This window comes from Salmo salar, unplaced genomic scaffold (assembly GCF_965601325.2).
Source record: "Salmo salar unplaced genomic scaffold, fSalSal1 ptg000384l, whole genome shotgun sequence".
In the NCBI taxonomy this organism is placed as follows: domain Eukaryota; kingdom Metazoa; phylum Chordata; class Actinopteri; order Salmoniformes; family Salmonidae; genus Salmo; species Salmo salar.
The window spans coordinates 513306-585394 of record NW_027675369.1 but is presented as its reverse complement, the minus strand read 5'-3'; the positions used below and the strand labels follow the sequence as shown (position 1 = coordinate 585394).

At 43.0% G+C, this 72089-nt stretch overlaps 2 protein-coding genes and 1 long non-coding RNA gene across 4 annotated transcripts; all 3 read right to left on the bottom strand.

Moving 5' to 3' along the window:
- Positions 1 to 16625: 16625 nt before the first annotated feature.
- On the bottom strand, positions 16626 to 23900 carry LOC145875949 (uncharacterized; the record flags this gene model as incomplete). Its single annotated transcript, XM_082971722.1, has 3 exons — positions 23867 to 23900; positions 16914 to 18375; positions 16626 to 16759 (listed from the first exon to the last, which is right to left on the bottom strand). Coding segments are annotated over exons 1-3 (1630 nt in total), but the record flags the coding sequence as incomplete, so codon positions are not given.
- Positions 23901 to 37612: 13712 nt separating this feature from the next.
- LOC145875942 (NLR family CARD domain-containing protein 3-like) lies at positions 37613 to 46826 on the bottom strand. 2 transcript variants are annotated; one of them, XM_082971714.1, is made up of 8 exons: positions 46624 to 46826; positions 46266 to 46494; positions 44090 to 45887; positions 43684 to 43857; positions 41202 to 41375; positions 40751 to 40924; positions 40426 to 40472; positions 37613 to 39980 (listed from the first exon to the last, which is right to left on the bottom strand). In XM_082971714.1, exons 2-8 carry the CDS (start codon positions 46474 to 46476, stop codon positions 39448 to 39450), a joined length of 3111 nt encoding a protein of 1036 aa, XP_082827840.1. In that variant the 5' UTR covers positions 46477 to 46494; positions 46624 to 46826; the 3' UTR covers positions 37613 to 39447. The 2 variants fall into 2 exon arrangements, with proteins under 2 accessions (XP_082827840.1, XP_082827841.1); XM_082971715.1 differs by lacking the exon at positions 46624 to 46826 and having other exon boundaries at positions 46266 to 46573.
- A 22333-nt stretch (positions 46827 to 69159) lies between these two features.
- On the bottom strand, positions 69160 to 70038 carry LOC123733294 (uncharacterized). The gene is made up of 3 exons (XR_006763730.2): positions 69837 to 70038; positions 69647 to 69689; positions 69160 to 69552 (listed from the first exon to the last, which is right to left on the bottom strand). It is a non-coding gene; the product is annotated as an uncharacterized LOC123733294 (long non-coding RNA).
- Positions 70039 to 72089: the final 2051 nt, after the last annotated feature.

Genomic DNA, 72089 nt, shown 5'->3' with positions numbered 1-72089 from the left:
GCACCTGGTCTAGTACATGACATTGAGGAGGAGAGAGCAGCTGTAACACAGTACCTGGTCTAGTTCATGGCATTGAGGAGGAGAGAGCAGCTGTAACACAGTACCTGGTCTAGTTCATGGCATTGAGGAGGAGAGAGCAGCTGTAACACAGTACCTGGTCTAGTTCATGACATTGAGGAGGAGAGAGCAGCTGTAACAGTACCTGGTCTAGTTAGTGACATTGAGGAGGAGAGAGCAGCTGTAACACAGTACCTGGTCTAGTTCATGACATTGAGGAGGAGAGAGCAGCTGTAACACAGTACCTGGTCTAGTTCATGACATTGAGGAGTAGAAAGCAGCTGTAGCACAGTACCTGGTCTAGTTCATGGCATTGAGGAGGAGAGAGCAGCTGTAACACAGTACCTGGTCTAGTTCATGACATTGAGGAGGAGAGAGCAGCTGTAACACAGTACCTGGTCTAGTTCATGACATTGAGGAGGAGAGAGCAGCTGTAACACAGTACCTGGTCTAGTTCATGGCATTGAGGAGGAGAGAGCAGCTGTAACACAGCACCTGGTCTAGTACATGACATTGAGGAGGAGAGAGCAGCTGTAACACAGTACCTGGTCTAGTTCATGGCATTGAGGAGGAGAGAGCAGCTGTAACACAGTACCTGGTCTAGTTCATGGCATTGAGGAGGAGAGAGCAGCTGTAACACAGTACCTGGTCTAGTTCATGACATTGAGGAGGAGAGAGCAGCTGTAACAGTACCTGGTCTAGTTCATGGCATTGAGGAGGAGAGAGCAGCTGTAACACAGTACCTGGTCTAGTTCATGACATTGAGGAGGAGAGAGCAGCTGTAACAGTACCTGGTCTAGTTCATGGCATTGAGGAGGAGAGAGCAGCTGTAACAGTACCTGGTCTAGTTCATGACATTGAGGAGGAGAGAGCAGCTGTAACACAGTACCTGGTCTAGTTCATGGCATTGAGGAGGAGAGAGCAGCTGTAACACAGTACCTGGTCTAGTTCATGACATTGAGGAGAGAGCAGCTGTAACACAGTACCTGGTCTAGTTCATGACATTGAGGAGGAGAGAGCAGCTGTAACACAGTACCTGGTCTAGTTCATGGCATTGAGGAGGAGAAAGCAGCTGTAACAGTACCTGGTCTAGTTCATGACATTGAGGAGGAGAGAGCAGCTGTAACACAGTACCTGGTCTAGTTCATGGCATTGAGGAGGAGAGAGCAGCTGTAACACAGTACCTGGTCTAGTTCATGACATGGAGGAGGAGAGAGCAGCTGTAACACAGTACCTGGTCTAGTTCATGACATTGAGGAGGAGAGAGCAGCTGTAACAGTACCTGGTCTAGTTCGTGACATTGAGGAGGAGAGAGCAGCTGTAACACAGTACCTGGTCTAGTTCATGACATTGAGGAGGAGAGAGCAGCTGTAACAGTACCTGGTCTAGTTCATGACATTGAGGAGGAGAGAGCAGCTGTAACACAGTACCTGGTCTAGTTCGTGACATTGAGGAGGAGAGAGCAGCTGTAACACAGTACCTGGTCTAGTTCATGACATTGAGGAGGAGAGAGCAGCTGTAACACAGTACCTGGTCTAGTTCATGACATTGAGGAGGAGAGAGCAGCTGTAACACAGTACCTGGTCTCGTTCATGACATTGAGGAGGAGAGAGCAGCTGTAACACAGTACCTGGTCTAGTTCATGGCATTGAGGAGAGAGAGCAGCTGTAACACAGTACCTGGTCTAGTTCATGACATTGAGGAGGAGAGAGCAGCTGTAACACAGTACCTGGTCTAGTTCATGACATTGAGGAGGAGAGAGCAGCTGTAACACAGTACCTGGTCTAGTTCATGACATTGAGGAGGAGAGAGCAGCTGTAACACAGTACCTGGTCTAGTTCATGGCATTGAGGAGGAGAGAGCAGCTGTAACAGTACCTGGTCTAGTTCATGACATTGAGGAGGAGAGAGCAGCTGTAACACAGTACCTGGTCTAGTTCATGGCATTGAGGAGGAGAGAGCAGCTGTAACAGTACCTGGTCTAGTTCATGACATTGAGGAGGAGAGAGCAGCTGTAACAGTACCTGGTCTAGTTCATGACATTGAGGAGGAGAGAGCAGCTGTAACACAGTACCTGGTCTAATTCATGACATTGAGGAGGAGAGAGCAGCTGTAACAGTACCTGGTCTAGTTCATGACATTGAGGAGGAGAGAGCAGCTGTAACAGTACCTGGTCTAGTTCATGACATTGAGGAGGAGAGAGCAGCTGTAACACAGTACCTGGTCTAGTTCATGACATTGAGGAGGAGAGAGCAGCTGTAACACAGTACCTGGTCTAGTTCATGACATTGAGGAGGAGAGAGCAGCTGTAACACAGTACCTGGTCTAGTTCATGACATTGAGGAGGAGAGAGCAGCTGTAACACAGTACCTGGTCTAGTTCATGACATTGAGGAGGAGAGAGCAGCTGTAACAGTACCTGGTCTAGTTCATGACATTGAGGAGGAGAGAGCAGCTGTAACAGTACCTGGTCTAGTTCATGACATTGAGGAGGAGAGAGCAGCTGTAACACAGTACCTGGTCTAGTTCATGACATTGAGGAGGAGAGAGCAGCTGTAACACAGTACCTGGTCTAGTTCATGACATTGAGGAGGAGAGAGCAGCTGTAACACAGTACCTGGTCTAGTTCATGACATTGAGGAGGAGAGAGCAGCTGTAACACAGTACCTGGTCTAGTTCATGACATTGAGGAGGAGAGAGCAGCTGTAACAAAGTACCTGGTCTAGTTCATGGCATTGAGGAGGAGAGAGCAGCTGTAACACAGTACCTGGTGTAGTTCATGACATTGAGGAGGAGAGAGCAGCTGTAACAGTACCTGGTCTAGTTCATGGCATTGAGGAGGAGAGAGCAGCTGTAACACAGTACCTGGTCTAGTTCATGACATTGAGGAGGAGAGAGCAGCTGTAACAGTACCTGGTCTAGTTCATGGCATTGAGGAGGAGAGAGCAGCTGTAACAGTACCTGGTCTAGTTCATGACATTGAGGAGGAGAGAGCAGCTGTAACACAGTACCTGGTCTAGTTCATGGCATTGAGGAGGAGAGAGCAGCTGTAACACAGTACCTGGTCTAGTTCATGACATTGAGGAGAGAGCAGCTGTAACACAGTACCTGGTCTAGTTCATGACATTGAGGAGGAGAGAGCAGCTGTAACACAGTACCTGGTCTAGTTCATGGCATTGAGGAGGAGAGAGCAGCTGTAACAGTACCTGGTCTAGTTCATGACATTGAGGAGGAGAGAGCAGCTGTAACACAGTACCTGGTCTAGTTCATGTTATTGAGGAGGAGAGAGCAGCTGTAACACAGTACCTGGTCTAGTTCATGACATGGAGGAGGAGAGAGCAGCTGTAACACAGTACCTGGTCTAGTTCATGACATTGAGGAGGAGAGAGCAGCTGTAACAGTACCTGGTCTAGTTCGTGACATTGAGGAGGAGAGAGCAGCTGTAACACAGTACCTGGTCTAGTTCATGACATTGAGGAGGAGAGAGTAGCTGTAACAGTACCTGGTCTAGTTCATGACATTGAGGAGGAGAGAGAAGCTGTAACACAGTACCTGGTCTAGTTCGTGACATTGAGGAGGAGAGAGCAGCTGTAACACAGTACCTGGTCTAGTTCATGACATTGAGGAGGAGAGAGCAGCTGTAACACAGTACCTGGTCTAGTTCATGGCATTGAGGAGGAGAGAGCAGCTGTAACAGTACCTGGTCTAGTTCATGACATTGAGGAGGAGAGAGCAGCTGTAACACAGTACCTGGTCTAGTTCATGGCATTGAGGAGGAGAGATCAGCTGTAACAGTACCTGGTCTAGTTCATGACATTGAGGAGGAGAGAGCAGCTGTAACAGTACCTGGTCTAGTTCATGACATTGAGGAGGAGAGAGCAGCTGTAACACAGTACCTGGTCTAGTTCATGACATTGAGGAGGAGAGAGCAGCTGTAACACAGTACCTGGTCTAGTTCATGACATTGAGGAGGAGAGAGCAGCTGTAACACAGTACCTGGTCTAGTTCATGGCATTGAGGAGGAGAGAGCAGCTGTAACACAGTACCTGGTCTAGTTCATGACATTGAGGAGGAGAGAGCAGCTGTAACACAGTACCTGGTCTAGTTCATGGCATTGAGGAGGAGAGAGCAGCTGTAACACAGTACCTGGTCTAGTTCATGACATTGAGGAGGAGAGAGCAGCTGTAACACAGTACCTGGTCTAGTTCATGGCATTGAGGAGGAGAGAGCAGCTGTAACAGTACCTGGTCTAGTTCATGACATTGAGGAGGAGAGAGCAGCTGTAACACAGTACCTGGTCTAGTTCATGACATTGAGGAGGAGAGAGCAGCTGTAACACAGTACCTGGTCTAGTTCATGACATTGAGGAGGAGAGAGCAGCTGTAACACAGTACCTGGTCTAGTTCATGGCATTGAGGAGGAGAGAGCAGCTGTAACAGTACCTGGTCTAGTTCATGACATTGAGGAGGAGAGAGCAGCTGTAACACAGTACCTGGTCTAGTTCATGGCATTGAGGAGGAGAGAGCAGCTGTAACAGTACCTGGTCTAGTTCATGACATTGAGGAGGAGAGAGCAGCTGTAACAGTACCTGGTCTAGTTCATGACATTGAGGAGGAGAGAGCAGCTGTAACACAGTACCTGGTCTAGTTCATGACATTGAGGAGGAGAGAGCAGCTGTAACAGTACCTGGTCTAGTTCATGACATTGAGGAGGAGAGAGCAGCTGTAACAGTACCTGGTCTAGTTCATGACATTGAGGAGGAGAGAGCAGCTGTAACACAGTACCTGGTCTAGTTCATGACATTGAGGAGGAGAGAGCAGCTGTAACACAGTACCTGGTCTAGTTCATGACATTGAGGAGGAGAGAGCAGCTGTAACAGTACCTGGTCTAGTTCATGACATTGAGGAGGAGAGAGCAGCTGTAACAGTACCTGGTCTAGTTCATGACATTGAGGAGGAGAGAGCAGCTGTAACACAGTACCTGGTCTAGTTCATGACATTGAGGAGGAGAGAGCAGCTGTAACACAGTACCTGGTCTAGTTCATGACATTGAGGAGGAGAGAGCAGCTGTAACACAGTACCTGGTCTAGTTCATGGCATTGAGGAGGAGAGAGCAGCTGTAACACAGTACCTGGTCTAGTTCATGGCATTGAGGAGGAGAGAGCAGCTGTAACACAGTACCTGGTCTAGTTCATGACATTGAGGAGGAGAGAGCAGCTGTAACAGTACCTGGTCTAGTTCATGGCATTGAGGAGGAGAGAGCAGCTGTAACACAGTACCTGGTCTAGTTCATGACATTGAGGAGGAGAGAGCAGCTGTAACAGTACCTGGTCTAGTTCATGGCATTGAGGAGGAGAGAGCAGCTGTAACAGTACCTGGTCTAGTTCATGACATTGAGGAGGAGAGAGCAGCTGTAACACAGCACCTGGTCTAGTACATGACATTGAGGAGGAGAGAGCAGCTGTAACACAGTACCTGGTCTAGTTCATGGCATTGAGGAGGAGAGAGCAGCTGTAACACAGTACCTGGTCTAGTTCATGACATTGAGGAGGAGAGAGAAGCTGTAACACAGTACCTGGTCTAGTTCGTGACATTGAGGAGGAGAGAGCAGCTGTAACACAGTACCTGGTCTAGTTCGTGACATTGAGGAGGAGAGAGCAGCTGTAACACAGTACCTGGTCTAGTTCATGGCATTGAGGAGGAGAGAGCAGCTGTAACAGTACCTGGTCTAGTTCATGACATTGAGGAGGAGAGAGCAGCTGTAACACAGTACCTGGTCTAGTTCATGGCATTGAGGAGGAGAGATCAGCTGTAACAGTACCTGGTCTAGTTCATGACATTGAGGAGGAGAGAGCAGCTGTAACAGTACCTGGTCTAGTTCATGACATTGAGGAGGAGAGAGCAGCTGTAACACAGTACCTGGTCTAGTTCATGACATTGAGGAGGAGAGAGCAGCTGTAACACAGTACCTGGTCTAGTTCATGACATTGAGGAGGAGAGAGCAGCTGTAACACAGTACCTGGTCTAGTTCATGGCATTGAGGAGGAGAGAGCAGCTGTAACACAGTACCTGGTCTAGTTCATGGCATTGAGGAGGAGAGAGCAGCTGTAACACAGTACCTGGTCTAGTTCATGGCATTGAGGAGGAGAGAGCAGCTGTAACACAGTACCTGGTCTAGTTCATGACATTGAGGAGGAGAGAGCAGCTGTAACACAGTACCTGGTCTAGTTCATGGCATTGAGGAGGAGAGAGCAGCTGTAACAGTACCTGGTCTAGTTCATGACATTGAGGAGGAGAGAGCAGCTGTAACACAGTACCTGGTCTAGTTCATGGCATTGAGGAGGAGAGAGCAGCTGTAACAGTACCTGGTCTAGTTCATGGCATTGAGGAGGAGAGAGCAGCTGTAACAGTACCTGGTCTAGTTCATGACATTGAGGAGGAGAGAGCAGCTGTAACACAGTACCTGGTCTAGTTCATGACATTGAGGAGGAGAGAGCAGCTGTAACAGTACCTGGTCTAGTTCATGACATTGAGGAGGAGAGAGCAGCTGTAACAGTACCTGGTCTAGTTCATGACATTGAGGAGGAGAGAGCAGCTGTAACACAGTACCTGGTCTAGTTCATGACATTGAGGAGGAGAGAGCAGCTGTAACACAGTACCTGGTCTAGTTCATGACATTGAGGAGGAGAGAGCAGCTGTAACACAGTACCTGGTCTAGTTCATGGCATTGAGGAGGAGAGAGCAGCTGTAACAGTACCTGGTCTAGTTCATGACATTGAGGAGGAGAGAGCAGCTGTAACACAGTACCTGGTCTAGTTCATGGCATTGAGGAGGAGAGAGCAGCTGTAACAGTACCTGGTCTAGTTCATGACATTGAGGAGGAGAGAGCAGCTGTAACAGTACCTGGTCTAGTTCATGACATTGAGGAGGAGAGAGCAGCTGTAACACAGTACCTGGTCTAGTTCATGACATTGAGGAGGAGAGAGCAGCTGTAACAGTACCTGGTCTAGTTCATGACATTGAGGAGGAGAGAGCAGCTGTAACAGTACCTGTTCTAGTTCATGACATTGAGGAGGAGAGAGCAGCTGTAACACAGTACCTGGTCTAGTTCATGACATTGAGGAGGAGAGAGCAGCTGTAACACAGTACCTGGTCTAGTTCATGACATTGAGGAGGAGAGAGCAGCTGTAACAGTACCTGGTCTAGTTCATGACATTGAGGAGGAGAGAGCAGCTGTAACAGTACCTGGTCTAGTTCATGACATTGAGGAGGAGAGAGCAGCTGTAACACAGTACCTGGTCTAGTTCATGACATTGAGGAGGAGAGAGCAGCTGTAACACAGTACCTGGTCTAGTTCATGACATTGAGGAGGAGAGAGCAGCTGTAACACAGTACCTGGTCTAGTTCATGGCATTGAGGAGGAGAGAGCAGCTGTAACACAGTACCTGGTCTAGTTCATGGCATTGAGGAGGAGAGAGCAGCTGTAACACAGTACCTGGTCTAGTTCATGACATTGAGGAGGAGAGAGCAGCTGTAACAGTACCTGGTCTAGTTCATGGCATTGAGGAGGAGAGAGCAGCTGTAACACAGTACCTGGTCTAGTTCATGACATTGAGGAGGAGAGAGCAGCTGTAACAGTACCTGGTCTAGTTCATGGCATTGAGGAGGAGAGAGCAGCTGTAACAGTACCTGGTCTAGTTCATGACATTGAGGAGGAGAGAGCAGCTGTAACACAGTACCTGGTCTAGTTCATGGCATTGAGGAGGAGAGAGCAGCTGTAACACAGTACCTGGTCTAGTTCATGACATTGAGGAGAGAGCAGCTGTAACACAGTACCTGGTCTAGTTCATGACATTGAGGAGGAGAGAGCAGCTGTAACACAGTACCTGGTCTAGTTCATGGCATTGAGGAGGAGAGAGCAGCTGTAACAGTACCTGGTCTAGTTCATGACATTGAGGAGGAGAGAGCAGCTGTAACACAGTACCTGGTCTAGTTCATGTTATTGAGGAGGAGAGAGCAGCTGTAACACAGTACCTGGTCTAGTTCATGACATGGAGGAGGAGAGAGCAGCTGTAACACAGTACCTGGTCTAGTTCATGACATTGAGGAGGAGAGAGCAGCTGTAACAGTACCTGGTCTAGTTCGTGACATTGAGGAGGAGAGAGCAGCTGTAACACAGTACCTGGTCTAGTTCATGACATTGAGGAGGAGAGAGTAGCTGTAACAGTACCTGGTCTAGTTCATGACATTGAGGAGGAGAGAGAAGCTGTAACACAGTACCTGGTCTAGTTCGTGACATTGAGGAGGAGAGAGCAGCTGTAACACAGTACCTGGTCTAGTTCATGGCATTGAGGAGGAGAGAGCAGCTGTAACAGTACCTGGTCTAGTTCATGACATTGAGGAGGAGAGAGCAGCTGTAACACAGTACCTGGTCTAGTTCATGGCATTGAGGAGGAGAGATCAGCTGTAACAGTACCTGGTCTAGTTCATGACATTGAGGAGGAGAGATCAGCTGTAACAGTACCTGGTCTAGTTCATGACATTGAGGAGGAGAGAGCAGCTGTAACACAGTACCTGGTCTAGTTAATGACATTGAGGAGGAGAGAGCAGCTGTAACACAGTACCTGGTCTAGTTCATGGCATTGAGGAGGAGAGAGCAGCTGTAACACAGTACCTGGTCTAGTTCATGGCATTGAGGAGGAGAGAGCAGCTGTAACACAGTACCTGGTCTAGTTCATGGCATTGAGGAGGAGAGAGCAGCTGTAACACAGTACCTGGTCTAGTTCATGACATTGAGGAGGAGAGAGCAGCTGTAACACAGTACCTGGTCTAGTTCATGGCATTGAGGAGGAGAGAGCAGCTGTAACAGTACCTGGTCTAGTTCATGACATTGAGGAGGAGAGAGCAGCTGTAACACAGTACCTGGTCTAGTTCATGGCATTGAGGAGGAGAGAGCAGCTGTAACAGTACCTGGTCTAGTTCATGGCATTGAGGAGGAGAGAGCAGCTGTAACAGTACCTGGTCTAGTTCATGACATTGAGGAGGAGAGAGCAGCTGTAACACAGTACCTGGTCTAGTTCATGACATTGAGGAGGAGAGAGCAGCTGTAACAGTACCTGGTCTAGTTCATGACATTGAGGAGGAGAGAGCAGCTGTAACAGTTCCTGGTCTAGTTCATGACATTGAGGAGGAGAGAGCAGCTGTAACACAGTACCTGGTCTAGTTCATGACATTGAGGAGGAGAGAGCAGCTGTAACACAGTACCTGGTCTAGTTCATGACATTGAGGAGGAGAGAGCAGCTGTAACACAGTACCTGGTCTAGTTCATGGCATTGAGGAGGAGAGAGCAGCTGTAACAGTACCTGGTCTAGTTCATGACATTGAGGAGGAGAGAGCAGCTGTAACACAGTACCTGGTCTAGTTCATGGCATTGAGGAGGAGAGAGCAGCTGTAACAGTACCTGGTCTAGTTCATGACATTGAGGAGGAGAGAGCAGCTGTAACAGTACCTGGTCTAGTTCATGACATTGAGGAGGAGAGAGCAGCTGTAACACAGTACCTGGTCTAGTTCATGACATTGAGGAGGAGAGAGCAGCTGTAACAGTACCTGGTCTAGTTCATGACATTGAGGAGGAGAGAGCAGCTGTAACAGTACCTGGTCTAGTTCATGACATTGAGGAGGAGAGAGCAGCTGTAACACAGTACCTGGTCTAGTTCATGATATTGAGGAGGAGAGAGCAGCTGTAACAGTACCTGGTCTAGTTCATGACATTGAGGAGGAGAGAGCAGCTGTAACACAGTACCTGGTCTAGTTCATGACATTGAGGAGGAGAGAGCAGCTGTAACACAGTACCTGGTCTAGTTCATGACATTGAGGAGGAGAGAGCAGCTGTAACACAGTACCTGGTCTAGTTCATGGCATTGAGGAGGAGAGAGCAGCTGTAACACAGTACCTGGTCTAGTTCATGGCATTGAGGAGGAGAGAGCAGCTGTAACACAGTACCTGGTCTAGTTCATGGCATTGAGGAGGAGAGAGCAGCTGTAACACAGTACCTGGTCTAGTTCATGACATTGAGGAGGAGAGAGCAGCTGTAACACAGTACCTGGTCTAGTTCATGGCATTGAGGAGGAGAGAGCAGCTGTAACACAGTACCTGGTCTAGTTCATGACATTGAGGAGGAGAGAGCAGCTGTAACAGTACCTGGTCTAGTTCATGGCATTGAGGAGGAGAGAGCAGCTGTAACAGTACCTGGTCTAGTTCATGACATTGAGGAGGAGAGAGCAGCTGTAACACAGTACCTGGTCTAGTTCATGGCATTGAGGAGGAGAGAGCAGCTGTAACACAGTACCTGGTCTAGTTCATGACATTAAGGAGAGAGCAGCTGTAACACAGTACCTGGTCTAGTTCATGACATTGAGGAGGAGAGAGCAGCTGTAACACAGTACCTGGTCTAGTTCATGGCATTGAGGAGGAGAGAGCAGCTGTAACAGTACCTGGTCTAGTTCATGACATTGAGGAGGAGAGAGCAGCTGTAACACAGTACCTGGTCTAGTTCATGTTATTGAGGAGGAGAGAGCAGCTGTAACACAGTACCTGGTCTAGTTCATGACATGGAGGAGGAGAGAGCAGCTGTAACACAGTACCTGGTCTAGTTCATGACATTGAGGAGGAGAGAGCAGCTGTAACAGTACCTGGTCTAGTTCGTGACATTGAGGAGGAGAGAGCAGCTGTAACACAGTACCTGGTCTAGTTCATGACATTGAGGAGGAGAGAGTAGCTGTAACAGTACCTGGTCTAGTTCATGACATTGAGGAGGAGAGAGAAGCTGTAACACAGTACCTGGTCTAGTTCGTGACATTGAGGAGGAGAGAGCAGCTGTAACACAGTACCTGGTCTAGTTCATGGCATTGAGGAGGAGAGAGCAGCTGTAACAGTACCTGGTCTAGTTCATGACATTGAGGAGGAGAGAGCAGCTGTAACACAGTACCTGGTCTAGTTCATGGCATTGAGGAGGAGAGATCAGCTGTAACAGTACCTGGTCTAGTTCATGACATTGAGGAGGAGAGATCAGCTGTAACAGTACCTGGTCTAGTTCATGACATTGAGGAGGAGAGAGCAGCTGTAACACAGTACCTGGTCTAGTTAATGACATTGAGGAGGAGAGAGCAGCTGTAACACAGTACCTGGTCTAGTTCATGGCATTGAGGAGGAGAGAGCAGCTGTAACACAGTACCTGGTCTAGTTCATGGCATTGAGGAGGAGAGAGCAGCTGTAACACAGTACCTGGTCTAGTTCATGGCATTGAGGAGGAGAGAGCAGCTGTAACACAGTACCTGGTCTAGTTCATGACATTGAGGAGGAGAGAGCAGCTGTAACACAGTACCTGGTCTAGTTCATGGCATTGAGGAGGAGAGAGCAGCTGTAACAGTACCTGGTCTAGTTCATGACATTGAGGAGGAGAGAGCAGCTGTAACACAGTACCTGGTCTAGTTCATGGCATTGAGGAGGAGAGAGCAGCTGTAACAGTACCTGGTCTAGTTCATGGCATTGAGGAGGAGAGAGCAGCTGTAACAGTACCTGGTCTAGTTCATGACATTGAGGAGGAGAGAGCAGCTGTAACACAGTACCTGGTCTAGTTCATGACATTGAGGAGGAGAGAGCAGCTGTAACAGTACCTGGTCTAGTTCATGACATTGAGGAGGAGAGAGCAGCTGTAACAGTTCCTGGTCTAGTTCATGACATTGAGGAGGAGAGAGCAGCTGTAACACAGTACCTGGTCTAGTTCATGACATTGAGGAGGAGAGAGCAGCTGTAACACAGTACCTGGTCTAGTTCATGACATTGAGGAGGAGAGAGCAGCTGTAACACAGTACCTGGTCTAGTTCATGGCATTGAGGAGGAGAGAGCAGCTGTAACAGTACCTGGTCTAGTTCATGACATTGAGGAGGAGAGAGCAGCTGTAACACAGTACCTGGTCTAGTTCATGGCATTGAGGAGGAGAGAGCAGCTGTAACAGTACCTGGTCTAGTTCATGACATTGAGGAGGAGAGAGCAGCTGTAACAGTACCTGGTCTAGTTCATGACATTGAGGAGGAGAGAGCAGCTGTAACACAGTACCTGGTCTAGTTCATGACATTGAGGAGGAGAGAGCAGCTGTAACAGTACCTGGTCTAGTTCATGACATTGAGGAGGAGAGAGCAGCTGTAACAGTACCTGGTCTAGTTCATGACATTGAGGAGGAGAGAGCAGCTGTAACACAGTACCTGGTCTAGTTCATGATATTGAGGAGGAGAGAGCAGCTGTAACAGTACCTGGTCTAGTTCATGACATTGAGGAGGAGAGAGCAGCTGTAACACAGTACCTGGTCTAGTTCATGACATTGAGGAGGAGAGAGCAGCTGTAACACAGTACCTGGTCTAGTTCATGACATTGAGGAGGAGAGAGCAGCTGTAACACAGTACCTGGTCTAGTTCATGGCATTGAGGAGGAGAGAGCAGCTGTAACACAGTACCTGGTCTAGTTCATGGCATTGAGGAGGAGAGAGCAGCTGTAACACAGTACCTGGTCTAGTTCATGGCATTGAGGAGGAGAGAGCAGCTGTAACACAGTACCTGGTCTAGTTCATGACATTGAGGAGGAGAGAGCAGCTGTAACACAGTACCTGGTCTAGTTCATGGCATTGAGGAGGAGAGAGCAGCTGTAACACAGTACCTGGTCTAGTTCATGACATTGAGGAGGAGAGAGCAGCTGTAACACAGTACCTGGTCTAGTTCATGGCATTGAGGAGGAGAGAGCAGCTGTAACACAGTACCTGGTCTAGTTCATGACATTGGGAAAGGGACAAGGGGGATACTAAGAGGGACCAAGAGTCTGTTGATTGGTCAGTCATTGGGTTTATTTGTTTCGCAATATGTTCAAATCAAATCAAGCTTTATTTATACAGCACATGTCAGACATGGATGCAACACAATGGCTTCACAGGAAAAAACTATGAAAATAATCAGAAATATTTAGTACACAAATATGAGGATAAAAAACAATAATAACAACTGAAAGACTAATGAGCATTGTAAGGAAATGCCATTGATTAAAATATCAACAATATGATGCAATATCCAACCCAAAATATAACTTGTTTTTTAGGAGGGGCTCTGAAAGACACTATGGGGGTGTCCACTGGAAGTTGACTAGTAACAACAACTGGGACCTAAAAGACACCCACCATGAGACCCACTAAATCTGCCCAAGAAGAGACAAACAAAAGAAAACCCACACCAAACTTAAAGACAGGAAGTAAACCAAAAAGGTGGAGCAACTAAAGGTGTTGACTCTCCACATGTATCAAGACAACTGGAGCACTGGGCCAGACACTCTTAAATAGAACCTGGACCAGCTCAGGTGAAACACCTTCCCACTAACGAGATGGACAAGCCAGCACAGGTGTAACACATACTGACTAACCAGGCGACACCAATATGTACCCAAGACACATCTCAGTTGAATGCATTCAGTTGTACAATCAATCAATCAATCAATCAAATGTATTTATGAAGCCCTTCTTACATCAGCTGATATCTCAAAGTGCTGTACAGAAACCCAGCCTAAAACCCCAAACAGCAAGCAATGCAGGTGTAGAAGCACGGTGGCTAGGAAAAACTCCCTAGGAAAAACTCCCTAGAAAGACCAGAAACTAGGAAGAAACCTAGAGAGGAACCAGGCTATGAGGGGTGGCCAGTCCTCTTCTGGCTGTGCCGGGTGGAGATTAGAACAGAACATGGCCAAGATGTTCAAATGTTCATAAATGACCAGCATTGTCAAATTATAATAATCACAGTGGTTGTCGAGGGTGCAACAGGTCAGCACCTCAGGAGTAAATGTCAGTTGGCTTTTCATAGCCGATCATTCAGAGTATCTCTACAACTTCCATTTCACATAATCATCTACAAAGCTTCACCTTCTACAATATAAACATGGTGTCTACTGGCTGTCAACAAGAAAAAACACGTATTTCTAAATAATAATATACAATCAACAAATAAAAACAAGAAAACAAAATATTTATTATTTATTACACGTATAATTTTTTTAATCCTTTTTCTTTCTATAGAATCCTACAATTCTAGCTTCTAGAACACTCGTCTTCCTAAAACTCACTAGCTTCTAGAACTCTCGTCTTCCTAAAACTCACTAGCTTCTAGAACTCTCGTCTTCCTAAAACTCACTAGCTTCTAGAACTCTCGTCTTCCTAAAACCCACTAGCTTCTAGAACTCTCGTCTTCCTAAAACTCACTAGCTTCTAGAACTCTCGTCTTCCTAAAACTCACTAGCTTCTAGAACTCTCGTCTTCCTAAAACCCACTAGCTTCTAGAACTCTTGTCTTCCTAAAACTCACTAGCTTCTAGAACTCTCGTCTTCCTAAAACCCACTAGCTTCTAGAACACTCGTCTTCCTAAAACTCACTAGCTTCTAGAACTCTCGTCTTCCTAAAACTCACTAGCTTCTAGAACTCTCGTCCCCTTGGAACGAGCCCAAACAAAACTCATCTCCAATACGGAAAAACGTGCAGTCAAAATAAATTGGGATCCATGGCAACGCAATGGCTAAACACAAAACATTTTTGACTGCCCAGCCTTGAGACAATCAGCTACCAAGTTGCCCTTAAAACGGACATGTCTGATTTCAAGAGGAAACTCCTGCAATATCCATAGTAACTTTCCACCTCACTGCGGAGCTTCTCTCTCTTTTCAGGGTTCACTAGATAGGCATGTTGTTGGATCGGGGCCCAGTCCCCAATGTCATGCTCTAGTACATTTGGGTTGGCACATCTGAGAATGAACACAGATATTCTAAAATGACATTATAAAATGATCCCTGATATTACGTCAATATAATTGTACCCAAAAATTGTCAGTTGGTTGCATAAATCATTGATTACTAAATGCTACATTAATTGTAAATATGAAATATCAAACCAAATGTACACCCCTTTGTTAATATGTATTGGCAATAATTAACTTAATGGTGAGGCATAAAATAATAAAACATGTATCTTTTGTCAGGCTGAATGTTTGAAATATGAGGTGATTTGAGTCCTGCTTCTTCAGTAGTGGAATAAAGACAATTAGCACTTGGATGTTGTCAATAAATGCTGGAGTGATGTAGGATTGTTAATACAATTGATTATAGACCAATTTATTATACTGCGTCCATGTGTATAGGCTGCAAGTACGTTGAATTTAAGTTGTTTTCAAGTCAATGAAAAAACGACATCTTCTCAACTTTCACTTTCAACTAAAACTGAATGTGTATTGGATGTTGGGCATAGTCTTATTTTCAATATCTTTTCAATTACATTTTGCTAGGTGGGATATTTTCCATGCATGGAAAGGGGTTGGAGGCAAAGGACAAATAAATAAGTGCTACCAAACATAACAAGCATTTCACAAACACTACAGTGTATAAATAAGACGCATTAAATAAAACCACAATGAGGACAAGTTTTCATTAATCATTGGGTACATCGTACGAAAAGCATCAGAATTATCTTAAATAGGGAAATATTTCAAGTTCAGAATCACAACATAAAATACATAGGCATTTCATCATTAAGTCCTTTAGGAAATAATGTCTGGTGGGCTGTCCAAATCAAAAACCAAAATGCAGAAACAGTTTGTGATGTATTGAAAACCTAAACATAACATGTGCTATATACACAAACATCTGCCACAATAATCATATTACTTGTATTTTTATTAAACAAGCTTCTTATAAACTGCACAAGCACCAAAAACACTTGTTTTGACAAGTAGCAATAAATCACTGATATAGTCAGGGGGGAAATCAGGTTGTAGGTGCTGTTGAAACTAACACAACTAAAAAACACATGGAAATGGGAGATATATTTTACCTCACTGATTAGAGGACAACCTGCAGAAGACAGTCAGCTACATTTTGGAGTGACGCATTTAAATGTAGGGGTCGCTAAACAAAGGAACACAACACTTATTCATCGATATCATGCTAAAATCATTTGTGTGACAGGAGGGAGATGAAGTTGCACGTCCTGTTAAAACTAACAGCTCAAAAACCACACGGAATCTGGGAATAATGTGTACATCCCTGGTTAGAGGACAACTGGTAGAAAACAGCCAGATACATTTTGAAGTGTTGCATTTTGATTCAAGTGGGTCACCAACGTGGTAAGTGTAACAACCCTTTCAGAGCCTGGATTTTCCCCAAGGCTAATATCCATATCATGTTGAAATCAATTGATGAAGGGGCAAACGTTTAGGTGTCTACATTGTCCTACTACAATGTGTTAACATTCTACATTGTGAAGTTTATTTATTGATATCATGAAACAACTCCATGTATTTTCTGATATTTGATCAGAGATCTTTTATCAGATTATCTCTGGGCAGGTTTCTCTCCTCTATGTGTTCTCTTGTGTACAGTCAGATTCCCAGAATGAACAAAACTCTTCCCACATTGATCACAGCTATAAGAATTCTCTCCTGTGTGTATTCTCTGGTGTACAGTCAGATTCCCAGAATGAACAAAACTCTTCCCACATTGATCACAGCTATAAGGTTTCTCTCCTGTGTGTATTCTCTGGTGTAGAGTCAGATTGCTAGATGCAGCAAAACTCTTCCCACACTGATCACATGTATAAGGCTTCTCCCCTGTGTGTATTCTCTGGTGTAATGTCAGTTTGCTAGATCTTATAAAACTCTTCCCACATTGATCACAGCAATAGGGTTTCTCTCCTGTGTACAGTCAGACTCCCAGAATGAACAAAACTCTTCCCACATTGATCACAGCTAAAAGGTTTCTCTCCTGTGTGTAGTCTCTGGTGTAATGTCAGTTTGCTAGATCTTATAAAACTCTTCCCACATTGATCACAGCTATAAGGTTTCTCTCCTGTGTGTATTCTCTGGTGTAGAGTCAGATTGCTAGATGCAGCAAAACTCTTCCCACATTGATCACAGCTATAAGGCTTCTCTCCTGTGTGTATTCTCTGGTGTACAGTCAGCTGCCCAAATTGACCAAAACTCTTCCCACATTGATCACAGCTATAGGGTTTCTCTCCTGTGTGTATTCTCTGGTGTAGAGTCAGATTGCTAGATGCAGCAAAACTCTTCCCACATTGATCACAGATAAAAGGTTTCTCTCCTGTGTGTGTTCTCTGGTGTAATGTCAGCTGGCGAGATTGAACAAATGTCTTCCCACATTGATCACAGCTATAAGGTTTCTCTCCTGTGTGTGTTCGCTGGTGTACAGTCAGCTGCCCAAATCGACCAAAACTCTTCCCACATTGATCACAGCTATAAGATTTCTCTCCTGTGTGTATTCTCTGGTGAAGAGTCAGATTGCTAGATGCAGCAAAACTCTTCCCACATTGATCACAGCTAAAAGGCTTCTCTCCTGTGTGTATTCTCTGGTGTAATGTCAGTTTGCTAGATCTTGTAAAACTCTTCCCACATTGATCACAGCAATAGGGTTTCTCTCCTGTGTGTATTCTCTGGTGTAGAGTCAGATTGCTAGATGCAGCAAAACGCTTTCCACATTGATCACAGCTAAAGGGTTTCTCTCCTGTGTGTATTCTCTGGTGTAGAGTCAGATTGCTAGATGAAGCAAAACGTTTCCCACATTGATCACAGCTAAAAGGTTTCTCTCCTGTGTGTGTTCTCTGGTGTAATGTCAGCTGGTGAGATTGAACAAATGTCTTCCCACATTGACCACAGCTATAAGGTTTCTCTCCTGTGTGTGTTCTCTGGTGTACAGTCAGATTGCTAGATGCAGCAAAACTCTTCCCACATTGATCACAGCTATACGATTTCTCTCCTGTGTGTATTCTCTGGTGTAATGTCAGTTCGCAAGATCTTGTAAAACTCTTCCCACATTGATCACAGCAATAGGGATTCTCTCCTGTGTGTATTCTCTGGTGTAATGTCAGCTGGTGAGATTGAACAAATGTCTTCCCACACTGATCACAGGTATAAGGCTTCTCTGTGTGTATTCTCCTGTGTACAGTCAGCTTCCCAGAATGAACAAAACTCTTCCCACAATGATCACACCTATAAGGTTTCTCTCCTGTATGTATTCTCTCATGTTTTTTAAGGTCTGTTGACTGGGTGCATCTCTTCCCACATTGAGCACAGCTATAAGGTTTCTCCCCCGTGTGTATTCTCTCGTGTGATTTTAAATGTCCTGGAGAAACAAACCTCTTCCCACAGTCAGAGCAGCAGTGAGTTCTCTTCCCTGTGGGTCTTTGCAGGTGTTGCTTGAGGTGTTCTGATCTGGAGAGACTCTTCTCTGCCTCTTCAGCATCATGAGGTTGTTGAGGCTCCCCAGAGGATCCACGATAGTCCCGTATCTCTCCTGTGTGAACAACAAAGTCAGAAAGATGATTAAAGGCCCACAACAGCGGTAATCCACTGTAAAAGGTGATGCCAACAGCGGAGCCATGATGTTGGACAACAATTGACGTCTGCAATGAATGTTAAAATTATTTGATATTTGCCTTAAAATGAGCAAGAATAGTCATATTTTGTCTTGTTTTCACATTCGTAGTAACATCGATGATTGTAGGCTAGAAATAAGTTATTCATGTTGTTGAACCTCTAAGCAGTGTGCCAGACTAGTTTTGGTCTCCAATATAGGCCCCTTTCTGTGTTTGCTAAAATTGCGGCACGAGGGCAATTTGATTGCAGAAACTCCTCCCTGCTAATGAGGAAACCGATAGTTACGGATGTACTATATCTGCCTGGAGCAAAAATGGTGAGCAAAGATTTTAGTTTTTCACAATGTATTCTGAATGTGAATGGGGGAAATTCAGGGGAGTAACATCCATTCCCAGGTTGCTTATGAGTTCATTTCACACTACTTTGGATTATAATTGTAAGGCTCATTTGAATGTCCTGTTTAATAAAATGTTTGCTAAAGCATTAATAATTATGTGTAATTATTGAAGAACCGCGTTAATGACAGTATCCATTTGGGTGTTGGACAATGTGGTTAGATTAACCTCTCTAGGCTAGGCGGGACGAATTCGTCCCACCTACGTAACAGCCACTGCTATCCTGTGGCGGGATTTTCAAAACCTTAAAAATCCTATTACTTCAATTTCTCAAACATATGACTATTTTACAGCCATTTAAAGACAAGACTCTCGTTAATCTAACCACACTGTCCGATTTCAAAAAGGCTTTACAACGAAAGCAAAACATTAGATTATGTCAGCAGAGTACCAAGCCAGAAATAATCAGACACCCATTTTTCAAGCCAGCATATAATGTCACCAAAACCCAGAAGACAGCTAAATGCAGCACTCACCTTTGATGATCTTCATCAGATGACAACCCTAGGACATTATGTTATACAATACATGCATGTTTTGTTCAATCAAGTTCATATTTATATCAAAAACCAGCTTTTTACATTAGCATGTGACGTTCAGAACTAGCATACCCCCCGCAAACTTACGGGGAATTCGCTAACATTTTACTAAATTACTCACGATAAACGTTCACAAAAAGCATAACAATTATTTTAAGAATTATAGATACAGACCTCCTCTATGCACTCGATATGTCCGATTTTAAAATAGCTTTTTGGTGAAAGCACATTTTGCAATATTCTAAGTACATAGCCCAGGCATCACGGGCTCGCTATTTAGACACCCGGCAAGTTTAGCACTCACCATAATCATATTTACTATTATAAAAGTTTCATTACCTTTTGTTGTCTTCGTCAGAATACACACCCAGGACTGCTACTTCAATAACAAATGTTGGTTTGGTCCAAAATAATCCATCGTTATATCCGAATAGCGGCGTTTTGTTCGTGCGTTCCAGACACTATCCGAAATAGTAAAGAAGTGTCACGCGCATGGCGCAATTCGTGACAATAAAATTCTAAGTATTCCATTACCGTACTTCGAAGCATGTCAACCGCTGTTTAAAATCAATTTTTACGACATTTTTCTCGTAGAAAAGCGATAATATTCCGACAGGGAATCTCCTTTTCGGCAAACAGAGGAAAAAATCCCAAAGGCGGGGGCGGTCGGGGTCACGCGCATAAGCCAGTGTCCCTTGATCGGCCACTTGAGAAAGGCGATAATGTGTTTCAGCCTGGGGCTGGAATGACGACATTCTGTTTTTTCCCGGGCTCTGAGCGCCTATGGACGACGTGGGAAGTGTCACGTTAGAGCAGAGATCCTTAGTAAATGATAGAGATGGAAAAGAAGTTCAAGAAATGGTCAGACAGGCCACTTCCTGTAAAGGAATCTCTCAGGTTTTGACCTGCCATTTGAGTTCTGTTATACTCACAGACACCATTCAAACAGTTTTAGAAAATTTAGGGTGTTTTCTATCCATATGTAATAAGTATATCCATATTCTAGTTACTGGGTAGGAGTGGTAACCAGATTAACCTCTATGGGCTAGGTGGGACGCTAGCGTGCCACCCGTGGTGCACTCCATCAACAGCAGGTGCATTTCAAGAGCGGCAAATTTGAATCCAAATAAATGTCAAAATTCAAATTTTTCAAACATACAACTATTTTACACCCTTTGAAAGATAAACATCTCCTTAATCTAACCACGTTTTACGATTTCAAAAAGGTTTTACGGCGAAAGCATAAATTTAGAGTAAGTTAGGACAGTACATTTACAAGAGTTGTGTGTAATGTTTTGTCAATTCAAAGACAGGGTCACCAAAACCATAAAACCAGCTAAAATGATGCACTAACCTTTTACAATCTCCATCAGATGACACTCCTAGGACATTATGTTAGACAATGCATGCATTTTTAGTTCTATCAAGTTCATATTTATATCCAAAAACAGCGTTTTACTATGGCATTGATGTTGAGGAAATCGTTTCCCTCCAATAACCGGCAGTCAAGTCAGCGTCACAAATTAAATAATTAAAATTAGAAAACATTGGTAAAATATTATATTGTCATTTAAAGAATTATAGATTTACATCTCTTGAACGCAATCAACTTGCCAGATTTAAAAATAACCTTACTGGGAAATCACACTTTGCAATAATCTGAGCACTGCGCCCAGAAAAATACGCGTTGCGATACAGACTAGACGTCATGTTGGGGAGATCTAAAATCGAAAATACTATGTAAATAATCCATTACCTTTGATTCTCTTCATCAGATGTCACTTCCAGGTATCACAGGTCCATAACGAATGTAGTTTTGTTCAAAAAAGCTCATCATTTATGTCCAAAAATCTCCGTCTTGTTAGCACATGATCTAAGCCAGCCGGACTTCTCGTCATGAACGAGGGGAAAAAATATATTTCCGTTCGTTCAAACATGTCAAACTTTGTATAGCATAAATCATTAGGGCCTTTTTTAACCAGAACATGAATAATATTCAAGGTGGACGAATGCATACTCTTTTATAACGTATTGGAACGAGGGTACCCAACATGAACTCGCGCGCCAGGTGTCTAATGGGACATCATAGTTCCATGGCTCTTGTTCGGTCAGATCTCCCTCCAGAAGACTCAAAACACTTTGTAAAGGCTGGTGACATCTAGTGGAAGCAATAGGAAGTGCCAAAATATTCCTCAGCCCCTGTGTTTTTCAATGGGATAGGTTTAAAGGTAATACAACACATCAGGTATCCACTTCCTGTCAGAAAATGTCTCAGGGTTTTGCCTGCCAAATGAGTTCTGTTATACTCACAGACACCATTCAAACAGTTTTAGAAACTTTAGAGTGTTTTCTATCCATATATAATAAGTATATGCATATTCTAGTTACTGGGTAGGATTAGTAACCAGATTAAATCGGGTACATTTTTTTATCCAGACGTGCAAATGCTGCCCCCTAGCCCTAACAGGTTAAATCGGGTATGTTTTTTATCCAGCCGTGTCAATACTGCCCCCTAGCCCTAACAGGTTAAAATCGGACATATCGAGTGCATAGAGAAGTTCTGTATCTATAATTCTTAAAATAATTGTTATGCTTTTTGTGAACGTTTATCGTGAGTAATTTAGTAAATTGTTAGTAAATTCCCCGGAAGTTTGCGGGGGGTATGCTAGTTCTGAAATGTCACATGCTAATGTAAAAAGCTGGTTTTTGATATAAATATGAACTTCATTGAACAAGTTGTATTGTATTGTATAACATAATGTCCTAGGTGTGTCATCTGATGAAGATCTTCAAAGGTTAGTGCTGCATTTAGCTGTGGTTTGGGTTGATGTGACATTATATGCTAGCTTGAAAAATGGGTTTCTGATTATTTCTGTCTGGGTACTCTGCTGACATAATCTAATGTTTTGCTTTCGTTGTAAAGCCTTTTTGAAATCGCACAGTGTGGTTAGATTAACGAGAGTCTTGTCTTTAAAATGGTGTAAAATAGTCATATGTTTGAGAAATTGAAGTAATAGCATTTCTAAGGTATTTGAATAACGCGCCACAGGATTCCACTGGCTGTTACGTAGGTGGGACGATTTCTACCCTAGAGAGGTTAACCTCCCCACGTCTACCTTTGACTCATTCCTCTCTGCCTCCTTCTTTCCACTCCTCTCCTCTTTTGACCTCACCCTCTTACCTTCCCTCCCTACTCACAAGGCAGGCAATACGCTTGACCTCATCTTTACTAGATGCTGTTCTTCCACTAATCTCATTGCAACTCCCCTCCAAGTCTCCGACCACTACCTTGTATCCTTTTCCCTCTCGCTCTCATCCAGCAATTATCACTCTGCCCCTACTCGGATGGTATTGCGCCGTCCCAACCTTCGCTCTCTCTCTCCCGCTACTCTCTCCTCTTCCATCCTATCATCTCTTCCCTCTGCTCAAACCTTTTCCAACCTATCTCCTGATTCTGCCTCCTCAACCCTCCTCTCCTCCTTTTCTGCATCCTTTGATTCTCTATGTCCCCTATCCTCCAGGCCGGCTCGGTCCTCCCCTCCTGCTCCGTGGCTCGACGACTCACTGCGAGCTCACAGAACAGGGCTCTGGGCAGCCGATTGGAAATGGAGGAAAATTCGCCTCCCTGCGGACCTGGCATCCTTTCACTCCCTCCTCTCTACATTTTCCTCTTCTGTCTCTGCTGCTAAATCCACTTTATACCACTCTAAATTCCAAGCATCTGCCTCTAACCCTAGGAAGCTCTTTGCCACCTTCTCCTCCCTCCTGAATCCTCCTCCCCCTCCCCCCTCTCTGCGGATGACTTCGCCAACCATTTTGAAAAGAAGGTCGACGACATCCGATCCTCGTTTGCTAAGTCAAACGACACCGCTGATCCTGCTTACACTCCCCTACCCTGTGATTTGACCTCTTTCTCCCCTCTCTCTCCAGATGAAATCTCGCGTCTTGTGACGGCCGGCCGCCCAACAACCTGCCCGCTTGACCCTATCCCCTCCTCTCTTCTCCAGACCATTTCCGGAGACCTTCTCCCTTACCTCACCTCGCTCATCAACTCATCCTTGACCGCTGGCTACGTCCCTTCTGTCTTCAAGAGAGTGAGAGTTGCACCCCTTCTGAAAAAACCTACACTCGATCCCTCCGATGTCAACAACTACAGACCAGTATCCCTTCTTTCTTTTCTCTCCAAAACTCTTGAATGTGCCATCCTTGGCCAGCTCTCCTGCTATCTCTCTCAGAATGCCCTTCTTGATCCAAATCAGTCAGGTTTCAAGACTGGTCATTCAACTGAGACTGCTCTTCTCTGTCTCACGGAGGCTCTCCGCACTGCTAAAGCTAACTCTCTCTCCTCTGCTCTCATCCTTCTAGACCGATCTGCTGCCTTTGATACTGTGAACCACCAGATCCTCCTCTCCACGCTCTCCGAGTTGGGCATTTTCGGCACGGCCCATGCTTGGATTGCGTCCTACATGACAGGTCGCTCCTACAAGGTGGCGTGGCGAGAATCTGTCTCCGCACCACGTGCTCTCACAACTGGTGTCCCCCAGGGCTCTGTTCTAGGCCCTCTCCTATTCTCGCTATACACCAAGTCACTTGGCTCTGTCATATCCTCACATGGTCTCTCCTATCATTGCTATGCAGACGACACACAATTAATCTTCTCCTTTCCCCCTTCTGATAACCAGGTGGCGAATCGCATCTCTGCATGTCTGGCAGACATATCAGTGTGGATGACGGATCACCACCTCAAGCTGAACCTCGGCAAGACGGAGCTGCTCTTCCTCGCGGCGAAGGACTGCCCGTTCCATGATCTCGCAATCACGGTTGACAACTCCCTTGTGTCCTCCTCCCAGAGTGCTAAGAACCTTGGCGTGACCCTGGACAACACCCTGTCGTTCTCCACTAACATCAAGGCGGTGACCCGATCTTGTAGGTTCATGCTCTACAACATTCGCAGAGTACGACCCTGCCTCACACTGGAAGCGGCGCAGGTCCTAATCCAGGCACTTGTCATCTCCCATCTGGATTACTGCAACTCGCTGTTGGCTGGGCTTCCTGCCTGTGCCATTAACCTCTTGGGGCTAGGTGGGACGCTAGCGTGCCACCTGTGGTGCACTCCATCAACAGCAGGTGCATTTCAAGAGCGGCAAATTTGAATCCAAATAAATGTCAAAATTCAAATTTTTCAAAAATACAACTATGTTACACCATTTGAAAGATAAACATCTCCTTAATCTAACCACGTTTTACGATTTCAAAAAGGTTTTACGGCGAAAGCATAAATTTAGAGTATGTTAGGACAGTACATTTACAAGAGTTGTGTGTAATGTTTTGTCAAGTCAAAGACAGGGTCACCAAAACCATAAAACCAGCTAAAATGATGCACTAACCTTTTACAATCTCCATCAGATGACACTCCTAGGACATTATGTTAGACAATGCATGCATTTTTAGTTCTATCAAGTTCATATTTATATACAAAAACAGCGTTTTACTATGGCATTGATGTTGAGGAAATCGTTTCCCTCCAATAACCGGCAGTCAAGTCAGCGTCAGAAATTAAATAATTAAAATTAGAAAACATTGGTAAAATATTATATTGTCATTTAAAGAATTATAGATTTACATCTTTTGAACGCAATCAACTTGCCAGATTTAAAAATAACCTTACTGGGAAATCACACTTTGCAATAATCTGAGCACTGTGCCCAGAAAAATACGCGTTGCGATACAGACTAGACGTCATGTTGGGGAGATCTAAAATCGAAAATACTATGTAAATAATCCATTACCTTTGATTCTCTTCATCAGATGTCACTTCCAGGTATCACAGGTCCATAACGAATGTAGTTTTGTTCAAAAAAGCTCATCATTTATGTCCAAAAATCTCCGTCTCGTTAGCACATGATGTAAGCCAGCCGGACTTCTCGTCATGAACGAGGGGAAAAAATATATTTCCGTTCGTTCAAACATGTCAAACGTTGTATAGCATAAATCATTAGGGCCTTTTTTAACCAGAACATGAATAATATTCAAGGTGGACGAATGCATAGCCTTTTATAACGTATTGGAACGAGGGTACCCAACATGAAGTAGCGCGCCAGGTGTCTAATGGGACATCACCGTTCCATGGCTCTTGTTCGGTCAGATCTCCCTCCAGAAGACTCAAAACACTTTGTAAAGGCTGGTGACATCTAGTGGAAGCAATAGGAAGTGCCAAAATATTCCTAAACCCCTGTGTTTTTCAATGGGAGAGGTTTAAAGTCAATACAACACATCAGGTATCCACTTCCTGTCAGAAAATGTCTCAGGGTTTTGCCTGCCAAATGAGTTCTGTTATACTCACAGACACCATTCAAACAGTTTTGGAAACTTTAGAGTGTTTTCTATCCATATATAATAAGTATATGCATATTCTAGTTACTGGGTAGGATTAGTAACCAGATTAAATCGGGTACATTTTTTTTATCCAGACGTGCAAATGCTGCCCCCTAGACCCAACAGGTTAAACCCCTACAACTTATCCAGAACGCCGCAGCCCATCTGGTGTTCAACCTTCCCAAGTTCTCTCACGTCACCCCGCTCCTCCGCTCTCTCCACTGGCTTCCAGTTGAAGCTCGCATCCGCTACAAGACCATGGTGCTTGCCTACGGAGCTGTCAGGGGAACGGCACCTCCGTACCTTCAGGCTCTGATCAGGCCCTACACCCAACCAAGGGCACTGCGTTCATCCACCTCTGGCCTGCTCGCCTCCCTACCTCTGAGGAAGCACAGTTCCCGCTCAGCCCAGTCAAAACTGTTCGCTGCTCTGGCACCCCAATGGTGGAACAAGCTCCCTCACGACGCCAGGACAGCGGAGTCAATTACCACCTTCCGGAGACACCTGAAACCCCACCTCTTTAACCTCTATGTGACCGGCGGGACGAATTCGTCCCACCTACGTAACATCCACTGCCAGCCTGTGGCGCGATTTTCAAAATCTTCAAAATCCTATTACTTCAATTTCTCAAACATATGACTATTTTACAGCCATTTAAAGATAAGACTCTCGTTAATCTAACCACACTGTCCGATTTCAAAAAGGCTTTACAACGAAAGCAAAACATTAGATTATGTCAGCAGAGTACCAAGCCAGAAATAATCAGACACCCATTTTTCAAGCCAGCATATAATGTCACCAAAACCCAGAAGACAGCTAAATGCAGCACTCACCTTTGATGATCTTCATCAGATGACAACCCTAGGACATTATGTTATACAATACATGCATGTTTTGTTCAATCAAGTTCATATTTATATCAAAAACCAGCTTTTTACATTAGCATGTGACGTTCAGAACTAGCATACCCCCCGCAAACTTCCGGGGAATTCGCTAACATTTTACTAAATTACTCACGATAAACGTTCACAAAAAGCATAACAATTATTTTAAGAATTATAGATACAGACCTCCTCTATGCACTCGATATGTCCGATTTTAAAATAGCTTTTTGGTGAAAGCACATTTTGCAATATTCTAAGTATATAGCCCAGGCATCACGGGCTCGCTATTTAGACACCCGGCAAGTTTAGCACTCACCATAATCATATTTACTATTATAAAAATGTCATTACCTTTTGTTGTCTTCGTCAGAATGCACACCCAGGACGTCTACTTCAATAACAAATGTTGGTTTGGTCCAAAATAATCCATCGTTATATCCGAATAGCGGCGTTTTGTTCGTGCGTTCCAGACACTATCCGAAATAGTAAAGAAGTGTCGCGCGCTTGGCGCAATTCCTGACAATAAAATTCAAAGTATTCAATTGCCGTACGTCGAAGCATGTCAACCGCTGTTTAAAATCAATTTTTTCGTCATTTTTCTCGTAGAAAAGCGGTAAAATTCCGACAGGGAATCTCCTTTTCGGCAAACAGAGGAAAAAATCCCAAAGGCGGGGGCGGTCGGGGTCACGCGCATAAGCTAGTGTCTCTTGATGGGCCACTTGAGAAAGGCGATAATGTGTTTCAGCCTGGGGCTGGAATGACGACATTCTCTTTTTTCCCGGGCTATGAGAGCCTATGGAAGACGTGGGAAGTGTCACGTTAGAGCAGAGATCCTTAGTAAATGATAGAGATGGCAAAGAAGTTCCAGAAATGGTCAGACAGGCCACTTCCTGTAAAGGAATCTCTCAGGTTTTGACCTGCCATTTGAGTTCTGTTATACTCACAGACACCATTCAAACAGTTTTAGAAAATTTAGGGTGTTTTCTATCCATATGTAATAAGTATATGCATATTCTAGTTACTGAGTAGGAGTGGTAACCAGATTAAATCGGGTATGTTTTTTATCCAGCCGTGTCAATGCTGCCCCCTAGCCCTAACAGGTTAAGGAATACCTGGGATAGGATAAAGTAATCCTTCTACCCCCCCCTAAAAGATTTAGATGCACTATTGTAAAGTGGTTGTTCCACTGGATATCATAAGGTGAATGCACCAATTTGTAAGTCGCTCTGGATAAGAGCGTCTGCTAAATGACTTAAATGTAATGTAAATGTAAATGTTAGCGCTTTCTGAAGGCTGCACCAAAAGTTCCGTCGTGCGCGGGACTCCACTTTCGAAAAAATGCATTTTTTTTTTATTTAGGTTCGTTCAAACATGTCAAACGTTGTATAACATAAATCTTTAGGGCCTTTTTCAACCAGAGCTCCAATAAGATTCAAGGGGGACGATTGCATTGTGTTTCAAAACGTTTCGAAAGGGGAGGGTAGCCAGGGAAGGCTAACAGTAGAAGGCTCAAATCACTTTGTAAAGACTGGGGACATCTGTGGAAGCAATAGGAACTGCTCAATGAACCATTGCTCACTGTGTGATTTACAGTCAAACTGATGAAGTTGAGTCCGCAATTCAGAATTCCACTTCCTGTTACGATCGGTCTCGGGGTTTTGACTGCCATATAAGTTCTGTTTTACTCACAGACACCATTCAAACAGTTTTAGAAACTTTAGGGTCTGTTCTATCCACAAGTATTAATTATATGCATATCCTAGCTTCTGAGTTTGAGTAGGAGGCCGTTTAAAATGGGCAAACATTTTTTTCAAAAATCGCTGTAGCGCCGCCTATCCTAGACGAACGACAAGAGGTTAAACTGCAGCCGTCGACACAGCAGTGCTTAAAAGAGGAAGTAAACATAGACAAAGCTATATTAAAATTGTCAGTCTAGAGCACCAGTGAAAGGGATTTTGAAATGGGAGAAGTTAGGAGCAATTTTAATAAGGACGGTATTTGGTATCATGATAAGTTACCAATACTACCTAAGTCATTCTTTAGAGATGCGGCAAGATTGACACATGGGCAGAGCCATGTGTCAACAGGGGGGATAGTAGAGCAGGTTCGGAAACCCTTTGTGGCCTATTGGATAACAAACTACTTAAAAAAACATTTTTTATAATAGATAAGTATATTAAATGGGAAGAAGCGGTCCCAACATACTGGGTGGACACGATTAGGGTAGTTGGTTTACTAGGATCTATCTCTTTAAATAATGGATTACATTTTAGCTGATCAGGTAAACCATATAGAATGCCAGAGTTAGGGAGGCCAGAACAGGTAGACATAAAAGTTGAAGATATACTAACAGAACACATGGTTAACCAAACCCGTATGTCCGAGACTTTGTGTCCAACAGGTGAATTACAGGAGAAGACGATTCACTCAATCCAACCAGGAGACTGGGTGTGGATCCAGTCCCTGAGGAGAAAAGAACTGGAAGCAGCCACGGTGGGGGGGCCCATACCAAGTGTTCCTGGTAATAGCCTTCGCGGTGAGAATAGCTGAAAGAGCTACCTGGGTTCATATCACACATTGCGGGAGGGTAAGACACACAGACAGTCGAACAATCACAGAGTTAGGAGAAGAACCGAATACCAATAAGGTTCGGGGGTTACCTCTCTAACGAAGATTCCCTAACCCGCCCGATCCTCACTGTGTGCGTTCATAGAAGTGAAAGCGTGGATTGGCCTCTAGCCAGTGATATATTCTCCGGGAGGGGGTGGGGCTTTACAGGGGTACTGGTCAGTCTGAGCTGTCTGATTGTGGGAGCCATATTCCTAATACACCAGGAACCACTCGAGAAGTCAGAAAGTGGTAACTTGACCCATAGTGTAGAAGATGAGGAGTTTTTATAGCCTAGGTACAAAAGGTCACTCGATCTGGATAAAAAGGAAATGAGAGTAGAGTTAGGGAAGGATGTCTCAATAGAGTTCTATGCAGACCAAATGGGGTCCCTAACCTCCTGGCAGTCTAGGACTCGGACTTCATGGGGAAGATATCTGTGTAGATCCCGGTGTAACTCATGGAATCAGGTCATAGCTCACACAGAGAGAGAAGGCTATGTCAATCCACACACCCAATATAGAAACAGATGGAGTATAGTGAAGGCCAGTGTTTTTGACTGCAATCCAGAGCAAGGGAAGTATTGCTTGAAGATAGGAATGACCATTAAAAGCATAAAGAAAGAGGATTTAGGGTTATGGTATGTTGGCCTTGACCAGACCATTGTCGACACTGCGGTACCATTCCGAGTAGTAGAGGTTAGGACAGGAGATAGTTCTACCGCCAGCCAGAATACCAGTAGTACCCCTGATAAAACGGACATTACCCGTGTAGTCATCCAGAGCCAAGGACCGGTGAGGATAGTTCAGACGAAAGATCTTAAGGAAGTGATTGAGGTGGAGACTTGGTTTGGGGATTCCAACCTATGGCTGGAATGGATTCAGTATACAGCTAGATCAGTAGCTAAAGAAGAAGGTTATGCCTGCGCAACAGCCAAACTTCAGTTGACAACCATCCCCTTTCTACTCGATGGAATTAATTTACCAAGGGGAATGGCCTGTATGGTAAAGCTGTTCATGAAGGCAAGGAAGCCAGACAGTTGCACTGATCTGCATTATCTGTATCCAATGTGCCCATTAGATCCAGACTTCCCCCTTTCACAGTCGCAGGAGGAGACTATTATTGTGTGGTTGCCCTTCACCCTTATACAACACAAATACCTAGTTTGATCTAGTTTGATTTTGTGTGACATTTCTGAATCCAATAAAAATAGATGTGTTATAGTGTATGTGAAATATTTAGCCAATAGGGTGGATTGTAATGGAAATAATATGATTAAAGGTTTGACTAAATGATTTCACCATGAAAAGGTATAACCGAGTGATTATAAGATGAATGTGTGTGTGTGTCGGAAAAGTTGGAGCTTAATGATTTAGCAATGCAAGCAACCAGACAGCAGACAACTGTCTGGTTGATTATGTAACATGGGGCAATATGATAAGCAATGTATGAGATGGAGAAGACTTGTAAATTAGCATTGACTGTGTTAACCTCTTGGGGCTAGGTGGGACGCTAGCGTGCCACCCGTGGTGCACTCCATCAACAGCAGGTGCATTTCAAGAGCGGCAAATTTGAATCCAAATAAATGTCAAAATTACAATTTTTCAAAAATACAACTATGTTACACCATTTGAAAGATAAACATCTCCTTAATCTAACCACGTTTTACGATTTCAAAAAGGTTTTACGGCGAAAGCATAAATTTAGAGTATGTTAGGACAGTACATTTACAAGAGTTGTGTGTAATGTTTTGTCAAGTCAAAGACAGGGTCACCAAAACCATAAAACCAGCTAAAATGATGCACTAACCTTTTACAATCTCCATCAGATGACACTCCTAGGACATTATGTTAGACAATGCATGCATTTTTAGTTCTATCAAGTTCATATTTATATACAAAAACAGCGTTTTACTATGGCATTGATGTTGAGGAAATCGTTTCCCTCCAATAACCGGCAGTCAAGTCAGCGTCAGAAATTAAATAATTAAAATTAGAAAACATTGGTAAAATATTATATTGTCATTTAAAGAATTATAGATTTACATCTCTTGAACGCAATCAACTTGCCAGATTTAAAAATAACCTTACTGGGAAATCACACTTTGCAATAATCTGAGCACTGCGCCCAGAAAAATACGCGTTGCGATACAGACTAGACGTCATGTTGGGGAGATCTAAAATCGAAAATACTATGTAAATAATCCATTACCTTTGATTCTCTTCATCAGATGTCACTTCCAGGTATCACAGGTCCATAACGAATGTAGTTTTGTTCAAAAAAGCTCATCATTTATGTCCAAAAATCTCCGTCTCGTTAGCACATGATGTAAGCCAGCCGGACTTCTCGTCATGAACGAGGGGAAAAAATATATTTCCGTTCGTTCAAACATGTCAAACGTTGTATAGCATAAATCATTAGGGCCTTTTTTAACCAGAACATGAATAATATTCAAGGTGGACGAATGCATACTCTTTTATAACGTATTGGAACGAGGGTACCCAACATGAACTAGCGCGCCAGGTGTCTAATGGGACATCACCGTTCCATGGCTCTTGTTCGGTCAGATCTCCCTCCAGAAGACTCAAAACACTTTGTAAAGGCTGGTGACATCTAGTGGAAGCAATAGGAAGTGCCAAAATATTCCTAAACCCCTGTGTTTTTCAATGGGATAGGTTTAAAGTCAATACAACACATCAGGTATCCACTTCCTGTCAGAAAATGTCTCAGGGTTTTGCCTGCCAAATGAGTTCTGTTATACTCACAGACACAATTCAAACAGTTTTGGAAACTTTAGAGTGTTTTCTATCCATATATAATAAGTATATGCATATTCTAGTTACTGGGTAGGATTAGTAACCAGATTAAATCGGGTACATTTTTTTTATCCAGACGTGCAAATGCTGCCCCCTAGACCCAACAGGTTAACCTCTCTGGGCTAGGCGGGATGAAATCGTCCCACCTACGCAACAGCCAGTTGAATCCTGTGGCGCGATTTTCAAAACCTTTGAAATGCAAAAAAAAAATTCTCATTCGGAATATTATCGCTTTTCTACGAGAAAAATGTCGTAAAAATTGATTTTAAACAGCGGTTGACATGCTTCGAAGTACGGCAATGGAATACTTAGAATTTTATTGTCACGAATTGCGCCAAGCGCGTGACACTTCTTTACTATTTCGGATAGTGTCTGGAACGCACGAACAAAACGCCGCTATTCGGATATAACGATGGATTATTTTGGACCAAACCAACATTTGTTATTGAAGTAGCTGTCCTGGGTGTGTATTCTGACGAAGACAACAAAAGGTAATGAAATTTTTATAATAGTAAATATGATTATGGTGAGTGCTAAACTTGCCGGGTGTCTAAATAGCGAGCCCGTGATGCCTGGGCTATGTACTTAGAATATTGCAAAATGTGCTTTCACCAAAAAGCTATTTTAAAATCGGACATATCGAGTGCATAGAGGAGGTCTGTATCTATAATTCTTAAAATAATTGTTATGCTTTTTGTGAACGTTTATCGTGAGTAATTTAGTAAAATGTTAGCGAATTCCCCGGAAGTTTGCGGGGGGTATGCTAGTTCTGAACGTCACATGCTAATGTAAAAAGCTGGTTTTTGATATAAATATGAACTTGATTGAACAAAACATGCATGTATTGTATAACATAATGTCCTAGGGTTGTCATCTGATGAAGATCATCAAAGGTGAGTGCTGCATTTAGCTGTCTTCTGGGTTTTGGTGACATTATATGCTGGCTTGAAAAATGGGTGTCTGATTATTTCTGGCTTGGTACTCTGCTGACATAATCTAATGTTTTGCTTTCGTTGTAAAGCCTTTTTGAAATCGGACAGTGTGGTTAGATTAACGAGAGTCTTATCTTTAAATGGCTGTAAAATAGTCATATGTTTGAGAAATTGAAGTAATAGGATTTTTAAGGTTTTGAAAATCGCGCCACAGGATAGCCGTGGCTGTTACGTAGGTGGGACGAATTCGTCCCGCCTAGCCTAGAGAGGTTAACAACACTATCAACAAGGCAGGTCCTACAGGCCCTAGTTTCTACCTTCTGTCATGGGAATTCTGTTCCCAATGTTCATAAACCGAACTTCAATTAAACTACTCAGTCTGCCCCCCAGAGGGTGTAAGATTCTGGTTGAATGAAGCAGACGGAGAGCCAGCCTACAATTGGTCAGAATGATTATTTACGAGAGCTCTGAATATCATACAATGTACACAGCCTTTTATACATGACATTTGGTCATACCATATGTCATACCCCTTACAAATGCCCCTCCTCTTCTTTAACCTTTTATGGATAGGGGGCAGTATTGACACGGCTGGATAAAAAACGTACCCAATTTAATCTGGTTACTACTCCTGCCCAGTAACTAGAATATGCATATAATTATTGTCTTTGGATAGAAAACACCCTAAAGTTTCTAAAACTGTTTGAATGGTGTCTATGAGTATAACAGAACTCATATGGCAGGCCAAAACCTGAGAAGATTCCATGCAGGAAGTGGCCTGTCTGACAAATTTTGTTTCATCTTGGCTCTTTTTATTGAAGACTGAGGATCCTTGCAATAACGTGACACTTCCTACGGCTCCCATAGGCTCTCAGAGCCCGGGAAAAAGCTGAACGATATCGAGGCAGGCTCTGGCTGAAACACATTATCGCTTTTGGCAAGTGGCCGATCAGAGTACTATGGGCTTAGGCGCATGCCCGAGTCGACCGAATGCTTTATTTTCTTTCGTCTGTTTACCTAAACGCAGATTCCCGGTCGGAATATTATCGCTTTTTTCTGAGAAAAATGGCATAAAAATTGATTTTAAACAGCGGTTGACATGCTTCGAAGTACGGTAATGGAATATTTAGAATTTTTTTGTCACGAATTGCGCCATGCTCGTCACCCTTATTTACCCTTTCGGATAGTGTCTTGAACGCACGAACAAAACGCCGCTGTTTGGATATAACTATGGATTATTTTGAACCAAACCAACATTTGTTATTGAAGTAGAAGTCCTGGGAGTGCATTCTGACGAAGACAGCAAAGGTAATAACATTTTTCTTATAGTAAATCTGACTTTGATGAGTGCTAAACTTGCTGGGTGTCTAAATAGCTAGCCCTGTGATGCCGGGCTATCTACTGAGAATATTGCAAAATGTGCTTTCACCGAAAAGCTATTTTAAAATCGGACATATCGAGTGCATAGAGGAGTTCTGTATCTATAATTCTTGAAATAATTGTTATGCTTTTTGTGAACGTTTATCGTGAGTAATTTAGTAAATTCACCGGCAGTGTTCGGTGGGAATGCTAGTCACATGCTAGTCACATGCTAATGTAAAAAGCTGGTTTTTGATATAAATATGAACTTGATTGAACAAAACATGCATGTATTGTATAACATAATGTCCTAGGGTTGTCTTCTGATGAAGATCATCAAAGGTTAGTGCTGCATTTAGCTGTGGTTTGGGTTGATGTGACATTATATGCTAGCTTGAAAAATGGGTGTCTGATTATTTCTGGCTGGGTACTCTGCTGACATAATCTAATGTTTTGCTTTCATTGTAAAGCCTTTTTGAAATCGGACAGTGTGGTTAGATTAACGAGAGTCTTATCTTTAAAATGGTGTAAAATAGTCATATGTTTAAAAAATTGAAGTTTTTGCATTTTTGAGGAATTTGAATAACGCGCCACGGGATTACACTGGCTGTTGAGTAAGTGTCCCACCTAGCCCATAGAGGTTAAAATAATTACTCTTTGACGATTTTTGAAACACATTTTTGACGTCTCTGTGCATTACGCACCTATACTGTGGGTCTCCCATCCTCCAGGTCATCTACAAGTCTATGCTAGGTAAAGCTCAGCCTTATCTCAGCTCAATGGTCACCATAACAACACCCACCCGTAGCACGCGCTCCAGCAGGTACATCTCACTGGTCATCCCCAAAGCCAACACCTCCTTTGGCCGCCTTTCCTTCCAGTTCTCTGCTGCCAATGACTGGAACGAATTGCAAAAATCGCTAAAGCCGGAGACTTATTGCTCCCTCACTAACTTAAAACATCAGCTATCTGAGCAGCTAACCGATCGCTGCAGTTGTACACAGCCCATCTGTAAATAGCCCACCCAATCTACCTACCTTATCCCCATATTGTTTTAATTTATATTTTTGCTCTTCTGCACACCAGTATCACTACTTACACATCATCATCTGCTCATCTATCACTCCAGTGTTAATCTGCTAAATTGTGATTACTTTGCTACTACGGCCTATTTATTGCCATACCTCCTCACGCCATTTGCACACACTGTATATAGACTTTCTTTTTTCTTTTGTGTTGACTGTACGCTTGTTTATTCCATGTAACTCTGTGGTGTTGTTTCTGTCGCACTGCTTTGCTTTATCTTGGCCAGGTCGCAGTTGTAAATGAGAACTTATTCTAAACTGGCCTACCTGGTTAAATAAAGGTGAAATAACAAAAATAAAAAGATCCTATATCATAATGAATCAGATTACATGGAGAGATGGGACTGATCCTAGATCATAATGAATCAGATTACATGGAGAGGGGGGACCTGATCCTAGATCATAATGAATCAGATTACATGGAGAGGGGGGACCTGATCCTAGATTATAATGAATCAGATTACATGGAGAGGGGGGACCTGATCCTAGATCATAATGAATCAGATTACATGGAGAGGGGGATATATATAACATAGCCTAGTATATTTAATATTCCATAAACTATAGTTTTTTTTAACAGTTTCATTAATTCATTGTATTAACTTTATCATTATGACACACCCCTCTCTATTGTCATTGGTTGCACTAATTGCACTGTTTGTCAACATAACCTGGTTCAAGTATTGATGACATCACCCTGAAGAAGGCACAGTGATGCTGAAACGTTGGTAAATACCCAATAAATGACTGGGAGTTTATATATGGAGTGTGGGATTCTCTTTATTTTGATAGTTTATAACTCTTATGTATGTGCCATCTTTTTGTGTTTTTCAGGCAGCCTGGGAAAGAACTGAAAAAACTCACTAAAGAGTCAAGACAGAGACACCAGAAAGACCCAAGAAGACTTGGACGCAGCATCAGAGGACAGAGAGGGATGTTCAGAACTCCCTCAGTCTGGTCAGTTGGTGAGGGTAGACTTGGAGGCTGCTTACCTGACATGGAGGAAGTCCCCCCTCCTCTCCCCTACCTTCCCTATACCCCCTCCTCTCCCCTACCTTCCCTATACCCCCCTCCTCTCCCCTACCTTCCCTATACCCCCCCCTATTATGTTGGACCATCATGTTTATTTGTTTGAATCTTGTCTTTGTTTGTGATCAGGTTAGAAGAGAATGACTCCTCAACCCAAGAGGCCCTGGAGCAGATGTGATCAGGTTAGAAGAGAATGACTCCTCAACCCAAGAGGCCCTGGAGCAGCTGTGATCAGGTTAGAAGAGAATGACTCCTCAACCCAAGAGGCCCTGGAGCAGCTGTGATCAGGTTAGAAGAGAATGACTCCTCAACCCAAGAGGCCCTGGAGCAGCTGTGATCAGGTTAGAAGAGAATGACTCCTCAACCCAAGAGGCCCTGGAGCAGCTGTGATCAGGTTAGAAGAGAATGACTCCTCAACCCAAGAGGTCCTGGAGCAGCTGTGATCAGGTTAGAAGAGAATGACTCCTCAACCCAAGAGGCCCTGGAGCAGCTGTGATCAGGTTAGAAGAGAATGACTCCTCAACCCAAGAGGCCCTGGAGCAGCAGTGAGAGAGCAGCAGTGTGGAAGTATTTGGGGAAATTTAAGGAAGGTTTCCTGGAAAAGAGGATTGACTGTTACGTAAAGGGTCAGAGCCACTGAGTGGACAAAATATTAAGGATACCTTCCTAATATTGAGTTACGCCTGGTCAGTTTGTCATGGAAAGAAAGGTGTCCTTAATGTTTTGTGTTAATTACATAATAATTATACATTTATGATTGAAGGTTATGAGAGAACCCCCACATCACTAGCTTCTCTTTATTCAACCTGCCATCTACCCACCTGGGGACTGAGGGTTATGAGAGAACCCCCACATCACTAGCTTCTCTTTATTCAACCTGCCATCTACCCACCTGGGGACTGAGGGTTATGAGAGAACCCCCACATCACTAGCTTTCATGTTCTGCAGCCTTGTAAAGATAAGGAGGGGACGACTGGGAGGCAGGTTGGCATTTATTGTCATGAATCTTGCCATGGAGGCAGTTCAGCAAAGTATTCCCTAGCTGGCACAGGCACAAAGTAATACAATCCGATTTAAATCCTAACCTCAACCCTAACCACACTGCTAATCCTTCCCTTAAATTAAGACCATAAAACAACATTATTTTCCACAGCCAATTCTGACTTTGCAGCTGACATATCTAGAGGAAATCGCACAGTTCTGCCTCCAGGTCAAGATTCATGACAAACGTCAACATGAGACAGGGAGAAGCAATGTAAAAATCAATAACAAAATTGTTTTCCACTATTAACATGCTTTTTCTTGTTTCAAGTATGTTTTATTATGAAAAGTACAATATAACCATGTATACTTGTACAACTATGGAGCGTATGTCCACATATAATTGTACAATTTGTTTTTCCAACATAAAAGACAAGAAATGATCACATTGGTATTTTAACAGTGTTATTGTAAGAGTTTAAATGTTTAAACAGAGGATACATCTAAAACAGGATAAAACAAGTGCAGTATGTTGTGAGAATGTTACTTTAACGTCGACTCATAACGTCACACTATAACTTCATGGGAGTCTTGTGGAAAGACTGCATGTTGTTTTGGGTGGATTGAGTGACGTCTTCATCAACATTTTGCAGAATATTCCGGTAATATTTTCACCTCTTGTCGGCTGCAGACATTCATAAGGAGTTCCAGTAGTTTATTTGCCATTTGCAGGTATTAAAAGTAATACATACATTGTAATTCCTTGTTGGAGCTCTCTCACATACAGGACAGTACATACCAGAGGAGGCTGCTGAGGGGAGGACGGCTCATAATAATGTCTGGAACAGAGTGAATGAAATGGAACACATGGAAACCACGTGTTTGATACCATTCCACTTATTCCACTCCAGCCATTACAAACCTGTCCTCCCTAAATAAGGTCCCACCAACCTCCTGTGGTACAAACACAAACAGTAAAATATATCATAAAAAATGCAAAGTGGTAAAAGATCAGAAAATATTACAAGCCTGACATGTGTGACTGTCCAGTGTGTGTTTGTCCATTGTGTGTGTGTGTGTCAGTGTTTATGTGTGTCAGTGTGTGTGTTTGTGTGTGTGTATCCAGTGTGTGTGTGTGTGTGTGTGTGTGTGTGTGTGTGTGTGTGTGTGTGTGTGTGTATCCAGTGTGTTGGTGTGTGTGTATCCAGTGTGTCAAGTGTGTGTGTGTCAAGCGTGTGTGTGTCCAGTGTGTGTGTGTCAGTGTGTGTGTGTCGGTGTGTGTCTGTGTGTGGCCAGCGTGTGTCTGTGTCCAGTGTGTGTGTGTGTTTCAGTGTGCGTGTGTGTGTGTGTGTGTCCAGTGTGTGTGTGTGTGTGTGTGTCCAGTGTGTGTGTGTGTGTGTGTGTCCAGTGTGTGTGTGTGTGTATGTCCAGAGTGTGTGTTTGTTCAGTGTGTGTGTGTGTGTGTGTGTGTGTGTCCAGTGTGTGTGTGTGTGTGTGTGTGTGTGTGTGTGTGTGTGTGTGTGTGTGTGTGTGTGTGTGTGTGTGTGTGTGTGTGTGTGTGTGTGTGTGTGTGTCAGTGTGTGTCTGTGTTGAGTGTGTGTGTGTGTCCAGTGTGTGTGTGTGTGTGTGTGTGTGTGTGTGTGTGTGTGTGTTCAGTGTGTGTCTGTGTTGAGTGTGTGTCTGTGTGTTGAGTGTGTGTGTGTTCAGTGTGTGTGTCCAGTTTGTGTCCAGTGTGAGTCCAGTTTGTGTCCAGTGTGTGTGTGTGTGTGTGTGTGTTTGTGTGTGTCCAGTGTGTGTGTGTGTGTGTGTGTGTGTCCAGTTTGTGTCCAGTGTGTGTGTGTGTGTGTGTGTGTGTGTCCAGTGTGTGTGTGTGTGTGTGTGTGTGTGTGTGTGTGTGTGTGTGTGTGTGTGTGTGTTTGTGTGTGTGTTATTTCAGGGACACTGAAGAGCCAACATCATAAACCCTAAACCCTGGATAGAGGGGCTCAGTGAATGTGGAGGTGAATGTGATCAGGTGGGTCAGTGTGTCAGAGGAGGCTCTATAGAAGGACAGAGTGCCGGCTGGCCAGTCCAGATACACTCCTACTCTGTGGGGGCTGGAGGAGGGGACGTCTATGGTAGTGAGATTATTATTGTGCCTGGCAGAGTATCTGTTGTCAGAGCAGATCAGACTCCAGGACTTGTCATTACATCCAAGACAACAGTCATCACCCCATCCTCTCCTGCTGATTCCTTTATATGTCACTCCTATATCAGCCCCCATTCTCCCACTCCACTCTACCTCCCAGTAACAACGCCCAGTCAGACCCTCTCTACACAGCACCTGTCCGCGGTCCTCAAATCTCTCTGGGTGATCAGGATACGGCTGCTCCTCTCTCCTCCATGTCACCTTTCTGTTCTCCTCAGACAGAGAGAGGTGTCTGTTTACTGTGTTTAGGTCCAGTGTGAGATCACAGACATCTGATGGATGAAACCAGACACAATATTAGAAATCATCATCATTCACATTAGAATGTTAACTCACTTTTCACTAATTCATTTAATGTAGATGTTTCTAGGTATCAAAAGGAGAAGTTAAGGTAACTTGAGACTTGTTGAATGATCATATGTTATACTGTATGGTAATATAATACACACTTATTCACATTAATTACACACACACACACACACACACACACACACACACACACACACACACACACACACACACACACACACACACACACACACACACACACACACACTGTCATATCAACTCTTTGTAAACGTTGGTGTCCCTGATTTCTGCTTCTGTAGAACTACAGCTGATCTTTAATATGACCAAGTTAGTAATGATGGTGGTCTTTGACTTAACTTGAATTAAGACTTATTCTTAGTCATATTCTTCACAGCAGTCAACACTCACATTTTCTAAGTCCAGGTTTCATTCTGTTCTCTCCACTATTTTCCACACTGTAGCGATAAGCAGAAAAACAGACAGTCATTGAGGGATACACCTGAACTCTCTCTCACACACACACACACACACACACACACACACACACACACACACACACACACACACACACACACACACACACACACACACACACACACACACACACACACACACACACACACACACACACACGCATATAACTTTGTCCAAGTGGTGGTCAGAATGTTTGTATTACCTAGCCTGAAAAGTCAATCATGTCTGATATGAACATTGACATAAACCCTCTACATACTTGAGTTTCTCCAGTCTGCAGTGTGGATCCTCCAGTCCAGCAGAGAGCAGTCTGACTCCTGAGTCTCCTGGGTGATTGTAGCTCAGGTCCAGCTCTCTCAGGTGTGAGGGGTTTGACCTCAGAGCTGAGACCAGAGAAGCACAGCCTTCCTCTGTGACTAGACAGCCTGACAGCCTGCAAAGAGTCAAATCATATTAAAACCACACTGCTATTCTTTGGTGGTGAAAATAGTGGCAGTATATTTCTTCAACATATTCAGATACATCAGTGTCCTGAAACCTGCCATATCTATTCAGAAATGAATGTATCATTTTTAGAAATGACAAATTATCAAATTATTGTTTGTAGAGAGAAAAATGTATAGTACAAATATTTTAGCTTTGGCAGCAGCTAATGGGGATCCAATTAATACAAATACAAAAACTTGTTGACCAATTACAGGAATACTGACCTCAGAGTCTCCAGTCTGCAGTGGGGATCCTCCAGTCCAGCAGAGAGCAACTTCACTCCTGAATCCTTCAGGTCATTGTTACTCAGGTCCAGCTCTCTCAGGTGTGAGGGGTTTGACCTCAGAGCTGAGACCAGAGAAGCACAGCCTTCCTCTGTGACTAGACAACATGACATCCTGCAAAGATTCAAATCATATTAAAACCACACTGATATTCTTTGTGATGAAAATAGTGGCAGTATATTTTTTCATCATATTCAGATACATCAGTGTCCTGAAACCTGCCATATCTATTTATAAATTAATGTATCTTTATTTTAAATGATCATATTACTTGTAGAGAGAAATATGTACAGTATGAATATTTGAGTAGACTGACCAGACCAGTTTAAAAGCAGTATCAGTCAAAAGACAGACAGTGAGGTATCAGATTTAGATTGTATTGAGTATACAGTCCACACCATATCTATTTTGAAAGTGAAGCTGACATTTTAAATGTGGCTCTAAACTCCAACATTTTGAATTTCAGATCAAATGTTTCATATGAGGTGACAGTATATAATGTCACCTTTTATTTGAGGGTATTTTAATACATATCTGTTTCACCATTTAGAAAAATGAAAGCACTTTATGTATCTAGTCCTCCTATTTGAAGAAGTCATAAGTATTCTGACCAGTTCATTTATAGTGTATTAAAGTAGTCAAAAGTTTAGTGTTTGGTTGTAAACTCATTGGTTGCATTTGCAGTTTGTTTTGGTTGTGTTTTGGGTTGTGTTTTGGGTTGTGTTATGGGTTGTGTTTTGGGTTGTGTTATGGGTTGTGTTTTGGGTTGTGTTATGGGTTGTGTTTTGCCCAATATTAAAATAGTGGATGGTGTAACGTCTGCTTGCAACTCTCAAAGACGTAGATCTGAATCACCTGAATTCTGATCACCTGTTCACACACCTGTATGTCATTATAACCATTTAGTTCAGTTCTTTGCACCCCCATCATTGTGATGTAATGTTTGATTTGTGACACAAGGCTATGCGGAGCGCTGAGTTTCCTTTAATTTACTCCTCCCGTGTATGATGTTTTTGCCTGCCTCCCTAACGACACCTTTTGCCTATTCCCTGCCTGTACCTTAGCCCATTGGATTTCCTGTTATCAACCTATTCCCTGCCTGTACCTTAGCCCATTGGATTTCCTGTTATCAACCTATTCCCTGCCTGTACCTTAGCCCATTGGATTTCCTGTTATCAACCTATTCCCTGCCTGTACCTTAGCCCATTGGATTTCCTGTTATCAACCTATTCCCTGCCTGTACCTTAGCCTATAGGATTTCCTGTTATCAACCTATTCCCTGCCTGTACCTTAGCCTATAGGATTTCCTGTTATCAACCTATTCCCTGCCTGTACCTTAGCCCATTGGATTTCCTGTTATCAACCTGTTCCCTGCCTGTACCTTAGCCCATTGGATTTCCTGTTGTCAACCTATTCCCTGCCTGTACCTTAGCCCATTGGATTTCCTGTTATCAACCTATTCCCTGCCTGTACCTTAGCCCATTGGATTTCCTGTTATCAACCTATTCCCTGCCTGTACCTTAGCCCATTGGATTTCCTGTTATCAACCTATTCCCTGCCTGTACCTTAGCCTATAGGGTTTCCTGTTATCAACCTATACCCTGCCTGTACCTTAGCCCATTGGATTTCCTGTTATCAACCTATTCCCTGCCTGTACCTTAGCCTATAGGATTTCCTGTTATCAACCTATTGCCTGATCTCCCGGACCACGGCCTTTTCCCTGCCTGTTGCCTTTTTGGACCCTTTTTGATCTTCTGCCTGCCCCTGGACCTGTGGTCCTTTACAATAAACACCTGCTGAGCCCTGGACCTGTGGTCCTTTACAATAAACATCATTAATGATTCATTCATGATTATTCATAATCATGGTAGCATCCACATGAATGTAGAAGTGTTCTGAAACATCTTCTATTCTTACTGACAATACAAGTGAAGTGACTCCAAAATGACAGGACATTATTTACCATTCAGTTTCTATTAGGAAAAACATCATCCAAAACACAACCAAGACAAACTGCAAATGAATTCAACAAGTTAGTAGAATCACAAGCTTGATGTAATCACTGCAGGCATGGAACATGGGACCAAATACTAAACTTATGACAACTTTAATACAATATAAGTGAATTTGTCCGAATATGTACAACTTTTTCAAATGGGAGAACTAAATACATAAAGTGCTTTCCTTTCTTAACAGTAACACAGCTATGTATGAAAATACCCTCAAATAAAAGGTGACATTCTGTACTGTCACCTAATATGAAACATTCTATCTCAAATCCAAAATGCTGGAGCATAGCACCACATTTAAAACTATAAGCTTCACTGTCCAAACACATATGGTGTGGACTATGTGTTTCTGGTAAACACATGTGGATCTGGTGAACAGTTATCACTTGTTGACCAACTACAGGAATACTGACCTCAGTGTCTCCAGTTTACAGTTGGGATTCCCCAGTCCAGCAGAGAGCAGCTTCACTCCTGAATCCTTCAGGTCATTGTTACTCAGGTCCAGCTCTCTCAGGTGTGAGGGGTTTGACTTCAGAGCTGAGACCAGAGAAGCACAGCCTTTCTTTGTGACTCCACAGCCTGACAGCCTGCAACGAGATCATCATGACTTCACAAACACACTGTTAATTTAACACCAGTAGTGTAGAAGGACAACGGTAGATGCATGTGGTTCATATTCCCAAACAACATATAGATTCATCTTCCATCAATGCATTTATTCAATATGTTTTTCAATATACATATTATAATACATATTTTTCTCTAAACATAATATTTCTTCCTGATGAATACTTCTTATATGTTATTTTATTTACTCACAGAGCAGCTCTGGAGGCTTTGACCACTGGCAGCAGCCTCAGAAGAGTTTCCTCTGATCTGGAGAATTTCTTCAGGTCAAACACATCCAGCTCCTTTTCTGAAGTCAGCAACACAAAGACCAGAGCTGACCACTGTGCAGGTGACAGGTTGGGTTCTGAGAGACTTCCTGAGCTCAGGTAGCTTTGGATCTCCTCCACTAGAGAATGGTCATTCAGTTCATTCAGACAGTGGAACAGATTGATGCTCCTCTCTGGAGAGAGATTCTCCCTGATCTTCTCCTTGATGTACTTGACTGTTTCTTCATTGCTCTGTGAGCTGCTTCTTGTCTTTGTCAGTAGACCTCGTAAGTGCTTCTGATTGGACTCCAGTGAGAGTCCCAGAAGGAAGCGGAGGAACAGGTCCAGGTTTCCAATCTCACTTTGTAAGGCTTTGTCCACAGCACTCTTGTAGACAGTAACTTCAGACTTATCTCTGTACAGCAAAGAAAATATACTGTACTTTATTTGCTGTTTGTCCATGAGATTCTCATTGTTGTTGATGAATGAGAGGAACACATACACAGCAGCCAGAAACTCCTGAATGCTCAGATGAACAAAGCAGTACACCTTGTCTTGGTACAGAACACATTCCTCTTTAAAGATCTGTGTGCACAATCCTGAGTACACTGAGGCTTCATTGACATCAATGCCGGCCTCTTTCAGGTCTTCTTCATAGAAAATCAGATTGCCCTTCACTAGCTGTTGAAAAGCCAGTTTTCCCAGTGACAGAATGCTCTCGTTATTCCAGTGTGGACCTGTCTCTTCTTTCCCAAGATACTTTTCATTCTTCTGTTTGGTATGAAACACCACAAGGTGTGTGTACATCTCAGTCAGAGTCTTGGGCATCATTTCTGTCTTATGTTTCAGCATGTGTTCGAGGACTGTTGCAGAAATCCAACAGAAGACTGGAATGTGGCACATGATGTGGAGGCTCCTTGATGTCTTTATGTGTGAGATGATTCTGCTGGCCAGGTCCTCATCACTGAATCTCTTTCTGAAGTACTCCTCCTTCTGTGGGTCATTGAACCCTCGTACCTCTGTCACCTGGTCAACACACCCTGAAGGGATCTTATTGGCTGCTGCAGGTCGGGTAGTTATCCAGAGGAGAGCAGAGGGAAGCAGATTTCCCTCGATGAGATTTGTCAGCAGAACATCCACTGAGGTTGACTCTGTGACGTCACAACAGATCTTGTTCTTCTGGAAGTCTAGGGGCAGTCGGCACTCATCCAGACCATCAAAGATGAACACAACTTTGTACTTGTCGTAGTTGGAGATTCTTGATTGTTTGATTTCCATTGAGAAGTGATAGAGAAGTTCAATCAAAGTGTGTTTGTCCTCTTTCATCAAATTCAGCTCCCGAAAAGGGAATGAAAACACAAATTGAACATCCTGATTTGCTTTTCCTTCAGCCCAGTCCAGAATGAACTTCTGCACAGAGACTGTTTTTCCAATGCCAGCGACTCCCTTTGTCAGCACAGTTCTGATACGTTTGTCTTGTCCAGTTAAGGGTTTGAAGATGTCGTTACATTTGACTGCAGTCTCTGGTCTTGCTTGTTTCCTGGTTGTTGTCTCAATCTGTCTCAGCTCATGTTCATTATTGACCTCTCCTGTTCCTCCCTCTGTGATGTAGAGCTCTGTGTAGATCTTATTGAGAAGTGTTGGGTTTCCTTGTTTAGCGATCCCCTCAAATACACATTGAAACTTCTTCTTTAGATTAGATTTGAGTTCACGTTGGCAAATCACAGCAGGATCATCTGAATCTAGAAATAACACAGAGGATATTAATATTACGTCTGTTTTAATGCCTACAGTATTGTAGGACTGTTATAAAGTTTAAATTATAATCATTTATTCTCTTAACTGACTGTATAAATGTTAAATGTTTTCATAATGCATTACAGACTGGTGTGACTGATTATATTATTATTGGTATTATTGATGGTATTATTAATGTTGTCTCTCTCTGTCTCTCTAAATGAATCACCACAACACATCCCTTCTGCTACTTGATGAGGTCACTAGGTGTTGTGTTAAGGTTGCTACAATATCATTGAGTTACACAGCTACTTTAGCTGTACTTTAGCTACAGCTTTTAAACGTTATAAAACATCATTCAACATGAGGCAGACAGATCTTACATTTCTCCAGTGTGTCAGCAAGCTCCTTCTGGTTCATTTTCCTCAGGACGTGCAGTGTGATCTTGAGAGCCCCCTCTCTGGCACTGCTCTCCTGCTTCTCATCTTCAGCATCCACCACTTCCTTATCCTGCTTCGGACTCTCAAAGCCTTCTGGGAGTTCAGGACTAAGAATCCTCTTGAACATTTTCAGCTCGTTCTTCACAAATGTCATAATTTTCTCTTCAAGCAACTAAAATAAATCAAGTAAATAAGTTAAGCAAGAGAAGAAATGCTTTCTCATTAACACATTCATGAATAATTGACAGATCAACTTTACTTGAGGAAAACAAAAACAAATGTACATAACAGGATCACATACACTGAATATGGAGTCCAGGTCTGTTTGATGACTCTGGGAAGACTGACCACTGAGAATCTCTGACTCTGATCTCTCCTGTTGGTTTCTGTGGACAAAACATGAGATTACAGTACACACACACACACACACACACACACACACACACACACACACACACACACACACACACACACACACACACACACACACACACACACACACACACACACACACACACACACACACACACACACACACACACTGTTTTAGGACTATGAAAATGGACTAAAGGATTAGCCTATGGATTATGAAAACAACAATAAGAAATGTGAAAATGGGAGAGGAGAAATGACTAGAGACAGTGTTGTTTAACTCACTGACCATGACCCATGAGTTCTTCTTACCTTTGTTCAGTAGAAAAGTCTCCCTCTCTAAACACTATAGGTGTACCCATAGACCGGTCACTCTTCATGGACACACAGCTGGGGACAGGGGAGGCTGGTCTCTCCTGCTTGATTGGTCTTCAACACAACAGAGACAAACATTACATCTCTCATCTACTCTGATCTCAGATGGGAAACATAAGAAGAGTTCCAAAACGCTACATATCACTTTACAGAAATGAGCTTTTATTGTTTAAAGAAATTATGTATTAATTATTACATCTCTCACAGACAAGGATTTGTTTAAAATCTATCACTTGATGGTTTCATTTCAGAGAGACAAAAATCATGTTTTTTTATGCAAAATGTTATATATCTCCCTCACTCTCAAATGTGACCGACCGGCTCAATATTGTTATCATAAAATTGTTATCTCACCTCTTAGCTTTGGTGTCATGTCCCCCAGAGAGATGCATTTTGGAGGCAGGGCCCCCCTCCTCTCTCTCCCCAGAGAGACTCATTTTAGAGCACTGACCCCTGTAAACAGAGATCCAGCATGTTGGTTGTGGTTAACACAGAGACAACTAAACAGAGATCCAGCATGTTGGTTGTGGTTAACACAGTGACAACTAAACAGAGATCCAGCGTGTTGGTTGTGGTTAACACAGTGACAACTAAACAGAGATCCAACATGTTGGTTGTGGTTAACACAGTGACAACTAAACAGAGATCCAGCATGTTGGTTGTGGTTAACACAGTGACAACTAAACAGAGATCCAACATGTTGGTTGTGGTTAACACAGTGACAACTAAACAGAGATCCAGCATGTTGGTTGTGGTTAACACAGTGACAACTAAACAGAGATCCAGCATGTTGGTTGTGGTTAACACAGTGACAACTAAACAGAGATCCAGCATGTTGGTTGTGGTTAACACAGTAACAACTAAACAGAGATCCAGCATGTTGGTTGTGGTTAACACAGTGACAACTAAACAGAGATCCAGCATGTTGGTTGTGGTTAACACAGTGACAACTAAACAGAGATCCAGCATGTTGGTTGTGGTTAACACAGTGACAACTAAACAGAGATCCAGCATGTTGGTTGTGGTTAACACAGTAACAACTAAACAGAGATCCAGCATGTTGGTTGTGGTTAACACAGTGACTAATTCTTGAATGTCAATTGTTCTCATTCATTTATTATCTCTTTGAGAAATATATTTTTAACAACTTTCTCTTTTACTTCACTACATTCATGAAGAAAATGATGTACTTTTTATTCCTTACATTTTCCCTGACACCCAAAAGTACTCGTTACATGTTGAATGCTTAGCAGGACAGAAAACGGTCCAATTTGAACACTTATCAAGAGAACATCCCTACTGCCTCTGATCTGGAGGACTCACTAAACAGAGCACATCCCTGGTCATCCCTACTGCCTCTGATCTGGAGGACTCACTAAACAGAGAACATCCCTGGTCATCCCTACTGCCTCTGATCTGGAGGACTCACTAAACAGAGAACATCCCTGGTCATCCCTACTGCCTCTGATCTGGAGGACTCACTAAACAGAGAACATCCCTGGTCATTACTACTGCCTCTGATCTGGAGGACTCACTAAACAGAGAACATCCCTGGTCATCCCTTCTGCCTCTGATCTGGAGGACTCACTAAACAGAGAACATCCCTGGTCATCCCTACTGCCTCTGATCTGGAGGACTCACTAAACAGAGAACATCCCTGGTCATTACTACTGCCTCTGATCTGGAGGACTCACTAAACAGAGAACGTCCCTGGTCATCCCTACTGCCTCTGATCTGGAGGACTCACTAAACAGAGAACATCCCTGGTCATCCCCTGCCTCTGATCTGACAGACTCACTAAACACAAATGCTTCATTTTTAAATGACGTCTGAGTGTTGGAGTGTGACCCTGGTTATCCGTAAATTAAAATAACAAGAAAATTGTGCCGTCTGGTTTGCTTAATAAAAGGAATTTTAAATTATCACTACTTTACTTTTACTTTTGATGCTTAAGTATATTTTAGCAATTACATTTACTTTTGATACTTAATTATATTTGAAACCAAATACTTTGACTTTTACTGAAGAAGTATTTTACTGGGTGACTTTCACTTTTAATTGAGTCATTTTCTATTAAGGTATCTTTACTTTTACTCCAGTATGAGAATTGAGTACTTTTTCCACCACTGTTCTAACGTTCTAGAGACATATGAGCCACAGTTTCAACAGACATTTTGTAACTGCGTGGGCTACAAAGTTACTTTCAGTTTCATATAAGGAAATAAAGTAACGGTCACTGGGTGAATTCGTTTTGCATTGCCCGGCTCCCCGGGTGCGCAGAGTTTACGCATTTTAGACCATTCTATTGTTCCTTAAAATAAAACTCCACTCACCTGTAGCACCGGGCCATGCAAAACGAACTTCCCACTGTCGCAAGGCACTGAGACACAGAGTTCTAAACCCAGAAGCGTTTCTTCAAGACGTCTCTCTTACATTATTTTAGATAAACATATCATTTACTCGTAACCAAGTTTAGCTGTGTTTTTTCCTCCAGAATGTGAATTACTGTAGGACTATAATAATTGTTAACAGGCCTACAAACCCAAAAGGTTTTAATTTGAGAATGTTCATTTGTATGCCTCAAATATTAAACTGTCTTGAAATATTTAATGATTAGTTGAATCAGGTGTGTAAGTGCTGGTAAGAACAAAAGGATTGATAAACCCTGAGATAAACATAAAACCATATAATGTAAAAGCTCCTCCACCATCTTTACCAGACGTTTTACTGATAACATGTAGACCTACTGATTAGTTTCCACTTTGAAAACTGCTGTCTGTCAGCAACTCAGCTCAAGTAGCAGTTCTACTAACTAGTAATATATCATTCCTAGTATTCATTCTCTTACTCTGTCCATTAGAATAGATTATTGTTCAGAAATACTTTATTTTTCAATAATCTCCATATAGTGTCTTCTGCTCTGTCGTCTCAAAATGGATCCTGAACAAAAGAACAACTTTACTTTCGGTTTCAATCAGCCGTCTCCCCACCCTGAAAATAAAGTGTTTTATTGGTATCATCCACTAGATGGCAGTAAACACCTGCTGAACCTAGACTTTACAACAATGTGTTCTGTTTTATACAGGCAGTGTCCCAGAGGAGGAGTGCTGATCTAGGATCAGGTCCCCCTCTCCATGTAATCTGATTCATTATGATCTAGGATCAGGTCCCTCCTCTCCATTTAATCTGATTCATTATGATCTAGGATTGGGTCCCCCCTCTCCATGTAATCTGATTCATTATGATCTAGGATCAGGTCCCCCCTCTCCATGTAATCTGATTCATTATGATCTAGGATCAGGTCCCCCCTCTCCATGTAATCTGATTCATTATGATATAGGATCAGGTCCCCCCTCTCCATGTAATCTGATTCATTATGATCTAGGATCAGGTCCCCCCTCTCCATGTAATCTGATTCATTATGATCTAGGATCAGGTCCCCCCTCTCCATGTAATCTTATTCATTATGATCTAGGATCAGGTCCCCCCTCTCCATGTAATCTGACTCATTATGATATAGGATCAGGTCCCCTCCTCTCCATGTAATCTGATTTATTATGGTCTAGGATCAGGTCCCCCCTCTCCATGTAATCTGATTCATTATGGTTGTTTTGTCTCATGTCTTTATATTCATATAGCCTGGGGGAAATGTAGCTGTATTGAAATGACCTTGTTTTATAACCTTCTTTGTTGCTCAGTGGTACTTCAGTTGTCCAATTCTTTCACACAGTAATGCTCCAGCATCACTCAGAGCTTATGCATCTAATGCATTCCTCAAATACTGCAGAGTTGTTAAGCAAGTCCCTGAGATCGTCATGTTCAACCATATTTATTTGTCAGATGAAACCTGAGGGGATCACTGTAGTGGGTCATAAATGCATCCAAAATGGTTCTGAGGTCCTCAACAATGTTATTCTGTACCGTAGCTGGGATGCAGTGTTCTTTCCTGATTTACTAAATAAAAAGACAGATATTGTTTTAGAGATCTTCAATTAGCTGCTCAGTGTTGATCTCTGTGGCTTGAACATATTCAGCCTCTGGCAGACTCTCTACATCACTCATGTCATCTTCAATGGGATCAGTCCCAGTCTCAAATTCATCATGAGGGCAATTCTCATCTAAGTTGGCTCTTAAAATCTCTCTGTGGTTTTGGTAGATGTGTGACCGATAGATGCTGAAACATCTATTTGTTTTCCCCACACCCATTAACTCCACAGGTCATTACAACATGTGGTTCATGCTGCTGATAGAGGACAATATGTGTGAGTAGTCTGGACACAGAGAAAGGAGGCTTGTTGCAAAGTGGACAGTTGAATAGAGTTGGCATTCTGCAGACAGATTGTGAACCTTGGAATGATGGGATGGAATCATGGAGATCATTGGTACTCAGCCACTTGCAGACATCATCAAGGGACCAGTCTTCCACAGCCACACTCTAATTCAAGTTGACACTAAAAGCAGAAGTGAAATGTATTAGTGTTGAGGCTAAAACAAAACCTCTCCTACTCTTTCCAGACAACCACCTTTCCTCCTAATGTGTATTCATGGTTGTTCTATAACGAAGCAGAGCTTGTCAGGAAAGGTGAAGATGTCTGTCTCTTATTTATCTGACTCCATATTTCTTAGTTTGGGACATGATGGGATTCTGCAGTCCCACATTTAAGTGTTCAGATAATATGATGGTCCAAATGGGGCATTAAGTTCTTCTTCCATGTCGACCCAAGTTGGCCTATTAGAGTTGTCAATAAAGAGCCTATCAGGGCAGTTATAAAGTCTTCTTGATATAATTACATGTTAGGGAGCTTTAATCCTCCCTTCTAAGTCTTTGTCTGTAAACTAGCTTGGTTCATCCTGGTCCTTTTAATAGTCCAGATTAATAATTTTGTCTCTGGTGTTAAAGGTGTAGTCAGGTATGGACAGTGGAAACATGCTGATGACGTCATTCAGTTAAGGAGCTGTAACCATCTTTATAACATGTGGTCATCATTCAGTTTAGGAGCTGTAACCATCTTTATAACATGTGTCCGTCATTCAGTTTAGGAGCTGTAACCATCTTTATAACATGTGTCCTTCATTCAGTTTAGGAGCTTTAACCATCTTTATAACATGTGGTCGTCATTCAGTTTAGGAGTTTTAACCATCTTTATAACATGTGTCCGTCATTCAGTTTAGGAGCTGTAACCATCTTTATAACATGTGTCCGTCATTCAGTTAAGGAGCTTTAACCATCTTTATAACATGTGTCCGTCATTCAGTTTAGGAGCTGTAACCATCTTTATAACATGTGTCCGTCATTCAGTTTAGGAGCTTTAACCATCTTTATAACATGTGGTCGTCATTCAGTTTAGGAGCTTTAACCATCTTTATAACATGTGTCCGTCATTCAGTTTAGGAGCTTTAACCATCTTTATAACATGTGTCCTTCATTCAGTTTAGGAGCTTTAACCATATTTATAACATGTGTCCGTCATTCAGTTTAGGAGCTTTAACCATCTTTATAACATGTGTCCGTCATTCAGTTTAGGAGCTTTAACCATATTTATAACATGTGTCCGTCATTCAGTTTAGGAGTTGTAACCATCTTTATAACATGTGTCCGTCATTCAGTTTAGGAGCTTTAACCATCTTTATAACATGTGTCCGTCATTCAGTTTAGGAGCTTTAACCATATTTATAACATGTGTCCGTCATTCAGTTTAGGAGTTTTAACCATCTTTATAACATGTGTCCGTCATTCAGTTTAGGAGCTTTAACCATCTTTATAACATGTGGTCATCATTCAGTTAAGGAGCTTTAACCATCTTTATAACATGTGGTCTTCATTCAGTTTAGGAGCTTTAACCATCTTTATAACATGTGGTCGTCATTCAGTTTAGGAGCTTTAACCATCTTTATAACATGTGTCCGTCATTCAGTTTAGGAGCTTTAACCATCTTTATAACATGTGTCCGTCATTCAGTTTAGGAGCTTTAACCATATTTATAACATGTTCGTCATTCAGTTTAGGAGCTGTAACCATCTTTATAACATGTGTCCTACCCCACAATGAGATTTGTAGCTCATCCCAGTTCTTCAACTGAAGTTGAATTTTGTTCCAATATACAGAATAAAAAATAAACAGTTCCCTTCCCCTAAGAAACAACTTCTATTCTCACATACAACAAGAAGACAAAATGACACCAGACAATCACCATTCAGTTAGTATTGGAAAAGAGGAAGGAATTACACAGAACACACAATAATCCCACTGGATTGATTGATTCACTGTAAATACATTCATTCACCATTCAGTTGGTATTGGATAGACAAAGAAGTAACACAGAACACACTTCAAATGCTTTAAAGAAGCTAACCTGTTTGTAGATCCATAGTGAACTAGGCAAGTCAGTTAAGAACAAATTCTTATTTACAATGACGGCCTACCCCGGCCAAACCCGGACGATGCTGGGCCAATTGTGCACCACCCTTATGGGACTCCCAATCACGACCGGTTTTGATACAGCCTGGAATTGAACCAGGGTTTGTAGTGACGCCTCTTGCACTGAGATGTAGTGCCTTAGGCCACTCGGGGCCCCCAAAAAGATCAAATGTATAAAAAACCACTATACAGTTATTGGAAGAATCCAAAATGGCGGTTTGACAATGAATATCTAGTATGTACAGAGCACCTCCAGTTGACCGGGGCAGCTCTAGCAGGGCAGACATTTGATAATGAACTGACTGGTTGGAAAGGTGGCATACTATGGACAGGTGCCATGTTGAAACCCACTGAGCTCTTCAGTAAGGCCATTCTACTACCAATGTGTTTGTCTATGGAGATTGCATGGCACTCTGCTCGATTTTACACACATATCATCAACGGATGTGGCTGAAATAGCCAAATCCACTCATTTGAAGGGATGTCCACATACTTTAGGATATATAGTGCATCACATGTCTCCAGGTTTATTTCCATATGGTGATTATTATATCAATATATGTGCATAAAGTCCTTTCCACCTCCATTTCTGCCATCATTTATTTTACAGAATGATCCCACGTTGTCTAAGGTATTTTGTTTTGTCCACATTTTGTAAAGTTACCCAAAATAACTTTTTGGTGTCTAACCAGGTTTCCATCCAAACTTTTTATGCAAGTTAAGACAGTCCTTCTATCTGAGAAGTCAGAGAGAAGTGAAAAATTCTTCCTTGGTTGTTAATTTTCTCAAAATCGAAAAAAGGCACAATCTTGGATTCGAGCCGATGTCTTCAGTAGTGGAACATGTTATTAGTCCACTAGATTAGAGCCGATGTCTTCAGTAGCTGAACATGTTATTAGTCCACTAGATTAGAGCCGATGTCTTCAGTAGCTGAACATGTTATTAGTCCACTAGATTAGAGCCGATGTCTTCAGTAGCTGAACATGTTATTACTCCACTAGATTAGAGCCGATGTCTTCAGTAGTGGAACATGTTATTACTCCACTAGATTAGAGCCGATGTCTTCAGTAGCTGAACATGTTATTACTCCACTAGATTAGAGCCGATGTCTTCAGTAGCTGAACATGTTATTACTCCACTAGATTAGAGCCGATGTCTTCAGTAGCTGAACATGTTATTACTCCACTAGATTAGAGCCGATGTCTTCAGTAGCTGAACATGTTATTACTCCACTAGATTAGAGCCGATGTCTTCAGTAGCTGAACATGTTATTAGTCCACTAGATTAGAGCCGATGTCTTCAGTAGCTGAACATGTTATTAGTCCACTAGATTAGAGCCGATGTCTTCAGTAGTAGAACATGTTATTACTCCACTAGATTAGAGCCGATGTCTTCAGTAGCTGAACATGTTATTAGTCCACTAGATTAGAGCCGATGTCTTCAGTAGCTGAACATGTTATTAGTCCACTAGATTAGAGCCGATGTCTTCAGTAGCTGAACATGTTATTACTCCACTAGATTAGAGCCGATGTCTTCAGTAGCTGAACATGTTATTACTCCACTAGATTAGAGCCGATGTCTTCAGTAGCTGAACATGTTATTAGTCCACTAGATTAGAGCCGATGTCTTCAGTAGCTGAACATGTTATTAGTCCACTAGATTAGAGCCGATGTCTTCAGTAGTAGAACATGTTATTACTCCACTAGATTAGAGCCGATGTCTTCAGTAGCTGAACATGTTATTAGTCCACTAGATTAGAGCCGATGTCTTCAGTAGCTGAACATGTTATTACTCCACTAGATTAGAGCCGATGTCTTCAGTAGCTGAACATGTTATTAGTCCACTAGATTAGAGCCGATGTCTTCAGTAGCTGAACATGTTATTAGTCCACTAGATTAGAGCCGATGTCTTCAGTAGCTGAACATGTTATTACTCCACTAGATTAGAGCCGATGTCTTCAGTAGCTGAACATGTTATTACTCCACTAGATTAGAGCCGATGTCTTCAGTAGCTGAACATGTTATTAGTCCACTAGATTAGAGCCGATGTCTTCAGTAGCTGAACATGTTATTACTCCACTAGATTAGAGCCGATGTCTTCAGTAGTAGAACATGTTATTACTCCACTAGATTAGAGCCGATGTCTTCAGTAGCTGAACATGTTATTACTCCACTAGATTAGAGCCGATGTCTTCAGTAGCTGAACATGTTATTACTCCACTAGATTAGAGCCGATGTCTTCAGTAGCTGAACATGTTATTACTCCACTAGATTAGAGCCGATGTCTTCAGTAGTGGAACATGTTATTAGTCCACTAGATTAGAGCCGATGTCTTCAGTAGCTGAACATGTTATTAGTCCACTAGATTAGAGCCGATGTCTTCAGTAGCTGAACATGTTATTAGTCCACTAGATTAGAGCCGATGTCTTCAGTAGTAGAACATGTTATTAGTCCACTAGATTAGAGCCGATGTCTTCAGTAGCTGAACATGTTATTAGTCCACTAGATTAGAGCCGATGTCTTCAGTAGCTGAACATGTTATTACTCCACTAGATTAGAGCCGATGTCTTCAGTAGCTGAACATGTTATTACTCCACTAGATTAGAGCCGATGTCTTCAGTAGCTGAACATGTTATTACTCCACTAGATTAGAGCCGATGTCTTCAGTAGCTGAACATGTTATTAGTCCACTAGATTAGAGCCGATGTCTTCAGTAGTAGAACATGTTATTAGTCCACTAGATTAGAGCCGATGTCTTCAGTAGCTGAACATGTTATTACTCCACTAGATTAGAGCCGATGTCTTCAGTAGCTGAACATGTTATTAGTCCACTAGATTAGAGCCGATGTCTTCAGTAGCTGAACATGTTATTAGTCCACTAGATTAGAGCCGATGTCTTCAGTAGCTGAACATGTTATTACTCCACTAGATTAGAGCCGATGTCTTCAGTAGCTGAACATGTTATTAGTCCAACATCGGGACACGTTTAATTTTCGTCGGAGTGCCTTTGTTTTAATGGCGTGCACGTGCACAGGTCGGCGCGAGGCAACCGTTAGACCCGATGACGTGTTTCTACGCATGAGCTTAGCTAGCCAACGTCGCCATGACATCACCTGCAAGTGTGATCAGGGATTTCTATTGGAGAAGCAGTCATTCTGTCTATCGTCATACTGTACTGTCTTTAATCATGACCTGCTGCAGTCATTCTGTCTATCGTCATACTGTACTGTCTTTAATCATGACCTGCTGCAGTCATTCTGTCTATCGTCATACTGTACTGTCTTTAATCATGACCTGCTGCAGTCATTCTGTCTATCGTCATACTGTACTGTCTTAAATCATGACCTGCTGCAGTCATTCTGTCTATTGTCATACTGTACTGTCTTTAATCATGACCTGCTGCAGTCATTCTGTCTATCGTCATACTGTACTGTCTTAAATCATGACCTGCTGCAGTCATTCTGTCTATCGTCATACTGTACTGTCTCTAATCATGACCTGCTGCAGTCATTCTGTCTATCGTCATACTGTACTGTCCTAAATCATTACCTGCTGCAGTCATTCTGTCTATCGTCATACTGTACTGTCCTTAATCATTACCTGCTGCAGTCATTCTGTCTATCGTCATACTGTACTGTCTTTAATAATTACCTGCTGCAGTCATTCTGTCTATCGTCATACTGTACTGTCTTTAATCATTACCTGCTGCAGTCATTCTGTCTATCGTCATACTGTACTGTCTTTAATCATGACCTGCTGCAGTCATTCTGTCTATCGTCATACTGTACTGTCTTTAATAATTACCTGCTGCAGTCATTCCCTTGTGGGAAGCAGTGTCTATGAAAGATCATGTTGTTCAAAGTGGCTAGAGGACTCTAATGAGCAGTGGTGGAAAAGTACCCAATTGTCATACTTGGGTAAAAGTAAAAAATACCTTAATAGAAAATTATTCAAGTAAAAGTGAAAGTCACCCAGTAAAATATTACTTGGGACGGCAGTACAATACTACTTGAGTCATGCAGGTAGCTTAGTGGTTAGAGCGTTGGGCCAGTATCCGAAAGGTTGCTGGTTTGAATCTCTGAGCTGGTAAAAATGTAAAGGTAAAAATCTGTCTCTTATTACGAGATGGAGTTCAGACAGACTACTTTAAGGAAACTTTCTGAATGGATATTTTTTTTCTCTGAACTGCCACTGTAATTATCCCCCCCCCCCCCTCTAAAACAGCAGCTGCTGATTACAGGGACAAGGAGGACCTGATCAGTCATCCTTGATCAGAGGCACTTTGTCCATACAGGAATAGATCTTCTACATATTAGCTGTGACGACACAATAGTGGTAGGCCTGATCACCGACAACAACGAGACAGCCTATAGGGAGGAGGTCAGAGACCTGGCCAGGTGGAGCCAGAATAACAACCTTTCCCTCAACGTAACCAAGACTAAGGAGATGATTGTGGACTACAGGAACAGGAAAAGGAGCACCGAGCACATCCCCATTCTCATCGACGGTGGTGTAGTGGAGCAGGTTGAGAGCTTCAAATTCCTTGGAGTCCACATCAACAACAAACTAGAATGGTCCAAACACACTAAGACAGTCATGAAGAGGGCACGACAAAACCTATTCCCCCTCAGGAAACTAAAAAGATTTGGCATGGGTCCTGAGATCCTCAAAAGGTTCTACAGCTGCAACATCGAGAGCATCCTGACCAGTTCAATCACTGTCTGGTACGGCAATTGCTCGGCCTCTGACCGCAAGGCGCTTCAGAGGGTAGTGCGTACAGCCCAATACATCACTGGGGATAAGCTGCCTGCCATCCAGGACCTCTACACCAGGCGGTGTCAGAGGAAGGCCCTAAAAATTGTCAAAGACCCCAGCCACCCCGGTCATAGACTGTTCTGTCTACTACCGCATGGCAAGCGGCACCGGAGCACCAAGTCTAGGATAAAAAGGCTTCTCAACAGTTTTTACCCCCAAGCCATAAGACTCCTGAACAGGTAATGGTTACCCAGACTATTTGCATTGTGTGCCCCCCCAACCCCTCTTTTATGCTGCTGCTACTCTTTGTTTATCTTATATGCATAGTCACTTTAACTATACATTCATGTATATACTACCTCAATTGGGCCGACCAACCAGTGCTCCCTGCACATTGGCTAACCGGGCTATCTGCATTGTGTCCCACCACCCGCCAACCCCTCTTTTTATGCTGCTGCTACTCTCTGTTCATCATATACTATGCATAGTCACTTTAAGCATACCTACATGTACATACTACCTCAAAAAGCCTGACTAACCGGTGTCTGTATATAGCCTCGCTACTTTTATTTTCAAATGTATTTTTACTGGTGTTTTATTTCTTTACTTACCTACACACACACACACACACACACACACACACACACACACACACACACACATTTTTTTTCGCACTATTGGTTAGATCCTGTAAGTCAGCATTTCACTGTAAGGTCTACACCTGTTGTATTCGGTACACGTGACAAATAAACTTTGATTTGATTTGAAAGAGGGTGGTGGGGGTGGGGGCAATGCAAATAGTCTGGGTAGCCATTTGATTAGATGTACAGGAGTCTTATGGCTTGGGGGTAGAAGGTGTTTAGAAGCCTCTCGGATCTAGACTTGGCGCTCCGGTACCGCTTGCCGTGCGGTAGCAGAGAGAACAGTCTGAATAGGGTGCCTGGAGTCTTTGACCATTTTTAGGGCCTTCCTCTGACACCGCCTGGTATAGAGTTCCTGGATGGCAGGAAGCTTGGCCCCGGTGATGTACTGGGCCGTTCGCACTACCCTCTGTAGTGCCTTGCGGTCGGAGGTCCGAACAGTTGCCATACCAGGCAGTGATGCAACCTGTCAGGATGCTCTCGATGGTGCAGCTGTAGAACCTTTTGAGGATCTGAGGGCCCATGCCAAATATTTTCCCCTTCACGACTGTCTCGGTCATGAAGATCTTCAGTGTCAACGCTGTCAAGGCTCTCTCCATGAGGATGTGCTCTGTACCAGGTACACACATGTATATACACACACACACCCAAATGCATACAATTAGTATACAGATGTGTGTGTTTGAAAGTTACTTTGCCGGTACATCGTTAGTGTGACTCTCTCGAAGGGTGATGTCAAGCTCCAAGTTTGTTTACAATCTAAAGATAACTTAGGTAAATAAATACATAGGTGACATTTCTGAAATAGGAGATACTCTATATTCACTTCTGAAATAGGAGATACTCTATATTCACTTCTGAAATAGGAGATACTCTATATTCACTTCTGAAATAGGAGATACTCTATTTTCACTTCTGAAATAGGAGATACTCTATTTTCACTTCTGAAATAGGAGATACTCTATTTTCACTTCTGAAATGGGAGATACTCTATTTTCACTTCTGAAATAGGAGATACTCTATATTCACTTCTGAAATAGGAGATACTCTATTTTCACTTCTGAAATGGGAGATACTCTATATTCACTTCTGAAATAGGAGATACTCTATTTTCACTTCTGAAATGGGAGATACTCTATATTCACTTCTGAAATAGGAGATACTCTATATTCACTTCTGAAATAGGAGATACTCTATATTCACTTCTGAAATAGGAGATACTCTATTCACTTCTGAAATATATGCAGTGCAGGAAAACATTAATGCACCTAAATGTGCAATGTCTGTACCAGCAGCACACAATCATGTTGGACAACTACCACAGATAGACCCACTCTGAACTACCCATCAACATATATGCTAACATAGACCCACTCTGAACTACCCATCAACATATATGTTAACATAGACCCACTCTGAACTACCCATCAACATATATGTTAACATAGACCCACTCTGAACTACCCATCAACATATATGCTAACATAGACCCACTCTGAAATACCCATCAACATATATGTTAACATAGACTCACTCTGAACTACCCATCAACATATATGCTACACACACTACACACTATCGCACACAAACTAGATGTTGCCAGTTCAATGCCCCAGTAACCAAGCTGTCAGAGCAGCAGTCTCTTAAAAAGCATGGGCTGAGGCACACCGCTAAATGTTTGTAGAGTTGCTGAGCAACGGAGGGTAAACAGTATCCAAAGAAAGAAAGGAAGTCTCTCAACAATGGTTGTATTAAATAGTTGGAATCATGTGACATGTGACTTCCTTCCTTTATGTTTAGAACATCTGTCTGAAAACATATCCCTTCAGATAGCTGCTGTTTTTTGAACATTTTACTTGCAATGATTGTGATGTGTGGTTGTTTTTGCCTACTTTAGTTGAATGCAAAGTCAGTGTGTAGTTTAATGGAAACATTTAGTTGAATGGAAGTTGCTAAATGTAGTTCAGTTTGTAGAGCGTGGCGCTTGCAATGCCAGGATAGTGGGTTTGATTCCCGGGACCACCCATACGTAAAATTTATGTTTTGGGTAAAAGCATCTTCTAAATGGCAGATGATTATTATTATTAAGTTAATGTACATGTTTCTGTCCCTCTGTCTCATATTCTACATGAGGAAGAAGGTGCAGAAAGACCTGGATGATCAGGAGAAGCTGGTGTCCCGCTTTGGATTGTGAGAGACAAAACCAACAGAGACTCCATATTCACCGACTCCCCTCTCCTTTTTTGAAAGTTAAACTTTATTTAACTAGGCAAGTTAGTTAAGAACAAATCCTTATTTACAATGACAGCCTACCGGGGAACAGTGGGGTGAACTGCCTAGTTCAGGGGCAGAACAACCGATTCTTACTTTGTCAGCTCAGGGATTCAATCCATCAACATTTTGGTTACTGGCCCAACTCTTTAACCACTAGGCTACCTCCTCTACTTATCTTTCTCCCTCTGCTGGAAAGGATTTGTACTGTATTTTCTTCTGGTAAAAATGCTAAATGTTACACATATTTTCTTGAAATATGAATAAATAAATGTCATCTTTTTGTAGAAATGTGTCTTGTCGTTGTTGTCTGTCTTCAGTCTAGAAGACCTCAGTTGCATTGAACCATAAGTGGTTGTGGTTTTGTACTATTTTGAGTACCAAACGTTGTGCTCATTTTGTGATAACCGACGTGTTACTGTTGTCTGTGGTAAAGCAGTAGGTCATTTGTTTTACTCTACTTCACTTCTAACAGGCTACATTTCAGGCTCCTATGGAGCAAAACATAATCCAAAACACAACCAAAACAAACTGCAAATGCATCTTTGTAGAGTTTGTAGAGTCACCAACTTCATGTAGTCACTGCGTGTAAGGAATATCGGACTAAATATTAAAGATTTGACGACTTCAATACACTCCAAGACAGTGTTTCCCAACTCCGGTCCTCGAGTACCTCCGGGGCTACAACAAAACGTGTGCTGTTGGGAGTAGACTACTCTGGGACCGGAGTTGGGAAACACTGCTCTAAGTGAATTGGTCAGAATACTTATGACTTCTTCAAATGGGGGGACTAGATACATAACGTGCTTTCATTTCTAAACTGTGAAACAGACATGCATGAAAATACCTTCAAATAAAAGGTGACATTATATACTGTCTCCTCATATTAAATATTTGATCTCAAATCCAAAATGTTGGAGTTTAGAACCAAATGTACAATTGTAGCTTTATTGTCAAAATACATATGAGGACTGTATATGCATTTATATTCCCTCTACTCAGTCTCCCTGCTTCTGCTCCTAACCTGTCATGTATATAAATAATCAATAGGAATTAAGGTTGTGTGTTTATACCTCTATCTGGTCTAGAAGGTTGTGTGTTTATACCTCTATCTGGTCTAGAAGGTTGTGTGTTTATACCTCTATCTGGTCTAGAAGGTTGTGTATTTATACCTCTATCTGGTCTAGAAGGTTGTGTGTTTATACCTTTATCTGGTCTAGAAGGTTGTGTGTTTATACCTTTATCTGGTCTAGAAGGTTGTGTGTTTATACCTCTATCTGGTCTAGAAGGTTGTGTGTTTATACCTTTATCTGGTCTAGAAGGTTGTGTGTTTATACCTCTATCTGGTCTAGAAGGTTGTGTGTTTATACCTCTATCTGGTCTAGAAGGTTGTGTGTTTATACCTCTATCTGGTCTAGAAGGTTGTGTATTTATACCTCTATCTGGTCTAGAAGGTTGTGTGTTTATACCTTTATCTGGTCTAGAAGGTTGTGTGTTTATACCTTTATCTGGTCTAGAAGGTTGTGTGTTTATACCTCTATCTGGTCTAGAAGGTTGTGTGTTTATACCTTTATCTGGTCTAGAAGGTTGTGTGTTTATACCTCTATCTGGTCCAGAAGGTTGTGTGTTTATACCTTTATCTGGTCTAGAAGGTTGTGTGTTTATACCTCTATCTGGTCTAGAAGGTTGTGTGTTTATACCTCTATCTGGTCTAGAAGGTTGTGTGTTTGTACCTTTATCTGGTCCAGAAGGTTGTGTGTTTATACCTCCTTCTGGTCTATAAGGTTGTGTGTTTATACCTCTATCTGGTCTAGAAGGTTGTGTGTTTGTACCTTTATCTGGTCCAGAAGGTTGTGTGTTTTACCTCTATCTGGTCTAGAAGGTTGTGTGTTTATACCTTTATCTGGTCTAGAAGGTTGTGTGTTTATACCTCTATCTGGTCTAGAAGGTTGTGTGTTTATACCTCTATCTGGTCCAGAAGGTTGTGTGTTTATACCTCTATCTGGTCTAGAAGGTTGTGTGTTTATACCTCTATCTGGTCTAGAAGGTTGTGTGTTTATACCTCTATCTGGTCTAGAAGGTTGTGTGTTTATACCTCTATCTGGTCTAGAAGGTTGTGTGTTTGTACCTCTATCTGGTCTAGAAGGTTGTGTGTTTATACCTCTATCTGGTCTAAAAGGTTGTGTGTTTATACCTCTATCTGGTCTAGAAGGTTGTGTGTTTATACCTTTATCTGGTCTAGAAGGTTGTGTGTTTATACCTCTATCTGGTCTAGAAGGTTGTGTGTTTATACCTCTATCTGGTCTAGAAGGTTGTGTGTTTGTACCTCTATCTGGTATAGAAGGTTGTGTGTTTGTACCTCTATCTGGTCTAGAAGGTTGTGTGTTTGTACCTCTATCTGGCAATCCACCAAATTCACTTCAATATTCACCACCAACATTGACCAATATCAGTCAATACTAAAATTAAATGAGTGTCTAAACCAAAGCTTTATTTTTCTTGAGAAACTCTGGCCTACTGTACACAGACAGAGACGTGTGTGTTGTGTTTACTGTATGATGCAACACATGTTTAACAAACAAATATTTACAAATTATTTGATCACACTTAACAATAACATGTATCCTAAGTCAAAGGCATTTTACAGAACTGCACTAACATAACAGAATATGGATGTACAGTCACAGGAATATAATAAAGTCATCTCCTCACAACAACTGATTTATTAATGTCCATATCTGAAGTCATGACCACTGTCAAAGCCATCAAGTCACACGGTCGTGTTAGAACCGAAGGGTGTGTGACTGTTGTCATGGAGACCCAGGTGTTCCTCCAGGACCGAGAAGGCTACTCTACCTGGCACAAAGACACTGAGCAAGGGTAACAGCCGGCTAGTCCAAAAGCTGGATAGAGGGGCTCAGTGAATGTGGTGTGGAATGTGTACATGTGGGTCAATGTGTCAGAGAAGACCGTGTAGAAGGACAGGGTGCTGGCCGGCCAGTCCAGATACACTCCTATTCTGTGCTTGGAGGGGTCCCTAAAGGGGGGGAATTTAATAACAGGGCCATTATGATGAAAATGCATTTGGTGCTGTATACACCAGGACTTGTCATTGCTTCCAATGCCATAGTCATGGCTGGCCCTGCCTTTTCTTTTGATTCCTTTGTATGTCACTCTGAGAACAGAGTGGGGGGGGGGGTTAGAAGGATTACTTAATACCATCCCAGGTATTCCTTAAAGAGGTGGGGTTTCAGGTGTCTCCGGAAGGTGGTGATTGACTCCGCTGTCCTGGCGTCGTGAGGGAGCTTGTTCCACCATTGGGGTGCCAGAGCAGCGAACAGTTTTGACTGGGCTGAGCGGGAACTGTGCTTCCTCAGAGGTAGGGAGGCGAGCAGGCCAGAGGTGGATGAACGCAGTGCCCTTGTTTGGGTGTAGGGCCTGATCAGAGCCTGAAGGTACGGAGGTGCCGTTACCCTCACAGCTCCGTAGGCAAGCACATGGTCTTGTAGCAGATGCGAGCTTCAACTGGAAGCCAGTGATAGTGTGCAGAGGAGCGGGGTGACGTGAGAGAACTTGGGAAGGTTGAACACCAGACGGGCTGCGGCGTTCTGGATGAGTTGTAGGGGTTTTATGGCACAGGCAGGGAGCCCAGCCAACAGCGAGTTGCAGTAATCCAGACGGGAGATGACAAGTGCCTGGATTAGGACCTGCGCCGCTTCCTGTGTGAGGCAGGGTCGTACTCTGCGAATGTTGTAGAGCATGAACCTACAGGATCGGGTCACCGCCTTGATGTTAGTGGAGAAGGACAGGGTATTGTCCAGGGTCACGCCAAGGCTCTTAGCACTCTGGGAGGAGGACACAATGGAGTTGTGATGGCGAGTTGTGACGGCGAGATCATGGAACGGGCAGTCCTTCCCCGGGAGGAAGAGCAGCTCCGTCTTGCCGAGGTTCAGCTTGAGGTGGTGATCCGTCATCCACACTGATTTGTCTGCCAGACATGCAGAGATGCGATTCACTACTTGGTTATCAGAAGGGGGAAAGGAGAAGATTAATTGTGTGTCGTATGCGTATGGTAACACCTCCTATTGTAACACCTCCTATAGTAACCACTCCTATGGCAACACATCCTATAGTAACACCTCCTATGGTAACACCTCCTATGGTAACACCTCCTACGGTAACACCTCCTACGGTAACACCTCCTATGGCTATGGTAACACCTCCTATGGTAACACCTCCTATGGTAACACCTCCTATGGCTATGGTAACACCTCCTATGGTAACACCTCCTATTGTAACACCTCCTATTGTAACACATCCTAAAGTAACACATCCTATAGTAACACCTCCTATGGTAACACCTTCTATGGTAACACCTCCTATGGATATGGTAACACCTCCTATGGTAACACCTCCTATGGTAACACCTCCTATGGCTATGGTAACACCTCCTATGGTAACACCTCCTATGGTAACACCTCCTATGGTAACACCACCTATGGTATCACCTCCTATGGCTATGGTAAAACCTCCTATGGTAATACCTCCTATGGCTATGGTAACACCTCCTATGGTAACAACTCCTATGGCTATGGTAACACCTCCTATGGTAACACCTCCTATGGTAACACCACCTATGGCAACACCTCCTATGGCTATGGTAACACCTCCTATGGTAACACCTCCTATGGTAACACCTCCTATGGTAACACCTCCTATGGCTATGGTAACACCTCCTATGGTAACACCTCCTATGGTAACACCTCCTACGGTAACACCTCCTATGGCTATGGTAACACCTCCTATGGTAACACCTCCTATGGTAACACCTCCTATGGCTATGATAACACCTCCTATGGTAACATCTCCTATGGCTATGGTAACACCTCCTATGGTAACACCTCCTACGGCAACACCTCCTATGGCTATGGAAACACCTCCTATGGTAACACCTCCTATGGTAACACCACCTATGGTAACACCTCCTATGGTAACACCTCCTATGGCAACACCTCCTATGATAACACCTCCTATGGCAACACCTCCTATGGTAACACCTCCTATGGTAACACCACCTATGGTAACACCTCCTATGGCTATGGTAACACCTCCTATGGTAACACCTCCTATGGCTATGGAAACACCTCCTATGGTAACACCTCCTATGGCTATGGTAACACCTCCTATGGTAACACCTCCTATGGTAACACCACCTATGGCAACACCTCCTATGGCTATGGTAACACCTGCTATGGTAACACCTGCTATGGTAACACCTCCTATGGTAACACCTCCTATGGTAACACCTCCTATGGTAACACCTCCTATGGTAACACCTCCTATGTTAACACATCCTATGGTAACACATCCTATGGTAACACCTCCTATGGTAACACCTCCTATGGTAACACCTCCTATGGCTATGGTAACACCTCCTATGGTAACACCTCCTATGGTAACACCTCCTATGGCTATGGTAACACCTCCTATGGTAACACCTCCTACGGCAACACCTCCTATGGCTATGGTAACACCTCCTATGGTAACACATCCTATGGTAACACATCCTATGGTAACACATCCTATGGTAACACATTCTATGGTAACACCTCCTATGGTAACACCTCCTATGGTAACACCTCCTATGGCAATGGTAACACCTCCTATGGTAACACCTCCTATGGTAACACCTCCTATGGTAACACCTCCTATGGTAACACCTCGTATGGCTATGGTAACACCTCCTATGGTAACACCTCCTATGGTAACACCTCCTATGGCTATGGTAACACCACCTATGGTAACACCTCCTACGGCAACACCTCTTATGGCTATGGTAACACCTCCTATGGTAACACCTCCTATGGTAACACCTCCTATGGTAACACCTCCTATGGTAACAACTCCTTTGGCTATGGTAACACCTCCTATGGTAACACCTCCTATGGTAACACCACCTATGGCAACACCTCCTATGGCTATGGCAACACCTCCTATGGCTATGGTAACACCTCCTATGGCTATGGTAACACCTCCTATGGCTATGGTAACACCTCCAATGGTAACACATCCTATGGTAATGCCTCCTATGGTAACACCTCTATGGTAGCACCTCCTATGGCTATGGTAACACCTCCTATGGTAACACCTCCTATGGTAACACCTCCTATGGTAACACCTCCTACGGCTATGATAACACCTCCTATGGTAACAACTCCTATGGTAACACCTCCTATGGTAACATCTCCTATGGTAACACCTCATATGGCTATGGTAACACCTCCTATGGTAACACCTCATATGGCTATGGTAACACCTCCTATTGTAACACCTCCTATGGTAACACCTCCTGTGGTAACACCTCCTATGGCTATAGTAACACCTCCTATGGTAACACCTCATATGGTAACACCTCCTATGGCTATGGAAACACCTCCTATGGTAATACCTCCTATGGCTATGGTAACACCTCCTATGGTAACAGTTCCTATGGCTATGGTAACACCTCCTATGGTAACACCTCCTATGGTAATACCTCCTATGGTAACACCTCCTATGGTAACACCTCCTATGGTAACACCTCCTATAGTAACACCTCCTATAGTAACACCTCCTATAGTAACACCTCCTGTGGTAACACCTCCTATGGCTATGGTAACACCTCCTATGGTAACACCTCATATGGTAACACCTCCTATGGCTATGGAAACACCTCCTATGGTAACTTCTCCTATCGTAACACCTCCTATAGTAACACCTCCTATGGTAACACCTCCTATGGTAACACCTCCTATGGTAACACCTCCTATGGCTATGGTAACACCTCCTATGGCTATGGTAACACCTCCTATGGTAAGACCTCCTATGGTAACACCTCCTGTGGTAACACCTCCTATGGCTATGGTAACACCTCCTATGGTAACACCTCATATGGTAACACCTCCTATGGCTATGGAAACACCTATGGTAACACCTCCTATGGCTATGGTAACACCTCCTATGGTAACACCTCATATGGCGATGGTAACACCTCCTATGGTAACACCTCATATGGCTATGGTAACACCTCCTATTGTAACACCTCCTATGGTAACACCTCCTGTGGTAACACCTCCTGTGGTAACACCTCCTATGGCTATGGTAACACCTCCTATGGTAACACCTCATATGGTAACATCTCATATGGCTATGGAAACACCTCCTATGGTAACACCTCCTATGGCTATGGTAACACCTCCTATGGTAACACCTCCTATGGCTATGGTAACACCTCCTATGGTAACACATCCTATGGTAACACCTCCTATGGTAACAGCTCCTATGGCTATGGTAACACCTCCTATGTTAACAACTCCTATGGTAACACCTCCTATGGTAACACCTCCTATGGCTATGGTAACACCTCCTATGGTAACAATTCCTATGGTAACACCTCCTATGGTAACACCTCCTATGGTAACACCTCATATGGCTATGGTAACACCTCCTATGGTAACACCTCCTATGGTAACACCTCCTATGGTAACACCTCCTGTGGTAACACCTCCTGTGGCTATGGTAACACCTCATATGGTAACACCTCCTATGGTAACACCTCCTATGGTAACACCTCCTATGGCTATGGTAACACCTCCTATGGTAACACCTCATATGGCTATGGTAACACCTCATATGGCTATGGTAACACCTCCTATGGTAACACCTGCTACGGTAACACCTCCTGTGGTAACACCTCCTATGGCTATGGTAACACCTCCTATGGTAACACCTCATATGGTAACACCTCCTATGGCTATGGAAACACCTCCTATGGTAACACCTCCTATGGCTATGGTAACACCTCCTATGGTAACACCTCATATGGCTATGGTAACACCTCCTATGGTAACACCTCCTATGGTAACACCTCCTATGGTAACACCTCCTATGGTAACACCTCCTATGGCTATGGTAACACCTCCTATGGTAACACCTCATATGGTAACACCTCCTATGGCTATGGAAACACCTCCTATGGTCACACCTCCTATGGCTATGGTAACACCTCCTATGGTAACACCTCCTATGGCTATGGTAACACCTCCTATGTTAACAACTCCTATGGTAACACCTCCTATGGTAACACCTCTTATGGTAACACCTCCTATGGTAACACCTCCTATGAATACCCTCTTCATAATGCATTATATGTGCATTCATCTGCATAATACGCAATGCAAAATAACCTATTAGCTCCTATGTCATGCATCATAATAATGCATTAAGCAGATGTATTTATCATTCATTATGTATTTTGTCTTCTTTGTTTTGTCTTTATCTTGATATTGTGGTGGTAGTGTGTGTTCCTTGATGCGCTCTGGGTCTCTCTGGATACTGGAGACAGACCACCACGCAACTCACTGTGTACAAAGAGAGATGGTTTAACCAAAAACACTATTAATTTACACCCACACCACATCACACGCGCACAAAGTCAAACGTTTGACAACTTACCCTTTTAGCGTGGCACTGCATTGTGCAACCTGGGAGGAGTCATCTAGAAATTGAACAAAATAGGAAAATATATTATATTCTCCTACAGTTCTGAAGGTGACTTGATTGAATAAAGTATGAATATAATAATGTGTCAGAGGAAACCTTTTCCTCACAGCATGTAAAGAAAGTGGAAGAGTTATGTTTTTACCGTTGTTCTGAGTGTTGTTCTGAGTGATGTTGATGTTACCTCCTACTTCCTTATTGCTGATCACTGGGGCACATAGACTGCTTCCACCCTCAGCTGTGAGGGAAGACTGGGGATTGTAGGCTGGGAAGACTGGGGATTGTCGGTCTGGGGGGACTGAGGATTGTAGACTGGGGAGACTGGGGATTGTAGGCTGGGGAGACTGGGGATTGTAGGCTGGGGAGACTGGGGATTGTAGGCTGGGGATTGTAGGCTGGGGAGACTGGGGATTGTAGGCTGGGGAGACTGGGGATTGTAGGCTGGGGAGACTGGGGATTGTAGGCTGGGGAGACTGGGGATTGTAGGCTGGGGAGACTGGGGATTGTAGGCTGGGGATTGTAGGCCAGGAAGACTAGGAGAGACAATGAGAGATAGAGGTAACACTGGCCTCTATGTCCTCAACCTGGTACTACAACACAAGGCAAAACTGACTTGAACCATTTCAGGGAAATTGGTCTCACCTTTGTTGAAAGAGCGTTTCTCCACTGTTGCCCTCTGCTTTCCTCCCTTCAGTGTACTCCTTTTTTCTTCCCAAAGACAAACTTCTCTTTTTGGAGAAAGTGGTAATGTCCCTCTCCTCTCTCCTCCCTTTGGAGCAATTGCTCCCCATCTCTTTCTCTCAAGTCTCAATCTACGGAACATGAGTGAACTCATGAAAACATATTTTTGTATTCTTCAGAAGTCCAAATGTCTAAAACGCCAAATGTGTACTGAACCTTACCAAATTAAAGACAATTGCTGTTACCTAGAAAACAGTTACAAATATATTTTACTATTTTATGTATTTCAAATCCATTCGAGTTTGATAAATTGTCAAGAACACTTGACTTTCTGTTCCACCACATCAGTAGCACCTAAATATTTGGTTCAAGAAAGATTTATTTCAGAAGTTAATCCAAAACAAACATAATATATTGTAATTATTGAAAGAAGATCCTTATCTTTCTGGTAATAGACATTTACTGCGGCGTCACAGTCATGTCGTCCGAGTTTGGCTGGTGTAGGTTGTTATTGTAAATTAGAATTTGTTCTTAACTGACTTGCCTAGTTAAATAAAGGTTCAATAAAAATAAATGTTATTGTGTGTGTGTGAGAGAGAGAGAGAGGAGAGAGAGAGAGAGAGAGAGAGAGAGAGAGAGAGAGACAGAGAGAGACAGAGAGAGACAGAGAGAGAGAGAGAGAGAGAGACAGAGAGAGAGAGACAGAGAGAGAGGGACAGAGAGAGAGGGACAGAGAGAGAGAGAGAGAGAGAGAGAGAGAGAGAGAGAGAGAGAGAGAGAGAGAGAGAGAGAGAGAGAGAGAGAGAGAGAGAGAGAGAGAGAGAGAGAGAGAGAGAGAGACAGACAGACAGACAGACAGACAGACAGACAGACAGACAGACAGACAGACAGACAGACAGACAGACAGACAGACAGACAGACAGACAGACAGACAGACAGACAGACAGACAATGAGTGAATGAATGAAAATGAAACAGAATGAAAGAGAATGAGAACCCCTATCCTAGAGTGAGAATGAAAAGGAAAGAGAACCCTCCCATCCTGCCAGATGTTTATCTTAGTCTCAGAGCACAGTAGGACTGTAAGCAAACAATCTCTACAAAGGCCCCAACAGTACAGAGTTCCAGATGGCTCATTGTTTGGCTAGTGCACTTTTTATATTCTATTTGATGTATTTTAAGTGTGCAGATATTAGTTATCTGGGTAGAAAATACTGTTCCTTTTCCAACATTCACTGTTTTTCTAAGTATACAAAACACATTTCCTCAGTATTCCCCTAACTGCTGATAAACAGGATGCTGCTTATTTCCTGTTCCAACAACACCTACTCTCCTCTCAACCCCAGACTGTCGCCATGCAATTTCTTTCCCCAAAAGCTCTCTTACATAGGCAGTATTCACATTTCCTCTACCTCAAGATCTAATTAACATTTCAATTCCTGATCAAATTATAGTTGTGTCACATTTTCCCACAGCACGCACTCGCTCACTAAAGTAAAAAAAACTGAACAAACACATCGCCTTCCCCATGGCTCAGTTGGTAGAGCATGGTGTTTACAACACCAGCATGGTGTGTTATACATACTGGCCCTTCCCCGTGGCTCAGTTGGTAGAGCATGGTGTTTACAACGCCAGCATGGTGTGTTATACATACTGGCCTTCCCCGTGGCTCAGTTGGTAGAGCATGGTGTTTACAACACCAGCATGGTGTGTTATAC

Coding starts and splice junctions, on each gene's coding strand:
- LOC145875942 (XM_082971714.1), bottom strand. CDS start 46,476: ATGACATTTGTGAAGAACGAGCTGAAAATGTTCAAGAGGATTCTTAGT. Junction 41,376..43,683: donor TGTAAACTGGAGACACTGAG/GTCAGTATTCCT, acceptor GAATCTTTGCAG/GATGTCATGTTGTCTAGTCA. Junction 40,925..41,201: donor TGCAGACTGGAGACTCTGAG/GTCAGTATTCCT, acceptor GACTCTTTGCAG/GCTGTCAGGCTGTCTAGTCA.